General features: G+C 40.7%; 1 protein-coding gene and 3 long non-coding RNA genes across 4 annotated transcripts; 3 read left to right on the forward strand and 1 right to left on the reverse strand.

Moving 5' to 3' along the window:
* Positions 1 to 332: 332 nt before the first annotated feature.
* On the forward strand, positions 333 to 19,687 carry LOC111585905 (complement C3-like). The gene is made up of 11 exons (XM_055018054.1): positions 333 to 418; positions 1,139 to 1,253; positions 1,373 to 1,388; positions 9,756 to 9,893; positions 10,460 to 10,775; positions 12,378 to 12,463; positions 13,751 to 13,890; positions 14,086 to 14,197; positions 14,594 to 14,645; positions 15,371 to 15,461; positions 15,683 to 19,687. Exons 1-11 carry the CDS (start codon positions 333 to 335, stop codon positions 15,887 to 15,889), a joined length of 1,359 nt encoding a protein of 452 aa, XP_054874029.1. The 3' UTR covers positions 15,890 to 19,687.
* A 14,780-nt stretch (positions 19,688 to 34,467) lies between these two features.
* Positions 34,468 to 35,115, reverse strand: LOC129350648 (uncharacterized). The gene is made up of 3 exons (XR_008604120.1): positions 34,974 to 35,115; positions 34,697 to 34,872; positions 34,468 to 34,584 (listed from the first exon to the last, which is right to left on the reverse strand). It is a non-coding gene; the product is annotated as an uncharacterized LOC129350648 (long non-coding RNA).
* Positions 35,116 to 40,109: 4,994 nt separating this feature from the next.
* LOC118470560 (uncharacterized) lies at positions 40,110 to 41,437 on the forward strand. The gene is made up of 4 exons (XR_004847668.2): positions 40,110 to 40,174; positions 40,569 to 40,656; positions 40,787 to 40,905; positions 41,039 to 41,437. It is a non-coding gene; the product is annotated as an uncharacterized LOC118470560 (long non-coding RNA).
* A 12,323-nt stretch (positions 41,438 to 53,760) lies between these two features.
* On the forward strand, positions 53,761 to 57,670 carry LOC118470559 (uncharacterized). Its single transcript, XR_008604121.1, has 5 exons — positions 53,761 to 54,896; positions 55,352 to 55,390; positions 57,394 to 57,432; positions 57,523 to 57,554; positions 57,636 to 57,670. It is a non-coding gene; the product is annotated as an uncharacterized LOC118470559 (long non-coding RNA).
* Positions 57,671 to 72,089: the final 14,419 nt, after the last annotated feature.

Consider the following 72,089-nt stretch of genomic DNA (forward strand, 5'->3'; position numbering starts at 1 on the left):
GTTCAGTTGTTGTATAAATTGCACTGGATCGAGACACGAGTTGGGAGTCGTTGCGAGGTGGTCACTGGTTGCAATCCAGGGTAGAAATGCTCTGAGCAAAGGGGATTTTACCACGTAACTCGGACGGGGGATTCAACATGATCTGCAAAGGAATAACTGTTCTACTGGAATTATGGACTGAAGGAGTGCTCTTTCTGCACTGTTTGAGGATTACGAAAGACTGTGATCTAAAAATAACGCTGACTGAAGGAACATTACTGAACTCTACTATTTCCGTGAGGAACAACACCAGAATGGATTAACAAAGTTTTTACTGGCCCTAAATGACAAAAATGGATACAAGCAGATCTAAATCTGGACCGAACCCCGTCCACTTCCCCCTGGAGTCGGTGAGCCCCAGTGGCTCGTCGGTCTTCAGGTGAGTCCAACATAGTCTAGGTGATTATTACTCTTCTTAGATAAAAGCATAGTTCCAGTTAGGAGTCATATTTGAGGATTGTGATAAGAATTAATGTTTAATTGATTGTCTGATGATTTATGGGCATAGTTTAGTTTCAGTGGCCTTTATATAGATAATAGATTTGCTTCCTTTGAACAGCTGTCAGTCAAATATCATTTACATCCCTCTAGTTTTTTTTCGATACTTACAGGTGAGACCCTTGTGTCAGGTTCCATCCCAGGGTTCCCAGACAAACCTCCCAATAATATAATTGATGACCTGATGTCTTTTAACCCAACAAAAAAGAAAGTTATTTCTTTAATGCTGCGCTTGATTTCCCAAACGGATGTCTTCTCTATGTCTACTATTAAGGAGGCATGGGAGCAGGATCTCCAGATGAGTATTAGTGAAGTAGAATGGGCTGATATTCTTAGAAAAATTGATTCATCTTCAATGTGTGCAAGACACTCTCTTATTCAATTCAAAGTAGTGCATCGAACACATCTCCACAAGTCTAAACTGGCTAGGATTTATCCCCATATTGACCCGACGTGTGACAGATGTAAATCAGCAGAGGCCACTTTAATACACGTTTTGGTCCTGTCCTAAAATACAACAATATTGGGAAGGGATGCGTGAAGCACTTTCTTGTATACTAGGAGTCCGTTTAAACCTGAATCCGCTTTTGTTTCTTTTTAGGATTACTGATGTGGAGCTCGGACTTCCTGCTGGGGGTCGAAAACTTACTGCCTTTTCAACCTTGCTAGCACGGCGTCTAATTCTTCTCAAATGGAAGGATGCTGCCCCACCCACAGTATCACACTGGATTAAAGATGTATTGTTTCGTCTCAAGTTGGAAAAAATACGATTTGTAATGAGGGGCTCTGAGAAAAAGTTTTTTCAGGTGTGGAGGCCTTTTTTGACTTTTTTCAGCCAAGCATCAACAACGGTAAGAGAATAACTAGGCTCAGTAGTCTGGTTGATTTGTTTACTGATGGTCTGAATGTTTTGTGTTTTAAAGAGTGTTTTCTTTTCTGTAAGTGGCAGTAGGGATTGATCAATTTGTTTTATGCGGGTGGGTGTTTGTATTTTTTTTATTTATTTCTTATTTTTATTCTTTCTATATTGTTAAAATTTCAATAAAGATATCAAACACCAAAAACGTCATAGTTTAGTATGTCGTCCAAAATGTCATTAAAAAGTCATAGTTTAGTATGTAGTCAAAAATGTCACAAAATCATCATAGTTTAGTATATCGTCCAAAATGTCCCAAAATCTTCATAGTTTAGTATGTCGTCCAAAATTTGAAAAAAAACTCATAGTTTAATATGTCGTCAAAAATGTCACAAAATCATGATAGTTTAGGATGTCGTCCAAAATGTCACAAAATCTTCATAGTTTAGTATGTTGTCCAAAATTTGAAAAAAACCTCATAGTTTAGTATGTCGTCAAAAATGTCACAAAAACGTCACAGTTTAGTATGTCGTCCAAAATGTAAAAAAACATCTTAGTTTAGTATGTGGTCCAAAATGTGACAAAAAGGTCATAGTTTAGTATGTCGTCAAAAATGTCAAAAAAAACCTCATAGTTTAGTATGTCGTCCAAAATGTCCCAAAATCTTGATAGTTTAGTATGTGGTCCAAAATGTGACAAAAAGTCATAATTTAGTATGTCATCCAAAATGTTACTAAAAAGTCATAGTTTAGTATGTTGTCAAAAATGTCACAAAAACATTATAGTTTAATAAGTCGTCCAAAATGTCACAAAAAGGTCATAGTTTAGTATGTCGTCCAAAATGTCACAAAAACGTAATAGTTTAGTGTCGTCCAAAATTTGAAAGAAACGTCATAGTTCAGTATGTTGTCAAAAATGTCACAAAACCATGATAGTTTAGGATGTCATCCAAAATGTCACAAAATCTTCATAGTTTAGTATGTCGTCCAAAATGTCCCAAAAAAGTTACGGTTTAGTGTGTTGTTAAAAATGTCACAAAATCATCATGGTTTAGTATATCTTCCAAAATGTCACAAAAACGTCATAGGTCAGCATGTCGTCCAAAATGTCACAAAAACGTCATACTTTAGTGTGTTGTCAAAAATGTCACAAAAACGTCATAGTTTAGTATGTGGTCCAAAATGTGAAAAAAAGGTCATAGTTTAGTATGTCGTCCAAAATCTCACTAAAAAGTCATAGTTTAGTATGTTGTCAAAAATGTCACAAAATCATCATAGTTTAGTATGTCCTCTAAAATGTCACAAGAACGTCATAGTTTAGTATGTCGTCCAAAATGTCACAAAAACGTCATAGCTTAGTATGTCGTCCAAAATGTCACAAAAACGTCATAGTTTAGTGTCGTCCAAAATTTGAAACGTCATAGTTCAGTATGTTGTCAAAAATGTCACAAAATCATGATAGTTTAGGATGTCGTCCAAAATGTCACAAAATCTTCATAGTTTAGTATGTGGTCCAAAATGTGACAAAAACGTGATAGTTTAGTATGTCGTCCAAAATGCCACTAAAAAGTCATAGTTCAGTATGTCATCCAAAATGTCACAGAAATGTCATGGTTTAGTGTCGTCCAAAATTTGAAAAAAATGTTATAGTTTAATATGTCGTCCAAAATGTCACAAGGTCATAGATTAGTATGTTGTCCCAAATGTCACTAAAAAGTCATAGTTTAGTATGTCGTCGAAAATGTGACAATAACGTCATAGTTTAGTGTGTCGTCCAAAATGTCACAAAAACGTCATAGTTTAGTATGTCGTCCAAAATGCCACAAAAATGTCATACTTTAGTATGCCATCCAAAATGTGAAAAAAACATAGTTTAGTATGTCGTCCAAAATGTGAAAAAAACATAGTTTAGTATGTCATCAAAAATGTCACACAATCATCATAGTTTAGTATGTCGTCCAAAATGTCCCTAAAAAGTCATAGTTTAGTATGTTGTTAAAAATGTCACAAAATCATCATAGTTTAGTATGTCGTCCAAAATGTCACAAAAACGTCATAGTTTAGTATGTCGTCCAAAATGTCACAAAACCATCATAGTTTTGTATGTCGTCCAAAATGTCACAAAAACGTCATAGTTTAGTATGTCGTCAAAAATGTCCCTAAAAAGTCATAGATTAGTATGTTGTTAAAAATGTCACAAAATCATCATAGTTTTGTATGTCGTCCAAAATGTCACAAAAATGTCATAGTTTCGTGTCGTCCAAAATTTGAAAAAAAAGTCATAGTTTAGTATGTTGTCAAAAATGTCACAAAATCATTGGTTTAGTATGTCGTCCAAAATGTCACAAAAACGTCATAGTTTAGTATGTCATCCAAAATGTCACAAAAATGTCATAGTTTCGTGTCTTCCAAAATTTGAAAAAAAAAGTCATAGTTTAGTATGTAGTCAAAAATGTAACAAAATCATTGGTTTAGTATGTCGTCCAAAATGTCACAAAAACGTCATAGTTTAGTATGTCATCCAAAATGTCACAAAAATGTCATAGTTTCGTGTCTTCCAAAATTTGAAAAAAAAAGTCATAGTTTAGTATGTAGTCAAAAATGTAACAAAATCATCATAGTTAAGTATGTCGTGAAAAATGTCATAAAATTGTCATAGTTTAGAATGTCGTCCAAAATGTCCCTAAAAAGTCATAGATTAGTATGTTGTTAAAAATGTCACAAAATCATCATAGTTTTGTATGTCGTCCAAAATGTCACAAAAACGTCATAGTTTAGTATGTCATCCAAAATGTCACAAAAATGTCATAGTTTCGTGTCGTCCAAAATTTGAAAAAAAAAGTCATAGTTTAGTATGTTGTCAACATGTCACAAAATCATTGGTTTAGTATGTCATCCAAAATGTCACAAAAAAAATCATAGTTTAGTATGTCGTCCAAAATGTCACAAAAACATCATAGTTTAGTATGTCGTCAAAAATGTCCTTAAATGTCATAGATTAGTATGTTGTTAAAAATGTCACAAAATCATTGGTTTAGTATGTCATCCAAAATGTCACAAAAAAATCATAGTTTAGTATGTCGTCCGAAATCTCACAAAAACGTCATAGTTTAGTATGTCGTCAAAAATGTCACAAAATCTTCATAGTTCAGTATGTCATCCAAAATGTCACTAAAAAGTCATAGTTTAGTATGTCATCAAAAATATCCCTAAAAAGTCATAGATTAGTATCTTGTTAACAATGTCACAAAATCATCATAGTTTAGTATGTCGTCCAAAATGTCACAAAAACGTCAGTTTAGTATGTCGTCAAAAATATCACACAAACGTCATAGTTTAGTATGTCATCCAAAATGTCACAAAAACGTCATAGTTTAGTATGTCGTCAAAAATATCACACGAACTTCATAGTTTAGTATGTCGTCCAAAAACACTCCAGAAAGGTTTTCTTTGAAAAAAAATTATCATGAATTTTGGCGCAAAAAAACGCCATAGTATACTATGTAGAAAAAAAAGCCATTTTTCAAACATGTTGTGAAAACGTGTCATATGATGAAATAATGTAAAGTAAGCCGTGAAAAACAGTCCAAAAAGGTTGTCTTTGAAAAAAAATCATCATGAAATTTAGCGCAAAAAAAAGGCCATTTCGAAAAATGTCATTTTTCAACATGTGAAAACGTGCCATATGATGAAATAATGTAAAGCAGGCTGTGAAAAACACTCCAGAAAGGTTTTCTTTGAAAAAAAAATCATCTTGAAGTTTGGTGCAAAAAAAGGCCATAATGTCGGAAAAAAATCTAATTTTTCAACATGTTGTAAAAACGTGCCATATGATGAAATAATGTAAAGGAGGCCGTGAAAAACAGTCCAGAAAGGATTTCTTTGAAAAAAAATCATGAATTTTAGCGCAAAAAACGCCATAGTATACTATGTCGAAAAATGTCATTTTTCAACATGTGAAAACATGCCATTTGATGAAATAATGTAAAACAGGCCTTGAAAAACACTCCAGAAAGGTCTTCTTTGAAAAAAAAAAATCATGAATTTATGTGCAAAAAACCGCCATAGTATACTATGTCGGAAAAAAATGTGATTTTTCAACATGTTGTAAAAACATGCCATATGATGAAATAATGTAAAGTAGGCTGTGAAAAACAGTCCAGAAAGGGTTTCTTTGAAAAAGAATACTAAACTATGACGTTTTTGTCATATTCTGGACGATATACTAAACTATGACATTTTGTCAAATTTCGGACGACATAGTAAACTATCACGTGTTTGTGACTTTTTGGTCGACATACTAAACTACGATGTTATTGTCATATTTTGGACGACATACTAAACTATGACCTTTTGATCATATTTTGGACGACATACTAATCTATGACGTTTTTGTCAAATTTCGGACGACATACTAAACTATGGCGTTTTTGTGACATTTTGGACGACATACTAAACTATGACGTTTTGATCATATTTTGGACGACATACTAAACTATAACATTTTGTCAAATTTTGGACGACATACTAAACTGTGACGTTGTTGTCATATTTTGGACGACATACTAAAGTATGTTTTGATCATATTTTGGATGACATACTAAACTATAATATTTTGTCAAATTTTGGACGACATACTAAACTGTGACGTTGTTGTCAAATTTTGGACAACATACTAAACTATGACGTTTTTGTCACTTTTTGGATGACATACTAAACTATGACGTTTTTGTCATATTTTTGACGATATACTAAACTAGGATGTTTGATCATATTTTGGACGACATACTAAACTATGACGTTTTTGTCAAATTTTTGATCACATACTAAACTATGATGTTTTAGTCACTTTTTGGATGACATACTAAACTATGACGTTTTTGTCATATTTTGGAAGACCAACTAAACTATGACGTTTTTGACAAATTTTGGACGACATAATAAACTGATGTTTTTTTCAAATTTTGGACGACATACTAAACTATGACGTTTTTGTGACATTTTGGACGACATACTAAACTATGACGTTTTGATCATATTTTGGACGACATACTAAACTATGACGTTTTTGTCTACTTTTGGACGACATACTAAATTGTGATGGTTTTGTCAAATTTTGAACGACACTAAACTATGATGTTTTTGTCATATTTTGGACGACATACTAAACTATGACGTTTTGATCATATTTTGAACGACATACTAAACTATGATGTTTTTATCAAATTTTGGACAACATACTAAACTGTGTTTTGATCATATTTTGGACGACATACTAAACTATAACATTTTTGACAAATTTTGGACGACATACTAAACTTTGACGTCTTTGTCAAATTTTGGACAACACACTAAACTATGACGTTTTTGTCAAATTTTGGACGACATGCTAAACTATCATGTTTTTGTGACATTTTGGACGTCATACTAAACTATGACGTTTTTGTGACATTTTGGACGACATACTAAACTATGACGTTTTGATCATATTTTGGACAACATATAGTAAACTATGACGCTTTTGTCAAATTTTGGGCAACATACTAAACTATCACGTTTTTGTGACATTTTGGACGTCATACTAAACTATGACGTTTTTGTCATATTTTGGACGACATAGTAAACTATGACGTTTTTGTCATATTTTGGATGTCATACTAAACTATGACGTTTTTGTCATATTTTGGACGACATAGTAAACTATGACGTTTTTGCCATATTTTGGACGACATACTAAACTATGTTTTGTTCATATTTTGGACGAAAGACTAAACTATAACATTTTTGTAAATTTTGGACAACATACTAAACTATGACGTTTTTGTCACTTTTTGGATGACATACTAAACTATGACGTTTTTGTCATATTTTTGACGATATACTAAACTAGGATGTTTGATCATATTTTGGACGACATACGAAACTATGACGTTTTTGTCAAATTTTGGATGACATACTAAACTATGATGTTTTAGTCACTTTTTGGATGACATACTAAACTATGACGTTTTTGTCATATTTTGGAAGACCAACTAAACTATGACGTTTTTGACAAATTTTGGACGACATAATAAACTGATGTTTTTTTCAAATTTTGGACGACATACTAAACTATGACGTTTTTGTGACATTTTGGACGACATACTAAACTATGACGTTTTGATCATATTTTGGACGACATACTAAACTATGACGTTTTTGTCTAATTTTGGATGACATACTAAATTGTGATGATTTTGTCATATTTTGGATGACATACTAAACTATGACGTTTTGATCATATTTTGAACGACATACTAAACTATGATGTTTTTATCAAATTTCGGACAACATACTAAACTATGTTTTGATCATATTTTGGACGAAAGACTAAACTAACATTTTTGTCAAATTTTGGACGACATACTAAACTATGACATTTTTGTCAAATTTTGGACAACATACTAAACTATGACGTTTTTGTCATATTTTGGACAACATACTAAACTATGTTTTGATCATATTTGGGACGAAATACTAAACTATAACATTTTTCTCAAATTTTGGACGACATACAAAACTGTGACGTTTTTGTCATATTTTGGACAACATACTAAACTATGACGTTTTTGTCCTATTTTGGATGACATACTAAACTATGACGTTTTTGTGACTTTTTGGACGACATACTAAACTATGACGTTGTAATATTTTGGATGACATACTAAACTATGTTTTGATCATATTTTGGACGACATACTAAACTATAACATTTTTGACGACATACTAAACTTTGACGTCTTTGTCAAATTTTGGACAACATATTAAACTATGGGGCTGCACAGTGGCGTAGTGGTTAACACTTTCCCCTTGCAGCAAGAAGGTCCCTGGTTCGCGTCCCGGCTTTCCCGGGATCTTTCTGCATGGAGTTTGCATGTTTTCCCTGTGCATGCGTGGGTTCTCTCCGGGTACTCCGGCTTCCTCCCACAGTCCAAAAATATGCTGAGGTTAATTGATCATTCTGAATTGCCCGTAGGTGTGAATGTGAGAGTGATTGTTTGTCTTTGTATGTAGCCCTGCGACAGACTGGCGACCTGTCTAGGGTGTCCCCTGCCTTCGCCCAAGTCAGCTGGAATAAGCTCCAGCGCCCCTCCGCGACCCTAATGAGGATTAAGCGGTGTATAGATAATGGATGGATGGATTTCATAACTGTGTTTTGTATTTGCTGCTGCCTATCTTGGCCAGTACTCCCTTGAAAAAGAGGTTCTTAATATCAACAGGATCTCTCCTGGTTAAATAAAGGTTAAATAAAATCAAAATGAAAAAAAAAATGATTTAATTGTTTTCTTGACTGGTGCTCCTATACATAGCAACACCAGTAAAGAAACACAAAAAAAACCCTATAGTGAACCTTGAAAAACATCATAAACTAGCTTTCATTAGGAAGTAGCTGTCAACACTTTGAATCCAGTTTTCCCCTTATAGCAGCTCAAGGCCGTGTTTACACTGTGTGTTTGCTGAAAGTGAGGCGATCCTGGAGTCGCTTTGGGTGGAGAATAATATACAAACCAACTAATCTCTTAATATGTCGGTTTGTGCCTAATACTGAATATTGTTTTATGTGTGTTAAATATAGGTGATATTCACTTCTGAAAAGTCTGGTACGAAGCTGATACTTCATTTATAGTGTAGGGTTACAACCTATATTCACAAGAGATTTACATTAAAAGCGACCAATGATTGAAAGCGCAAAACCCATATCTCGTGTCAAAAAGGAACTCATCTTAACCTAAATATGTGTTTTCTTGGACTGTTGCTTGCTTTTATAGCAATTTTTGAGCCACTACAACATATCTTCCTTGTGCGCGTTGGGCTTAGGGGTTAGGAACACATTGAGAATCAAGAATCTTTATTGTCATTGTGTTTCCCCGCAGCGAAATTACAATTGGTGACTCCCAGCTATATATAAAAAAAAATAGAAAAAGGCACACTATGTACAAATAAAATTTTTTAAAAAATACTTAAAAGATATAAATATGTAAACAGTCTTAGTGCACATGAGCAGTAGGATGGGTGATAAAGTGCAGTCCAGTGCAAGACTCAGTTCTTTATTCCACATAGTGTATCTGTTGTATGTGTAGGGGGGAAATGGATTGGACAGCTCTTGGATAAAAACTGAAACAGTATGGGTACCACAGAATGATAAAACTGTTCTAAAAAGCTGTGATGAATCTGTTTATAATTGTGCATCTTGTCCATTGAATCCTAAATATCATTCCAAGGTAACACTGGTTGGACAAAAGCACAACCAGTGCAATGAAACAATGAAACCTTGTGTAAGGGTTTTTGTTTTGTTTTTCCTGTTTTTCCTCTCATCTCCGCAGCCGTGCAGTGTCCAGGCAGTACCAGAAGGAGACGCTCTGCTGAACTGTTGAAGCGTAAAGCTCAGCTGGGTGAGTGTCCCCTCATCATGATTTGTTTAGCCAAGAACAAGCGGGATGAGCACTTCTCCCACCTGACGGGTGATTTGCACTAACTGAGATTAGTCGGTATATAATTTCTGCACATCTTTCAGTGCTTTCTACCTTTAGGCTGACTTGTTGTGTATAGTGATCTCATAATAATAATAATAATTCATTGGATTAATTGACAAGCTTCAGGGGAGAAGAACCCACAGCAAGCTGACATGGAAATGTTATGAGACCGTTGTGTTGTGTTAGAAAGCAGTTGCTGTTTTACACACTAGTGCTTAATATTTATTTGCATTTGGTCTGGAAGAGACTTTTCCATGTCTAGAAACAAACATTTGTCTTTTTTTCTGCTAAATTTGTAATTTTCTTCACCCACTCTTCACCAACTTTGTCTGGCATTTCAGTCCTTTATTAAATGTGCTCTTAAATACAAAAGAAGCTAAACAGCTGAACGAAACTGGCAGATTTGATAATGATTCTATTGAGGTTCTGCACTAGTAGTTACAAGTGCAATGTATAATGACATTGGACTTTTATCAACTGTTGATTTAGAAAAAGAAAAAAAGAGTACTATATTGCTGGTTCTGATGACTGGTTGCTTGTCCTTGTGCCTTCAGAGAGCCACTACAAGGAGAAGCTGCAGCATCGCTGCTGTAAAGACGGCCTCAGGGAGATCCCGATGCCGTATTCCTGCACGCGACGTTCCCTCTACATCACTGAGGGCTGGGAATGCATCCGAGCTTTCCGATACTGCTGCGCCACTTACAGGGACCAGGTGTTTGACACAGAGATTCCCACCACCCCACCAACCACAACTGCAGCTCCCACCACCTCCTCTCAACCCTGGACTGTCAGTCATACTTCCAGACGAGAGAAAATAACGCTCTCCCGATATAACTTTGGTAATTACTGCACCTCAGCTTTATCAACTGTGTATCCAGTTAGCTGCAAAGGTTTAGTTAGCTGTTATACACTGTTAGCTGGATATCTTGAAACTTTTTAACACAATGCTTTTAAATTTAGTGCTATATTTATCATGTTCACCAGGTTTTAGCAGGCAAACCTTTGCTAACCAACTTGGATGAAACATTTTCTAGAATCAAATTGAAGTCTAATTGTCTTCTACCGAAGCGTTCAGGATGACCGGGAATCTACACAGACAAATAAAGGAGTTAGCAGAGACAAGGACTGCAGTGCAGACTGAATTATGTGCTTGAAACAGTGCAGAGACAAAGCAAACCCTGGGTTAACACACATCAGAATGCAAGCAATCCATGCAGAAAGATTTCTCCTAAATGTAAGCTTTGAGAATGTGTTTCCACCTGCATATAAATTACGTTAGATTCAATTGATCACAGTGTAAAGGCAGAGAATAGTGTTTGTCTAGCTGGTGACAGAAATGATTTCCAATAAGCACACACTAAAATTGAACTTCTGGGGGTTATTAAAGCAAAGCAGTGTCTGGTGTTTTTGCTTGTATCAAACAATGTCAATAGAGTACATAAAATACTAGCAAAAAGGCCACTACAACACATCTTACTTCAGACCAGAAAAGACCTGATATAAACAGTGAAACTTCAAAGAGTCAGTAAGGTATGCGGTAAACATGTGCTTGTGCACTTTATAAACCTGAAAATATCAAATATTTTTTATGTAGTTTAGTTCCCCTATCTACATTGGAATAAACTGACCTAAAAAATGAATAATATAGCAATAAAAAAAGACAAGGTAACTTAAAAAAAGCATAACAGGATTGTTTGCTTTGGAATTTATAAAGTAAGAATAATTAATCCTAAATATAGGATGTTATTTACTTAGATTGCTTTTTGTCGCAGTGTATTTTCCAGATGCTTTTGTGCTGTATCGGGATCAGTGAGAAGATCTGAATTGAAGTTCATTGCTTTCAGAAGTGATATGCTTTACTGGCAAGATGTGAATCAGTTTGTTTGGCTCCATTAGTCACTTTCACACAAGGAGCAGCCCAGTAAACAAGTTGTTCTTAACAGGTGATGCAGAGAACGAGTGAGGCAATATTTCTCCACTGGTTTTTCCAAATCCATTCACTCACAGCACAGTGATATGTACTAAAGGACAGGACATTTCACTGTGTGACCTGCGTCATGCCATTTGGTCAGTGATACTCACTGAGCAAACAGCTCTAAATTCAGAACATCAGTATGACATTGATCTGTGTACATTCAAGTGTGCACATGTATGTGTCACATGTATGTGTCATGTTCGATGCTAGTGCAAATTCCTTCACTGTGTGTAAGCTGTTTTCCTTTATTGTATTGTGAAATACATCCGTGGACTTAAACTGCAAAGATGCCGTTACCATTTATAACCAATTTAATGTTTTACAAGTTCATTGCTGAAACTTAAAAACTCAAATTTTTACACTTTATTGGGCTAAATAAATAAACAGCAGATTTGACTTGAATTTAACGGAAATGTTACAGTCTTTAAAAATAAGCTGTGGTTTTGTCGTTGGGCCTATTTGCTGGTGATAACAACACTATGAATTTGATCCAACAGGTTGGCGTCTAAGAACGTGGACACCATCTTACCTGACAGCATCACAGAGTGGGGAGTTCTGGCAGTCAGTTCATCACCTCAGACAGGTAGGAGGAGGAGGAGGAGGGTGGTGTAGGAGTATAGGTACCTAATACTGACAATGATCAGGCAATATTAGACAATGAACAACCCATTTTGAGGATTATTTGTATATTATTTGAACTGTGGAGTTTCTTTGTCAGTGGGAAGTTTGCTTTGGACATTGTAGTAGTCTTGCAGCTAGCATTAGCATTTAGCGTTAGCACTAGCAGTTTTGGAGAGTCTGTATCAGTGGTGTCCGACATGAGGCCCGCGGGCCAAAAGCGGTCCTCCAGAGGGTCAGATCCGGCCCTCAAAGTGTAAAAATTCCAGAGAAGACATTAACTGCATTAATTCATAAAACTATAAATTCAGTAAAACTATAAATTTTAAATATTTTCTAGACCATGACAAGTTGTTTTGATCATATAGTAAAATATTAGATTGTTCATTGTTCTTTTGTCGTTTTGTGTCTCGTTTTTGTGATATTTTGTCTTGTTTTTGTTGTTTTTTTGTCTTTTTTGTCATCTTTTGTTGTTTGTCTCACGTTTTTGTCGTTCTGTTTCTCGTTTTTGTCTTTTTGTGTTTCCTTTTTGTCTCATTTGTGTTTTTTGTCTTATTTTTGTCAGTTTGTGTTTTGCTTTATTCATTGTTTTTGTGTATCGTTTTTGTCGCTTTGTGTGTTTTGTCTCGCTTGTGTTGTTAGTCTAATTTTTGTCGCTTTGTTTCTCTCTTTTGTCATTTTTTTGTCTTATTTTGGTTGTTTGTCCATTTTTTTGTTGCTCTGTAACTTGTTTGTCCAATTTTTTTTGTTGCCTGTCATTTGTCTCATTATTTTGTCATTTTGTTTCTTGTTTTTGTCGTTTTGTGTCTCTTTTTCTAATATTTTGTCTTGTTCTGTTGTTTTTCCTCTTTTTTTTTGGTCTGCCTTTTTTCATTTTGATCATAAAATAAAATACTGTATCATTCAGTTCCAGATGACTAAATGTTGTGTTCCTTTGTCGACACTCTGTGATCTGGAAGTTGTAATGTGGAAATGATAAACTGAGGCTGAGTGTTGTTGAAATTGAACTTATTTTTCTTAAGAAATTTCAGGTTGTTCATGATGTTTTGTAACAAGATAATTCCCTAAATGTGAACATTTTTGCACTGAAACAAAGGAAAAATTTAGAGTTGTGGTTATTTAGTAAGTAAGTTATTATACTGTGGTTTTGCTGGTCTGGTCCACTAGAGATCAAATTGGGCTGAATGTGTAAAGGCTGAGGAATTTGACTAAAGAATGACCAAATTCCTCACAAAGTCCTCCATATCTGTAGGTTCCTGTGTTGCAGAGCCTTACAATGTCAGAGCGTGGAAAGGTTTCTTTGTGGACCTGAAACTGCCGCATTCCGTGGCGAGGAACCAACAGGTGGAGATCAAGGCTGTGGTCCATAACTACGGCTATGATGACCTGCATGTAAGCAAATCGTCTTTTTTATGTCCTTTTCCTTAAATAGAAAATAATCTAAATGTATTTCAGAAATATCACAAAGACCTTGTCGCTAAGGGCTTTGTTTATGAGTACAATACTTATACGCTACTGTCTGCTTTTCCTCTTATGTTTGTTTGTTGTTTTCTCCTCTGTGCCTCTTACACGTGGTTTTCTTTCCAGTACAGGGAAAGACAACCACGGGTTGTGACCTATTACAATCAGCTGCATGAGGTGGAAGAGAAAATGCCCTGCAAGCACTTTGATCTCAACGTCACTTTTGAAGGATCCAGCGGTAGATCAAATTCTCACACTATATCACATATTTTACACGACGTCCTTCAGACGGGTGACAAATTAAAGCAAATGCACTTTAACAAAAAAAAAAAACAAAGCATTTTGACTGCTGACCTGAGTAAATTTAGTAAATTGAATTTATAAAACACTCGCATACAAACTCTTAAAATACATACGTTTTGCATACATCACAATGCAAGAACTGTGTGTGCTCATCTTCAGGGACTTTTTGTTAGTATTATTTTTGTTAAGATCAAATGAATACATTATTGTTAAGATCAAAATAACACATTGGAGCATAATTACATCAAATACACTATTACATACGCTCTAGCCCACCATATAATATATACAGCTGTACATTAATTAATGCTTTGCTGCTGTCCCGGACCAGAAAAGCCTCCAGCAGATGTAGAAAAGTCCGACGAGATCACTATCAAAGTGAGGTGAGTTGTTGTTATACATGTACACAACTGTGCAAAATGTTAGATCAGCAATCATCTATAAATATCGATTACCTTATTACAAATTGCAGGGCACAGTTTTTCAATGTATTTGACAGTTGGGTAGTTCAAAATATCTTATGCCAGTTCCTCTGTGGACTGACACTCTGTACATTATCTGATAGGTACTTTATTCATTCCCTTAGGGAGATTCAAGGTATGCATGAGCTCACGTGTTACATAGAAGATAGAGGGCCACTGTGCAAATGAGCATGCAACAGACATCCCAAATCTGCCTAAAATGCTGGTATTTACAGAGTTGAGCTTAAAAAACTGTTACTATTTACAATAAAGTGCAAATTGGTGTTATTTGCAATAAAAATAGAGCATGATAAGAGTTCATAATACAATAAATATAGTATTTGAAGTACAAACGATGTCAGAGCTCTGTGGAAGAACATCTGTTGGTCTGCAGATGCAGGTACATCTGTTAGTCTGCTGCTGCAGGTAGTTCTTCATGGATTCTTGGTGTGCCTCAGTAAAGACTGATTCCTCTGGTTTTTCTTTCAGACTCATTTTAAAATGCTGCTGCTCACATGCTCAAAGACTTTAATCTGATCAGTGACTGATTGTACGTTATGCCTTTACATGAACAATGTGACAGCAGCTGATTATAGTCGTATAGTCATCGTGCCCTTTGTCAGTGCTGTTCTTTTTCTCATTCACAGCAGGGCTCTAGGACCCAGAGACATCAGGATGGTGGTTCTTGATATCAGTCTACCAACTGGATTCACCCCAGAAAACTCTGACCTGGAGATGGTAATCACCTTCTAGTGCTAGTGCAGAAAAATCTGAAAGCTTGTGTCAATGGTGTATTTAAGTGTCTTTAAAATGAATGTAGTATTTTAAATAAAAGTTTGTAAAAAGTTTACTACATCATGATAATGACCTTCTAATGGATGAGACATGAATGATCGCATGTTTAGGGCGGCAGCGTTGCTAACTAGCTAACAGCTGACTCTGTTTATGTGTGTGTCCAGCTGTCCAATTCAGTGCATCGTTACATCAGTAACTTCCAGATTGTAGACAACCTGAGTGACAGAGGCTCCCTGATCATTCACCTGTTCAAAGTAACATCACTGTATTTAGAATTATTATTCTATATCATATCATTTTATGTTATTCATATGCTTTTCTTTTTTTCCAAGAAGCAGGTTTCTCAATGCTCAGTAAATAAGTCTTTATGACCACAGTCAACAATCTGAGGCAGTTTTAGGCTATTACACAAAACCAGCTTATTGGTACCAAAGCCACGGTTCAGAACTCAGACTTGCTAAATCAGTGTTAGTGTAGTGCAGTGTAGGGCTGCAGCCAGAGTACTGACGATAGTTAGCAAGAGAGATCATATTTCTCCTATGCTGGTTTCTCTTCATTGGCTTCCTGTGAAATGTAGAATAGAATTCAAAATCCTTCTTCTGACATATAAAGCTCTTAACAACCAATCTCCATCATATCTTAAAGACCTGATAGTACCATATTATCCTAGCTGAACTCTTCGGGCTCAGACTGCAGGCTTACTTGGAGAAGTGACCTGTAACTTCTCTCTAAAAGTAGAATGGGAGGCAGAGCCTTCAGTTATCAGCTCCTCTCTTGTGGAACCAGCTCCCAGTCTGGGTTCTGGAGGCGGACACCCTCTCTAATTTTAAGACCAGGCTTAAAACCTTCCTTTTTGACAAATCTTATAGTTAGGACTGACTGGGGGACCCTGAGGGGGTCAGCTGGAGTCTTCCTCTTGGACGTCCCTTAGTTCTGCCCCTAGTTCTGCTGCTACAGGCCTAGGCTGCTGGAGGACCTCTCTGGATGCACTGAGCCCTTCTCTATCTACCATTATATTTAATATACAGTATATATACCATTATTGCATTACACTCACTCTGTTTCTCCCTGTGTCCTTTCTCCGAGTGTCCCTGATCCCAGAGCTGGATGCTTCAGATCTGTGGTGGTTCTCCCACCAACTGGCCTAATCTCCATCTGTGGGATGCTGCTGCTGCTGACCTTCCTCCAGCCCACTGCTTCCAGCTGCCCATTTCCATCAATCTACTCTGCATCACCCTCACTATACTTGATTTGCTCGTCTACATATTTTTGAATTTACCACCAGCTATATATGTAGTATATTTAATGCCAGAGCCATACACCATAGCAGTAAACTATAATCAGTTTCCAGCCCAGAGGGATATATCCACAGATTTTTTTAAATACCATGTAGAAGATTATATACAGGAAGATGAGGTATCAGTTCTTGCACATAGATATACGACAGTCCTTTATTACTCCCCAGGTCAGGGGAAATTTCCAGTGTTAGAGCAGCAAAAATCTTTCAGAGCAGCACTAACTACAGTTTACTACAGTAAAGTTAATAATTATAATAACAATAATATATAGAAGAATGAAAAATGAATAAATACAGTATTACTACACTATAAGTGACATCAGCATAAAGTGGCTTGTGGAATACATGTAATTGTAAAAGTGCAGAAAATGCCAGCAGTGCAAGGAGTTGTGGAGATTTTCTCAAAACAGGTGAGTCCTGTGAATATGACCAAAATATGAGATAAAACTATCAGAAATATGTACAAAATGACCAAAATATGATTGGTTGATAATGTATCAGTGTTGTTATTGATTATTGATCAGTTGCAGGGGCAGAGATTTGTGTCCGAGTCTCTGATGTCATCTAATCGCTCATGTAAGATCATGTCACAGGAGGGGGCGCTACTGACCTCTTGTGGACACAGGCAGTAACCACACGACATTATTATTAACTGTCTCGCTGACGACATTATTATTAACTGTCTCGCTGGCGACATTACAGATGAGCAGCACTTCCTGTTAATCTTCAACGTAAAAGCATCTTTCTTTATTGTACATTTTATGTCAAAAGTATTACTAAGCGATTTTGGTCGATTCAGAAGGATCTTTGGTGTAAACTAAGTCGTATTCAACGACAGCTAGCTTATCCACTTGCTCCAATTACTTTTGTTGTAGTCTGAGTCACGTCCAAACAGGAAATGAATCCACAATGTAGCTAATGACAATCTATAGCTGCATCCGTGACGGCATCGTTAGCGAGCTAGCAGTTAATCAGAAGCTAGTGACGAGCTAACTCCAGCACTGCAAGCAGCGTCTCTTTAAAAGGTGCTGATCACAATATCAGGCTGAAACATTAGACCTGGGACAGGAAACGGAGCTAGAACGCTGTGTCTTGGAGAGGATTGATTTTAGAACTACGTGTGTTACGGTATTAGTCCATGTCATAACAAACCCTCGTTAGCACTTCCGCTAGCTCGGCTAACACTTCCGGTCACGAATGCATTTGTACATTAGCTATAACGTGTTCATTTTTGAACGTATAGTGACAACAAACACAATTTGAGGGAGTCGACAAGCTAGTGGTCCTTAAATACATTTTGGTTCATACTGCAGATTCTTCTGAGTCTCACAAAACCACGTTTTAGCCTAAGAGCATTACGATAGTTTTACGTTGAAACAGGAAGTGCTGCTCATCTGTAATGTCGCCAGTTTTGCCTCAAATAGTAATCGTGTCGTTACCGCCTGTGTCCGCCAGAGGGGCAGTAGCGCCCCCTGCTCTGATAAGGATAAGGATAAACTTTATTGATCCCACAGTGGGTAAAGTTCACCGAGCTGCTTCATGAGGAGAGTCTTTTAGTTTTCAGATAATATGATGGTGAAGAAAATGTGTTACTGCAGTAAAGATTCCACTGAATTATTATTTGATCCATGATCGGGGTTCACTCAGTTCTTCTCCAGTTTGTTGCTGCTGTCGGGTGAACAGGTGAGCTCCAGGTGAACAGGTGATGTCAGCAGCAGGTCAGTCTGTGATTGGAGCAGTAAAACTCATCTAAATTAAATGTTATGCTAATGTAGATGCACTCATGTGACATAAACTGTGAAGTCCACTCTAAAGTGGATTAGGCTTAGAGCCAAGATTTTTAACTTTTGTATCTCTGTGTTCCCCTCCGCTGACCTGAGCAGGTGGTAAGTTCCACTCAGACACACCTGACGGAATCAGCCACCAACACACACGCCACACAGCTGCAGTTTATTTCACCTTCACGTAGTTTTATTGATCTTTTCATAGTTTCTTCATCTTTGAATGAATATTTTTGGCACTAAATGTGAACTTTTTGAACGGACTCTGCTAGTCAGATGGACGAACGTCGGGGAGTTTGTTGGAAGATTCAGGTGAGAGGAAACAGAAGTAGGATGTTAGACAGGATCTGATGCTGTTGTTGTGAACTCAGAGCTTTCTACCTGAGTGGAGCTACAGAGACACTTAGTGGCTGAATGGAGGAACTGCAGCACCACAGGTCAGTTCAGATCAGCAGCACCTGGTTCACACGGAAACATCATGTTTCTTGATGCACATCAGGCTCCAGGTGGTTAGAATATACTTGACTTGTTCATTTAAAGTGTTTTCCTCAAAACTCGACCAGCTTCATTAGAGTAAATCGTCATGATGTCATGTTCAGATAATACCAAAGAGGAGGTTTATGTTTTCTCTGCTTGAGTCTGCTTGAGGCTTTCTCTGCTGAAAATAACAAATCTGAGGTTCTTACGGATGAATAATTAAGAAAAATCTCAAGTTAGGTAAAGTTGGCAAGATATTCACAGATTCGGACTTCCGGCATCAACAACTCATGAGATATACGTTGTAAAAACATAAACAATGCCTCTTTCAAATCGCTGTAAGCTAGACAATGTGCTACAAGGCCAGTTTTATCAAAAGTCGCTGTCTTTCAAGTTGCAGAAATAACATTGATGTCTATGAGCAGCCGGCTGTGCTACGAGTGAACAGGGACCGTCTGCATATAGCAAAACTGCAACAGCGAAGAGACACAAATATTCAATTACTTAACTTTTATACACTGTAGTGTCACTAAATTTTCTGCAGCCATCAATTGTCTCCTGCTGGTCATACTACAACTCTTGGTTTGATACTAAATACAAAATCTGACTTTTAAGGAATTTTCATTGTTTTATTATTATTTTATTAGTCATAAAATTCAATAACTTCACTCTTATACACTGCAGTATCACCAAAATCACTGGAGCCTTCAGTTGTCTCCTGCTGGTCATATCACAACTTTTGGTTGGATACTAAATACAAAATCTGAATTTTAAGGAATTTTCATTGTTTTATTATTTTATTTGTCATAAAATTCAATAACTTCACTCTTATACACTGTAGTGTCACCAAAATCACTGGAGCCATCAATTGGCTTCTGCTGGTCATACCACAACACTTGGTTTGATAATAAGTTCAAAATTTGAATTTTAAATAATTTTTATTGGTAATAAAATTCATTAACTTCACTCTTATGTACTGTAGTGTCACCAAACTCGCTGCTGCCATCAGCTGTCTCCTGACTTTCATAGTACAACCCTTGGTTTGATACTAAATACAAAATCTGAATTTTAAGGAATTGTTATTGGTAATAAAATTCAATAACTTCACTCTTATACATTGTAGTGTCACCAAAATCATTGGAGCCTTCAATTGTCTCCTGCTGGTCATACTACAACTCTTGGTTTGACACAAAATAAAGAAATCTGAATTTTAAGAAATCTTTATTATTTTATCATTATTTTATTAGTCATAAAATTCAATAACGTCACTCTAATACACTGTAGTGTCATCAAATTCACAGGAGCCATCGGTTGGCTCCTGATTGTCATACTACAACTCTTGGTTTGACATTAAGTAAAAAATCTGAATTTTAAGGAATTTTTGTAGTAACTAAAATTCACTTACTTTACTCTTAAACACTGCAGAAAAAATAAACTCCATCTAACCATCAAAAGGGTCCTACTGATCATACTTTCAGGTTTTTTCTTCCAAGTATTGTCTGTACAGTCCTTAACTTGGAAAATATTATTAGCTGTTTAACATTAGGGTTTAAATGAATCAGTTAATGCTGCAGCCTTGTAAGAAGGCATCTGACTGTCTTTCTTCCCAATCGTCAGTACTTGAGGAGACAGTCTAAACAGTTTAGTTTGGTATATTGATGTTATCTGATCCTCTCTTTGATGAGGAGTCCAAGTTCCATTACTATTCAGTATCATGTATTTGGACAAACAGGTGCACTGTGGATCTAAAAATATTGCCCCACATACATCAAGAGAAGAGCCATCAAAGCTAATTTACTCATAATCCTTAAACTTCACACACAAGCATGCACACTAAATAGTGTGCACATCTTCACATGGCAATAAACAACCCAAATCATTAAAATTCAGTTACTTTTGGTTATTAATGTTGCACAATCTACCAAAAAAATGGATGACCACTTTTAACTGTTACAACAAAAATATTTGACATATATAACAACAATTTCATTACTAATAAAAAAATCCTTAAAATCATGAAAAATAGTTAAATATCAAACCAAGAGTTGTAGTATGATCAACAGGAGCCAACTGAGTTAGACAGAGTGTAATCATTTTACAGTACATAAGAGGGAAGTTAATGAATTTTATTACTAATAAAATAATAAAATAAGATAAAAATTCCTTAAAATTCTGATTTTTTATTTAATATCAAACCAAGAGTTGTAGTATGATAATCAGGAGTCAACTGATGGCTCCAGTGAATTTGGTAATACTACAATGTATAAGAGTGAAGTTAGTGAATTTTATTACCAATGACAATTCCTTAAAATTCAGATTTTGTATTTAATATCAAACCAAGGGTTGTACTATGACAGTCAGGAGACAACTGATGGCAGCAGCGAGTTTGGTGACACTACAGTACATAAGAGTGAAGTTAATGAATTTTATTACCAATAAAAATTATTTAAAATTCAGATTTTGTACTTAATATCAAACCAAGTGTTGTAGTATGACCAGCAGAAGCCAACTGAAGGCTCCAGTGATTTTGGTGACACTAAAATAAACAAGAGTGAAGTTATTGAATTTATTACTAATAAAACAATACTAAAATAATGAAAATTTCTTAAAATTCAGATTTTGTATTTAGTGTCAAACCAAGAGTTGTAGTATGACCAGCAGGAGACAATTGAAGGCTCCAATGATTTTGGTGACGCTACAGTAAACAAGTGGGAAGTTATTGAATTTATTACTAATAAAACAATCCTAAAATAATGAAAATTCCTTAAAATTCAGATTTTGTATTTAGTGTCAAACCAAGAGTTGTAGTATGATCAGCAGGAGACAATTGAAGGCTCCAGTGATTTTAGTGACACTACAGTAAACAAGAGGGAAGTTATTGAATTTTATGACTAATAAAATAATAATACTAAAATAATGAAAATTTCTAAAAATTCAGATTTTGTATTTAGTGTCAAACCAAGAGTTGTAGTATGATCAGCAGGAGACAATTGAAGGCTCCAGTGATTTTAGTGACACTACAGTAAACAAGAGTGAAGTTATTGAATTTATTACTAATAAAACAATACTAAAATAATGAAAATTTCTTAAAATTCAGATTTTTTTGTATTTAGTGTCAAACCAAGAGTTGTTGTATGACCAGCAGGAGACAACTGAAGGCTCCAGTGATTTTGGTGACACTACAGTAAACAAGAGTGAAGTTACTGAATTTATTACTAATAAAACAATACTAAGGTAATTAAAATTTCTTAAAATTCAGATTTTTTTTATTTAGTGTGAAACCAAGAGTTGTTGTATGACCAGCAGGAGACAATTGAAGGCTCCAGTGATTTTGGTGACACTACAGTAAACAAGAGTGAAGTTATTGAATTTATTACTAATAAAACAATACTAAGGTAATTAAAATTTCTTAAAATTCAGAGTTTTTTTATTTAGTGTGAAACCAAGAGTTGTAGTATGACCAGCAGGAGACAATTGAAGGCTCCAGTGATTTTGGTGACACTACAATGTATAAGAGTGAAGTTATTGAATGTTATGACTAATAACTGATGTGGTAGTCAGCAGCATGGGGGCCCCACAGGGGACAGTGCTCTCCCCCTTTCTCTTCACCCTGTACACATCGGACTTCCACTACAACTCTGGGAGCTGTCACCTCCAGAAGTTCTCCGATGATACAGCCATTGTTGGGTGCGTATCTGAAGGGGACGAGCGGGAGTACAGGATGGTCATCTCTGACTTTGTGGACTGGTGTGAGCGAAACCATCTGCAGCTCAATGCCAGTAAGACGAAGGAGATGATCGTGGACTTCCGCAGGAGGAGGACACCCCGGACTGCACCGGTGAACATCCAGGGTTTGGACATTGACATGGTGGACACATACAAATACCTGGGTGTTCACCTCAACAACAAACTGGACTGGACACACAATACAGAGGTCCTGTACAAGAAGGGCCAAAGTCGTCTCCACCTGCTGAGGAGACTGAGGTCCTTTGGAGTGTGCAGGACTCTGCTCAGGACATTTTATGACTCTGTGGTAGCGTCTGCTATCTTCTATGCAGTGGTCTGCTGGGGAGCAGGGAGCATTGAAAGGGACAGAAAGAGACTAAACAGACTGGTGAGGAGGGCTGGTTCTGTCCTGGACTGTTCCCTGGACTCCATAGAGGAGGTGGGTGAGAGGAGGATGTTGTCAAAGCTCACATCCATCATGGACAATCCCTCTCACCCACTGCATGACACTGTGGGGTCTTTAAGCAGCTCCTTCAGCAGCAGACTGAGACATCCACCCTGCAAGAAAGAGCGCTATCGCAGGTCCTTCATCCCATCTGCTATAAGACTTTACAACATCAGCATCACTGGCTGATGTTAACATAAACTGGACTATATCATTACCACCCCAAACCATAAAATTTGCACTGACATTCTTGCACTGCACATCTCTGCACTTTTAAACTTTATTTTTATTTTTTCTGTTAAAAAATTTTGCCACCCTTGTATATATTGTAAATAAAACTGCTGTAACAATGTAAATTTCCCCTGGAGTGGGGAGAAATAAAGAACTTTATCTTATCTTATCTTATCTTATCTTAAAACATTAATATTAAAATAATGAAAATTTCTTAAAATTCAGATTTTTTTTATTTAGTGTCAAACCAAGAGTTGTAGTATGACCAGCAGGAGAGAATTGAAGGCTCCAGTGATTTTGGTGACACTACAATATATAGATGCTGAGAGACAAAATGGTGGACATCCAGAGGGGAGAGGTGAGTTAGACACGCGCACGGTCTCACGTAGGTGCTGGGTGTTTTGTGTGTGGGTGGCACATTATGCTGGTGACTTGTTTTGATCACTTGTATGTGTAATTGATTGTTTTGTCAGAGATTGAAGACAGTAGACTTTGCTCGATTGCTCATGTTGCTTTTGTGTTTCTTTCTTTTAGATGCTGAGAGACAAAGTGGTGGACATCCAGAGGGGAGAGGTGAGTTAGACACATGCACGGTGTCACGTAGGTGATGGGTGTTTTCTGTGTCTGTGTGTCACTTTATTCCAGTGACTTGTATGTCTGATTGATTGCTTTGCCACACATTGAAGACGTGGGTCTTTGATCATTTGCTCATGTTTCTTTAGTTCAGGAGGTGGCAGGTTGACAGAGACAGACAGTGCCTGGACACAGATTGTGGAGCTACTGAATATCTATCTATCTATCTATCTATCTATCTATCTATCTATCTATCTATCTATCTATCTATCTATCTACCTACCTACCTACCTACCTACCTACCTACCTACCTACCTACCTACCTACCTACCTACCTACCTACCTACCTACCTACCTACCTACCTACCTACCTACCTACCTACCTACCTACCTACCTACCTACCTACCTACCTACCTACCTACCTACCTACCTACCTACCTACCTACCTACCTACCTACCTACCTACCTACCTACCTACCTACCTACCTACCTACCTACCTACCTACCTTACCTACCTACCTACCTACCTACCTACCTACCTACCTACCTACCTACCTACCTACCTACCTACCTACCTACCTACCTACCTACCTACCTACCTACCTACCTACCTACCTACCTACCTACCTACCTACCTACCTACCTACCTACCTACCTACCTACCTACCTACCTACCTACCTACCTACCTACCTACCTACCTACCTACCTACCTACCTACCTACCTACCTACCTACCTACCTACCTACCTACCTACCTACCTACCTACCTACCTACCTACCTACCTACCTACCTACCTACCTACCTACCTACCTACCTATCTATCTATCTATCTATCTATCTATCTATCTATCTATCTATCTATCTATCTATCTATCTATCTATCTATCTTTCTTCTTCTTCTTCTTCTCCTCCAGACTTTGATCGTTTGCTCATGTTTTCTTTCTTTCTTTTAGATGCTGAGAGAGCCAACGTCTGCGGTGGACGATTAAAGACCAAGTCGTCGACATCCAGAGAGGTGAGTTACACATGCACACTGTCGCGTAGGTGATGGATGTTTTCTGTGTCTCACTTTATTCCGGTGACTTGTTTTGATCGCTTGTATGTCTGATTGACTGCTTTGTCACACATTGAAGACAGTACACTGCATGAAAGTAGGGATTTTTGTCTGTAAACAGCACTGAACATTTCCGTGGAATTTCAAGTTAAAGGCAGTTAACTGCAATTTGCAGGCAGCACAAAAAACTACTGAGAAATGCCAGGAATTAACGTGGACGGCTGATCTCTCAGGGGGGGAGCTTTCCAGTGTCAGTGAAAATACTGTGAGCTATACAAATGCAAATCAGAGTGGTGTGTGTGTGTGTCTGCGGTGGGAGAGTTGGTGGGTGTGGAGGGAGAAAGGTTGGGTTGGTGGTGGGGGTTGACTTTTCACACTTGCATTGCTTTTTTAAGAGAAAAAGGACACACAAACAAAATTATACAGTTTATACTTTATTTGAGTCAGGGTTTTATAAAAGGACATAAAAGCACATCACAGGCACTTTTCAACACTGTCAAAATCCTAAATCTCAAACACCATGCAGAGCAGCATGACTACAGTCACCTTTTCTCTTATGTTGCTTTCCTGTACAGTGGATGTGTTTACCACACATCTTCCGGCAATGCCCTCAACAGGTAGAAATGATGATGGACATGAGGTGTCTTTTCCCCTCAAGTTCCAAACTTCTACCGACTTTCCATAAAAATGTCTGTTGGGATGGTGATGAAGCCTGGAAACTCCTGCAATTACACGTCTATATATAGTACTCTCTGACCTGACATTAATAGCTATGAACTGCTTCAAAATGGCTGGTCTTGTTTCTGTCAGAGGTTCAAGGATGGATTCCTTAAAAAACACCATCTAGCAAATACAGACCTGATCAAAATCTTAAGACCAGTTGAAAAATAGCTAGAATTTACCTTTTGCACATTTGGATCTTAATGAGGTATTAAGTAGAGCTACAATATCCAAAAGCAAGAAGGGGGAGTGAGACAAAAAGCACTTTGAAAAAGTAATTTATTGAAAACAACAAGTAAACTGAAATAGGCTGTTTATCAGCTGATCAAAAGTTTAAGACCACAGGCTATAAAAGCCCAAATCTGCTCAAAATTCTCATCTTCTGTCAGGCATTCATACGGTCATGCCCTCCTGATGGCTAAAGCTAAGAACCTTTCTCTTCTTGAACGTGGTCGGATCGTCGAGCTGCATAAGCAAGGCCTCTCGCAGCATGCCATTGCTGCTGAGGTTGGACGCAGTAAGACAGTCATTCTAAATTTTTTGAAAGATCCTGAGCATTATGGAACAAAAAAGTCAAGTGGTAGACCCAAAAAAATTACACCTGCGCTGAGCCGGAGGATCCGATTGGCTGTCCGTCAAGACACAGGGCAGTCCTCAACCCAAATTAAGGCCCTTACTGGTGCCGACTGCAGTGCAATAACCATCAGACGGCATCTGTGGGAAAAGGGTTTCAAAAACAAAAAACTAATTCAAAGACCTCGTCTCCTACAACACCACAAAACTGCCCCGTTTAGACTTTGCCAGGGAGCATCAAACATGGGACAGTGAAAGGTGGAAAAAAGTTTTATTCTCTGATGAGAAAAAATTGAACCTTGACGGTCCAGATGGCTTCCAATGTTACTGGCATGACAAGGAGATCCCACCTGAGATGTTTTCTACCCGGCACAGTGGAGGGGGGTCCATCATGATCTGGGGTGCTTTTTCATTCAGTGGAACACTGGAGCTTCAGGTGGTGCAGGTCGTCAAATGGCGGCTGGTTACGTGCAGATGTTGCAGCAGGCATCCCTCATGACTGAGGGCCCTCGTCTGTGTGGTAACAGCTGGGTTTTTCAACAGGACAACACTGCAGTTCACAATGCTCGCTTGACCAAGGACTTCTTCAGGGAGAATATCATCACTCTTTTGGACCATCCTGCATGTTCCCCTGATTTAAATCCCATAGAGAACATTTGGGGATGGATGGCAAGGGAAGTTTATAAAAATGGCCATCAGTTCCGGACAGTTGATGCCCTTCGTGAAGCCATCTTCACCACTTGGAGCAATGTCCCCACCAGCCTTCTGGAAACACTCGCATCAAGCATGCCCAAACCCATTTTTGAAGTGATTAACAAGAACGGTGGAGCTACTCATTACTGAGTCCTACTGAGAAAATTTTTTGTTCTGGTTTGGAGAGTTTTTTGTAATTTTTTTGAGCGATGGTCTTAAACTTTTGATCAGCTGATAAACAGCCTATTTCACACAGCAAATTTGGAAGTGTTAATTCAACTCCTACAGAGTTAATCTCAACACTTCTAAAGTGTTTATATTGGTCCACTCTAGATCGAGTTAAAACAACACTTTTGAAAGTGTTCAACAGTTTACACTGTGACAGAGTTGGAACAAGATTCTCAGTAGTTGAAATTTAACACACATCAGTGTTGAATTTACACTACACTAGTGTGTAGTGTTAAAAGTCAACACTATTAGTGTAGTTTTTAACACTGAATAAGGTTTAAACTATATTAACTCTATGGAAAGTGTTATAAAATTCTAATCTAAATAAAAATCTTTTATTGTTTAGTTTAAAAGTACTACTGGGAATCAAATAATAACCCCCAATTTTACTCCCAAAACAATGCATGTCACTTGACTTTACAAAGAAAACAACACAAGTTGCAGTTTGAATCAGCCTGTATTTCAAACAAGCACACCACATTAAAAACAGCACTGCTTTGCAATACAACACAGGTCACAAAATATGACAATGTGGCCCAATGTATATTTTTTCACACATCTCATTAGAAAACTGTTTGTCATAGGGTCTGTGATAAATCAGTTCCTTAACTGGGAAAACAGAAAATGAATCTGCTCTCTCATCAACACAGTATGCATTGAAATGATCATCAAAATAAAGAGTGTCCACTCTGCAAGTCAAAAGGAAAGCTTGCCCATCATGCACAATGATGTTGATGATCTTTCTGAAAATAGGTATTTCCATTTTTGTTCCAGTACAAATAAACATACCAATCTGATATTCTGTTCCATAGTTCTTCACCCAATTCGTGGTTGACACTTCACAATATAAATTAACATCAAAAACAGAACTTAAAACCTCACCTCCCTCGAGGCGATCAATGGTTTCATTTTTCACTGGACCAAACTCAAATCTCTGAAAATTAAAATTCTCCCAGTGGTAAGCTAACTGTCTCTGGTGTTGTTTCACCAATGATTTTTGAAATTTTTCGCTGATCTTTTAAAAAAGTTGTGTTTGGCCTCAAACCTCATGCACCATACATGAAGGAGTGGACCTATTTTTCGAATATGGGCTGCCAAAAATTCACAAAGAGGGCGCCTCTTTGTGAATTTTTGGCAGCCCGTATATGCAAGGGATAGCATCGCCTGGATAGAGTTTGTAGTACAGGGCCCGGTCGATGATCTGACCTTTCTCCAGTTTTTGCAGGCAGTTAACCACTTTGAGTTTGTAGGTGTTGGTGGGGTCTCGTTTTAGGGTCTCATAAGTTGCTGAGTCACATAGGAGGCTGCTGACCTTTGAGTGATAGTCAGCTGTGTTAAGGACAACAGTACATCTCCCCTTATCTGCAGGTAGGATTGTGATGTTGGGATCCTTCTGCAGAGTTATCAGTGCCCGTTTCTCCTGTGCGGAGATGTTGGATGGGGGTAACTTGGCACTGGAGAGTGCTGCCGACACCTTAAGCCTGATCTGTTCCGCCTCTGTCTCTGACAACCTATTGTTCCTAATGGCCGATTCTGTGGCCGTCACCAAGTCCACCACCGGTAACTCATCTGGTGTGACTGCAAAGTTCAGTCCTTTGGCAAGGACCCCCCGCTCGGCTGGAGTGAGCTCTCTGTCTGACAAATTCTTAACCCATTTGTCATAGGTGTCCAGTTCAGCTGTTTTGCTCTGTGTGGCCGCCTGGAAAGGACTGCCGCCAGTCCTTCCTTCAGAGCTCTGTATTTTGGCCCATTCTTGTTCCCCCCTGGAACTATAGAACCGGGACTCAAGGTTCTGAAATTTCCGTGTTTGCCTTTCTTTGCCCTTAGCATGCTGCGCCATCTGTGCTGTCTCCGTGTGCTTGGAAACCAGGGCGCCCCTCTGAGACCAATTGTAAGCAGCATCAACTCTGTGACATACAACATTGCTAAGTATCTTGCCACCATCCTTTCCCCATTGGTGGGGACACCCCTCACCACATAAGGAACTCGATGGACTTTACAAACAAGGTCAGAAAAATCAGCTTAGACCCTGAGGAAACTATGGTTTCATATGACGTGACTTCGCTTTTTACTTGCATTCCCACTGGAGATGCAATACAGACAGTAAAGAGAAAACTGCTGCTTGACAACTCTCTGTCTGAGAGGACCAACCTCTCCCCCAAACAGGTGTGTGACCTCCTTAACCTTTGCCTCAGCACCACTTATTTTCAGTACAACAACGGTTTCTACAGGCAAAAACACGGCTGTGCCATGGGATCCCCTGTATCCCCCATTGTAGCTAACTTGTACATGGAAGAAATGGAGATTGTGGCACTGAGAACATTCAGTGGCCACTCCCCGAGGCACTGGTTCAGATATGTGGATGACACATGGGTCACCATCAGGAAGGGTGAGGTCGAACCTTTCACAGAACACCTCAACTCGGTGGATAAAAACATCAAGTTCACAAGAGAGGATGTCCAAGACAACTGTCTGGCGTTTCTAGATTGCGTGGTACGCATTGAAACCAATGGGGAACTCAACATTGGGGTCTACAGAAAACCCACTCACACAGACCAGTACCTCCTGTTTGATTCACACCACCCACTAGAACACAAGTTGGGGGTGATCCATACCTTAAAGCACAGAGCACAGAACATCCCATCAGAAGCGGATGGAAAAAAAAAAAAAAAGGAGGGAACACAAACATATTCACTCTGCTCTTCAAACTTGTGGCTATCCAAACTGGGCTTTTATCAAAACAGCAAAAAAGCGCAGGGAGGATAAGAAAGACGAGGACCACAAAAAGAGAAACAACATTGTCATCCCCTATGTGGCAGGAATTTCAGAGAAATTCAGGAGGATCTTTAACACCCACCAGATCCCAGTACACTTCAAGCCCAGCAACACTCTGAGGCAAAAGCTGGTCCATCCCAAGGACAAAATTCCAAGGGAGAAACAGAGCAATGTGGTGTACGCAGTGCAGTGCAATGAGGAATGCTCTGACCTGTACATTGGAGAGACTAAGCAGCCATTACACAAGCGCATGGCACAACACAGGAGGGCCACGACCACAGGCCAGGACTCAGCAGTCCACCTCCACCTCAAGGAGAAGGGGCACTCCTTTGATGACAACAAGGTGCGCATTCTAGCCAGAGAGGACAGATGGTTTGAGAGAGGGGTAAAAGAAGCCATTCATGTCAAACTAGAACGGCCATCTTTGAACAGAGGAGGGGGCCTCAGACACTACTTGTCTCCCACTTACAACGCCGTTCTTAGAGCCCTCCCAAGGAGGTGCAGCCATCTGTCCCACCTGCAGTCAGGTGACCCCCAACCACCCTCCTAGAGGGCTGGGAGGGGTAACGACCGCCCATCAAAGGCTAACGACTCACATTAACACCAACGAGCCTATTGGTTTCGGGTCTTTGTCCACTTGTTTTTGCCACCACCCTCCTGGTGGATAAATATCGGGTACTCCCCACCAGGCTTTCAGAACTGAAGAAGCCTCTTGGATGAGAGGTGAAACGTTTTCGACTCACACGAGGTTAGTCCAGTTGCTATAACTTATGCTTGCTTGAGACTATATTCACAATCTGAATCAAGAGGGGGAGCAGATTCCAGTAAGTTATTTCTTTCCAATACATCACCAAAAATAAGAGGAGTATTTCTTACAAGACACCATGACTGAATTGCATTTAATCCAAGATCCTTGCTAGCCTCATCCATTTTCAACCCACTTAGTCTATTTTTTCTCTCAATATAACCATAGTTGAAAGTTTGGATCCTCTGTGACAATGATTCCAAAGACAGATACTTCTGGTTTACAAGGTACTGAAAGACAAGTCTGAGTTCGTACTGTACTACACCTTCAAGTAAATCGTGCATTATGTCAACTGCATAGTTGTCAGAGGTGTGGAAAAAATGCAATGTATTGAGCAAGCATGTCTTTTTGACACCAAATGTGGAACTCAGCATAGGATTTTCATGTAGAGCTGCACAGTGTTCTGCATGGATTTCCTTTGTACGAAAAATCATGCCAGGGTCATCTTCAGTAAAGACAGACTGTGACTCATCCTTACTTGTCAAACAAAATCTACAGAAATATGTAGCACTGAAGGACTCAACAAAACCGAACAGTCCATGTAAACCTAGGTTGTCACCCGTTACTTGTATAACAGAACCGGCCAGCAGGCAGATGGGTCCCCCCACATTAGAGCCGGGTTCTGCTCGAGGTTTTTTTCCCTGTTAAAAGGGTGTTTTCCTTGCCACTGTCGCCTTTTGGCTTGCTCTGGGGGTCAGGCATATGGGTTCTGTAAAGCGTCTCGAGACAATTTGACTGTAATTGGCGCTATATAAATAAAATTGAATTGAATTGAAAATTGAGTCTGAGAAAGGCACCTCAATTCCTTGTGTTTCAAGTATTTTAAGATCGTCAACAAGAGGCTTTAGGATCTCATCAAACCCATAAGTCTTCAGATCTTGTGAGTGAAAGAGTGCCACAACATGTATATTCATCAACATAGAATTATATTTTGGGGGCAGGTTCCTCAATATAAAGTAAATACAACCGAGTTTGTGAATACCTTTCTTTGAACCTAAGGGATTTGCTGTCTCAAACTCATCAAAATAAAGTTGAATCTATAGAGCATGCTTTTTCTGAGAAAACAAAATGTTACTCTTGAAGTATGAACCATCACATATGTCTTTATAAATGCCTTCTTCATGATGTTTGGCTTGGAAGAAACTTTCACATAATTCAGTGTTCTTGAACATTGACTTAAGAGTTCCCAGGATGGGTGTGTACACAAACACAGGGACCTGACAGTAAACGCCAGTTGTTTGATCTCTGCGAACATCAAATCGCACCCCAAGAACATATTCGACAGGCTCAACAATTTCCCATTTGTCCTCAAAGAACTTCTGACGTTTTACTCTTGTGTTCAAGGATGAGAAAGGATTTCCTAGTTGATCAAAGCACTTTTCCACCTTCGTTTCCAAATCCGTACCTTGAATTTCTGAAGAACAGCTGAGAACTGCCTCTCTTGCTTGTCTATTAATGTCATTTACAAGGTCCTCCATGGATCCCACCATTGCTTTGACTGTGCTCTCAGCAACACCAGATGCTTGCAACTGTGCTACAACAGAAGCACACATGTTTAACACATGATCATTGTCAACAGAGAGCTGGGTAGTTGTTGGAGAGGCTTTGTTGACTGTCTGTGAAGTTGATGGCTCATCAACTTCATTCTGAGTGTCCACATTGTCAGCAGTATTAGTCACAGCAACATCTCTGTGGAAATGAACAAGATGCTTCTTGAAACCTGAATAAGTGCAAAACAAAGAAGAACATCCCGGCTGTCCACATTTTAAGCGTAATGTCTTTCCAGGATATAGGCCATGGTGAAGTCTTAAAAGCTGACAAAGCAGTGCAGAACTTTTGTGGCAGACATAACAAAGAAAAATATTTGCATCCATGGATATTTATCCCCTCAAGCATCATGAAAAAATCTTGCTCTTAGTTCCTTGACTCTGGGAGTTTCCTTGGCCTTTCCGATGTCAAAGTTAAAAACTGTGGTTTGGATGAACGTATAGAAGTTGTAGAGGGATTCATGGTAACTGACACTGAAGATGAAGTGTGCTTTGAAGAGCTCATCGAAAGCTGCAAGGGATGTCTGTGCCTTGCAAGGGATGGCCTTGTGATCAATGATGACATAGTATCTTTGGATGCTGCTCTTCTTTTCACCAACACCAAGGAGGAAGGGCTAGCCCGGCTCCACACCAGCAAGGAAGACAACACTGGCTCCCATCTTGAACAAAACATAAAGCATTATGAGAAAATATGCCGTTGTTAAGTTCAAATGTCTACCTAAGCAAATATAAAAAGTGCTTCAACCCAAGAAGTAGGATCATCAGAATAACTGCAACACTACTATTTGCATACCTGCAAATATCTCACAACATGGTCAACAGCCTGGCATGGGCTGATTTTAGCACTCTTCTTGTGGCCTTTGGGGGTGGGAGGAAGCAGGTGAACCAACAGAAGAATGCTGGACAGATCACTGTCCCAGCCTAGGGGAAAAATAGGAGAAATATTAGACTCATTCACATCATAAATAATTGAGACATTTCAAAGAGAAGAATGAGCCAAGCTAACCAGACCCACCTGAGTCATGCTGCAATGACATGAGTTCTTCAATGTGCTCATTAGAAGTCAGTTTTTTGCAGTCTGCCAGGATTCTAGGCTTGAAAAAGGTAGGCCATTTTGCCAAAAATCTGCCCGACACTTCCTCTCCAAACATCATGGTGAAGTCTTGTTCAATCTACAGGATAACACACACTGTATACTCATGCACCTTAAGCATATACTTTGAGTAACAATTCACTTACAAAAGAAGTTGTCTTTCTTACCAAGCCAGTGATGTCGAGGAATCGTGGGAAGATGTCAAAGACTGTCGAAGAGCACTGCTGATCTTGAACCAGTGTTTGGCGGTACTGAAATGTGGCCCTCATTCGCTCTTTGATGGCTGATTCATCAGTTGAATGTTTCAAAAAGGATATTGCTTCATGACAGTGCTCACCAAGCAGCTGCTTATCAGTGCAGAGAACATCCCTCTTTCTCTTTGGACTATCTTGATAGGTTGTGCTTGTGGAGCATCTCTGGGGCTGAGCTGCAGTGTTGCCCTGAACAGTCTTTATCCTCCAGGCCAAGTAGCCAGATCCACTCTCTGGGTCATAGAAGTGTTCCTGTAACATTAAAACAATAGATTGTTACATAAATTCCAAACATATTACTGGTCCATAAATTGACATACAAGTTTTTAATTTATAAACTTACATATCCCTTGTCCGACTATAGATCTCTGAGGCTGGGAAATAGAGAGATGATGCCTAGAGCACATGTACTTCGAACAGAGATGGGTGGGCTCCTCCTGAAAGATAAACATGGCATTGCTACAACAATTCAGTGTTTAAAAGATACAAATTTTGCTTTTTCTTGCTTCAGTTAGTAGCAGTCCCTCAAATTTAGTTTTTGTATAATGTTTTAGCCTTAAAACATTGCTTTACTGATATGCAATCCCTTACAATGAGTATGCTTGTTTTAAAAATAATTTCTATATTAAGTAAAGAACATTATGAATATGAAACTTATCCATGAATTTCAACCATGTTGGCCACAAGAAGGTTTACCAACTTTCTCCTTGTGCTATCTGTCAATGTTTTCATTTTGTCATATTCATCCAAAATAAACTGTCCACCTGGTTTAGCCTTCAGAGCATTTCTCACCATCTAAAAGATAAAGAATAATAGTTAGAATTATCCATCACCATCAGTTTAACTACACAACATCTTTGTGTCTGATATCTGATAACTAATAGAATTTGTTACAAAAGCAACACACCTCTTTTGCTGATTCCCGTTCAGCATGGGTTCTCCTCCCTCCGTTTGTATGAACAATCACTGTTGCATCTGATGAATCAGAGGATGCTAGCGAGGACACTCCTGACACTGACCCAGATGAGTTGTCTGACATGGGTGACTCCAGCGAAGTATATGAAAGATCATGCTGAAGTACAACTGTAAACAATTTTTTACCAAATGTAAACACAAAATGAAAAAAAATCATGTGTTCTCCACAATATTCATTATACTCCTTCCCTAACAAGGTTGAGTCTCACCTGTTGACTTTTCCAATGCCACCCTAACAGTGAGGTTCCCTGCCTGCAAGAGCTCCTCAAACACATCTGCATCAACTTCTGTCCCTGATTCATCTGTCAAGTGCAGCTCAGTCTCAAGTGGAAGATCTAGCTTTTGAATAACTGATAAAAATATTAGATTTGGAGCAATAGAAAAAATACAATAAGAACATTACCTGGCATTTTCTACGCTTGTTTTTGGCAGGACATGGCTATCATTAACAAAATATTCAAATACCACATAAATTCAATAGGTGTTATAACATGTAGCCACAAACGTGGGCTGTATGAAAAGTGATGCCAACCTTTTTGAAGAAATGTGTTGAAATCATCATAGCCATCTTCAGTCTCAGCCACTTTGACATACTTCTGTGTTTCACCAAATCGCACCTACCTGGACGATGGGAGCCACCAGCACAGTGATGTGCTACTGAAGCTTGGCCTGCTTGCTAGAATGACGGCTCGCTAGTTATTCTGCTAAAAACACCCACACTTACCCGTAAACAGTGGTACACTATCAACTATGCTCCGTTAGCTTAGCAAAATAACGTCGCCCTGAGACATAAACGTGGCAGCGACGTTAAGATACACAGCTACGTAAGTGGTACTCACCAGCATGTGTGGCTGCGGTAACGTTACCTTGAAAAGTTAGCGTTTTTTAATCTTAAAATGTTTTAAACGAAGCAAGGCTTGGCATGGCTGGTGTGGTGGCCCAGTGTGTGGAGGTGTTCCTCCGGTGGAAGGATACAGCAGGAAGTCTGCAGCAGCTGTCTCGGGCAAGCAGCAGCAGCTCAACCGAACCCCTACCCCCGGTCCATGTAATGCCAACAACCATTCGACAAGACTAGATCAAAGCTAATTGCACTCCTCACCAACTTGACATGGATTTGATTGTCGAAATGACAAGTGGCCTTCAGATTTTTTTCTGGGAAATATTTGGTTAACCCGCCATGCACGTGTTACATCACTTTAGCAAACTCTGATCCCTTACAAAATGTGCAGCTGTGCAAATGTAGCATGTTAAACAAATGTGTATTCATGTAGGTTACACATGTTTGTATATTTATCGACACTTGTGTGCAAAAGCGACAAATAGCATACAACAATCATGCTAACTTACCTTGCCGTGATGTTAGCTGCAGACAGGTTTCAGCGACACCTATTGTTGTCACAAACAAAATACTATTGCATAGAAGTGTTATTAATTAAACGTGCCGACATTCATTTAAGCGCACAAAGATCCTCATTTGTACAAGGGAAAAGACAGTTGTGCTCCGCTGCAGCCGCTCTATCCGTCCCGCTCTTTAGGCAAACACGTCACAGATACGTTGGAATGCTAGGAGTTACTCTATTAAGTGTTGATTTTAAAATCAACACTTTACAGAGTTGTTTAAATGTAACTCTGTGTATTATCACCAACTCTTTTGAGGGACTAACTCTCAGGTAGTTGAATTAAACTAAACAAGTGTTGAACTGACACTATTTTTAACTAACAACACTGGAATTTTAACACTTTTGAATTTGCTGTGCAGTTTACTTGTTGTTTTCAATAAATTACTTTTTCAAAGTGCTTTTTGTCTCACTCCCCCTTCTTGCTTTTGCATATTGTAGCTCTACTTAAAACCTCATTAAGATCCAAATGTGCAAAAGGTAAATTCTAGCTATTTTTCAACTGGTCTTAAGATTTTGATCAGGTCTGTATTTGCTAGATGGTGTTTTTTAAGGAATCCATCCTTGAACCTCTGACAGAAACAAGACCAGCCATTTTGAAGCAGTTCATAGCTATTAATGTCAGGTCAGAGAGTACTATACATAGACGTGTAATTGCAGGAGTTTCCAGGCTTCATCACCATCCCAACAGACATTTTTATGGAAAGTCGGTAGAAGTTTGGAACTTGAGGGGAAAAGACACCTCATGTCCATCATCATTTCTACCTGTTGAGGGCATTGCCGGAAGATGTGTGGTAAACACATCCACTGTACAGTAAAGCAACATAAGAGAAAAGGTGACTGTAGTCATGCTGCTCTGCATGGTGTTTGAGATTTAGGATTTTGAGTGTTGAAAAGTGCCTGTGATGTACTTTTATGTCCTTTTATAAAACCCTGACTCAAATAAAGTATAAACTGTATAATTTTGTTTGTGTGTCCTTTTTCTCTTAAAAAAGCAATGCAAGTGTGAAAAGTCAACCCCCACTACCAACCCAACCTTTCTCCCTCCACACCCACCAACTCTCCCACCGCAGACACACACACACCACTCTGATTTGCATTTGTATAGCTCACAGTATTTTCACTGACACTGGAAATTTGATTTGGATCAGGTCTGTACATATGCTGACCTTTCTGCTCTAAATCTGTCATTCAAATATGTTACAAGTTTGCATGAAATGGTAAAATGATCAACTGTAGTTACAGTGTTCAGGGTTCATCTGATGATACATCATCAACACTGCATGCACACTACCAGGCAAAGTTTGGACACACCTTACCATTCAATGGTTTTTATTTATTTGTATTATTTATGCATTGAGATTAATGCTGAATATTAACTCTTTTTGTTTACAACATAATTCCATATGTATATATGTACTGAATGAGAAGGTGTGTCCAAACTTTTGACTGGTAGTGTAGATCAAGCTCATCTAGGATGATATGACAGAGGCATCACAGTAAAGGGCAAAGCCTTTTCTTCTTTTGATCAAAGAAGTTCATCTTGCAGGCGTAGAGAAAATCTGTTGACCTGGAGAAGTCGGCATGTTACTTTAATTCAATTCAATTCAATTCAATTTTATTTATATAGCGCCAATTACAGTCAAATTGTCTCGAGACGCTTTACAGAACCCATATGCCTGACCCCCAGAGCAAGCCAAAAGGCGACAGTGGCAAGGAAAACACCCTTTTAACAGGGAAAAAAACCTCGAGCAGAACCCGGCTCTAATGTGGGGGGACCCATCTGCCTGCTGGCCGGGCGGGTTGAGAGGGACAGAAGAGGTAGAAAGGTAGAGATAGAGGGGTAGAGGTAGAGATAGAGGGATACAGATAGAGGGGTAGAGATAGAGAGGTGGGGGGGTGGGACACAAGGACCATAAAACACAGCCACACATCTGAAGCATCCAGCATCCAGCTCTGGGACCAGGGACACTCGGAGAAAGGACACAGAAAGAAACAGAGTGAATGTAATGCAATAATGGTATATATAGTAAATACATAGGTAGTTAGAGAAGGGCTCAGTGCATCAAGAGAGGTTCCCCAGCAGTCTAGGCCTATAGCAGCATAACTAGGGGCAGACTAAAGGGACGTCAAGAGGGGAAGTCAGTTTTGCAAATGAAAACACCAGCTCACCCCGTCAGGGTCCCCCAGTCAGCCCTAACTATAAGCTTTGTCAAAAAGGAAGGTTTTAAGCCTGGTCTTAAAAATAGAGAGGGTGTCCGCCTCCCGAACCCAAACTGGGAGCTGGTTCCACAGGAGAGGTGCCTGATAACTGAAGGCTCTGCCTCCCATTCTACTTTTAGAGATTCTAGGAACAAGTAAGCCTGCAGTCTGAGAGCGAAGAGTTCTGCTAGGATAATATGGTACTATCAGGTCTTTAAGATATGATGGAGATTGGTTGTTAAGAGCTTTATATGTCAGAAGAAGGATTTTGAATTCTATTCTAGATTTAACAGGAAGCCAATGAAGAGAAACCAGTATAGGAGAAGTATGATCTCTCTTGCTAACTCCCGTCAGTACTCTGGCTGCAGATGTAGATGTTTCAGAGAGCTATTGGGACAACCCGATAATAAGGAATTACAGTAGTCAAGCCTAGAAGTAACAAATGCATGGACTAGTTTTTCTGCATCACTCTGAGACAGGATGTTCCTGATTTTCACAATATTTCTCAGGTGGAAAAAGGAAGTCCTACAGATTTGTTTTATGTGCGAGTTAAAGGACATGTCCTGGTCAAAGATAACACCGAGGTTCCTCACAGTAGTACTGGAGGCCAATGTAATGCCATCCAGAGTAACTATATGCTTTGAAAGCAATTCTCTAAGATGTTTGGGGCCAAATACAATGACTTCAGTCTTGTCTGAATTTAGTAGTAAGAAATTATAGGTCATCCAGGTCTTTATGTCCTTAAGACAATCTTGCAGTCTAGCTAGCTGATTAGTTTCATTTGGCTTCATAGATAAATACAATTGAGTGTCGTCAGCATAACAATGGAAATTAATACAGTGCTTCCTAATAATGTTGCCTAAGGGAAGCATGTATAATGTGAACAGTATTGGTCCTAAGACAGAACCCTGAGGAACTCCATGATTAACCCGAGTATGCTCAGAAGAGTCATTGTTGACATGCACAAACTGGAACCTGTCTGATAAGTAGGATTTAAACCAGTCCAGTGCTGTCCCTTTAATGCCAATAGAATGTTCTAGTCGCTGTAATAAAAGTTTGTGGTCGATTGTATCGAATGCTGCACTAAGGTCCAATAAAATAAGTATAGAGACCAGTCCATTATCTGACGCTATGAGAAGGTCATTAGTAACTAGGCTAGCGGACAGAGATAACAGATTAATTTAGAATTAAGTACTGAGAGGGTGCGTGAAGAAAACGAGTGTATGTTACGATTCAAATATTACCGCTACACACAGATTTAATGAATATCAAATTAGATGGAGTGGATAAGCTACAACAGTCACAGAACACAACACAGCGCTACAACAGGAAGTGACGCAATACGCTCACCGTAACGTCAGACGTCAGCACTCCTCATGTGAACAACCATACATACATACATATTGACTTTAAGGAATGCTGCATCACTGACGTCATCAGGTTAGAGTTGCTCGTCCAATCACACGCGTCGTCTCGCAAGAACCGCGCGATACACGAACAGACAAAGAAGTCATCTTTGTTACGTGAGTTTCTGCAATGGCGGCCCGGTATCACCAGTCCGACTCACTACAAACTCCTCGCATAGAACAGCCTGGACATGACCGACTGGTTCCAGTCAGATCCGCGACAGACACTGAGAAGAAACTATTGAGCGTTATCAGCCGGCTGTCTGGCCAGAGAGGACCGCTGGAGGAGAAGCTGGAGCAGAAGCTGGAGGAGAGGATAGCCGCCATGGAAGCCAAATTATAAACACTTTCTGCAGCGGCGAGGAAATTCAGCGGAAAAGAGGAGAGCACAGTCCTAAAATTGCGGTAAGAATATATTCCATTTGTAGGATATTTTTAGTGAGTTTTAGCACAATGCTCTGAATTGGTAACGTTAAGCAGTGATAGCATGTAGTCCTCTATCTTTGTTAACAAACGTGACTTTATTTTTGCCTTGTAGTAGTTTTAGGAACAAGGGTGAGACTGTTTATCCTTTTTTCTTTTTCATTTCTTTTTTGTGAGAAAAAATGTTTACTGTAAGCATGTATAATAATTCTTTGTCAGCTGAATGCACACAATTAAATTGTACTGTAGATTGTAAACCATTCATGCATCCATTCAAATTGTCTGCTAATTTAAAACTGTTTTAAATTACTTTACAGTTGATTCTGCAGTTATTCTGCTGTGAGTAGTAAATGAATGTTCTGATTTATTTTCACAGACTGGGCTCACCTCACAATGAGACAGTCAGGACATATTTAGTTAAAACTTTGGCTGAAGTCCAGATGTGGAGACAGACGTCCTTCTATGTAAGTATCCTGTTTAAAATTGTTCTAAATTTTTCGATTTCATCAACAGAAACAAAAGCTAACAATAGCTGAAGATAGCAGGAAATAATAATAATAAAGCTAATAACGGCTTCATTTAACTGTTTTCCAGCTGATTTTAAAAAGCATTTTGAAACTCTACGGAGGAACTACCGCTACAGTCAACCCAACATGGCGGATCAGGCGGAGGCCATGAAGGCTTCTGCCCGGAGTCGCCACAGAAGAAAGAGGGTATGAGATATTAGTTTGATTCATTGTGTGTTTTATACAAAATGTGGTTAGAATAGTATTGCTGGTCACTATGACATTATTTTTCTGTTAAATTATTAAATGTATTGATTTCCTGTACTGATTGTGTTCACAGCTGCTGGATGCCAGGAAGACAGTCCTTGCTCCAGATAAAGAGGACTTCTGGAAGGGCATCACAACTGACGATGTCAGATGAAGAGGACGGCAGCGTTGACGGAGTGCGTGGATGGATATTGCGGCCTCCATCCTTCCACAGCCAGGAGCTTGCCAACCTGTGTGCAGCCCTACAGGCACGGCTGGAGGCTGATGTAAAGTACACAGCTCTACATCACAGGCGTTTTCGCAATGGACAGCCGTCTGATAGACTGAAGCCACTGAAGTACAACACGGCAGCAGCCAGAAAACATTTTAAGCCAGAGCTGATGCCTGAGACCAGCCTGGAGTGAGAGATGAACTTGGCCATTTTTTTGTTTTTGTTTTGAAATGTGTGTGTGTGTGTGTGTGTGTGTGTGTGTGTGTGTGTGTGTGTGTGTGTGTGTGTGTGTGTGTGTGTGTGTGTGTATATATAAAAATAAAAAATTTTCGGTTGAACTTTGCACAATTTTATTTCATTTTTCAAAATTTTTTGTAAAATTTTTGTTTTTAAAGACAGTTTATTTTAATTTTGATTTCGGATTTCTGGAACTCTAGACTGTTCAATAAAGCTCTTGTTTTTCAACATGTCTCAACATGTCATATTTTTTCCCTTCCAATAAACTTTTTTGTTGTACAGTGTACTTAGATGTTAGTTTTTATTATAGTATTTACTTTATTTTTATCTTCAATATAGATGTTAGCTTTTATTATAGTATTTACTTTATTTTTATCTTTAATATAGATGTTAGCTTTTATTATAGTATTTACTTTATTTTTATCTCTACTATTTGTTAAATGTTTAATGTAGCAGCATTGCACCGAGTCAGATTCCTTGTTTGTGAACCTCATGAACAATGGCAATAAAACTCATTCTGATTCTGATTCTGATTCTGAAATTAATGTCATTGATTCTAGGATAGCCCATTGGTTAACAATAACAAGTATGCAGGTTAACTAATTATACACTATATGGCCCATATTTATTAACGTCTTATTAAGATAAGATAAAGATAAAGTTCTTTATTTCTCCCCACTCCAGGGGAAATTTACATTGTTACAGCAGCTTTATTTACAATATATACAAGGGTGGCAAAATTTTTTAACAGAAAAAATAAAAATAAAAATAAAGTTTAAAAGTGCAGAGATGTGCAGTGCAAGAATGTCAGTGCAAATTTTATGGTTTGGGGTGGTAATGATATAGTCCAGATTATGTTAACATCAGCCAGTGATGCTGATGTTGTAAAGTCTTATAGCAGATGGGATGAAGGACCTGCGATAGCGCTCTTTCTTGCAGGGTGGATGTCTCAGTCTGCTGCTGAAGGAGCTGCTTAAAGACCCCACAGTGTCATGCAGTGGGTGAGAGGGATTGTCCATGATGGATGTGAGCTTTGACAACATCCTCCTCTCACCCACCTCCTCTATGGAGTCCAGGGAACAGTCCAGGACAGAACCAGCCCTCCTCACCAGTCTGTTTAGTCTCTTTCTGTCCCTTTCAATGCTCCCTGCTCCCCAGCAGACCACTGCATAGAAAATAGCAGACGCTACCACAGAGTCGTAGAATGTCCTAAGCAGAGTCCTGCACACTCCAAAGGACCTCAGTCTCCTCAGCAGGTGGAGACGACTTTGGCCCTTCTTGTACAGGACCTCTGTATTGTGTGTCCAGTCCAGTTTATTATTGAGGTGAACACCCAGGTATTTGTATGTGTCCACCATGTCAATGTCCAAACCCTGGATGTTCACCGGTGCAGTCTGGGGTGTCCTCCTCCTGCGGAAGTCCACGATCATCTCCTTCGTCTTACTGGCGTTGAGCTGCAGATGGTTTCGCTCACACCAGTCCACAAAGTCAGAGATGACCATCCTGTACTCCCGCTCGTCCCCTTCAGATACGCACCCAACAATGGCTGTATCATCGGAGAACTTCTGGAGGTGACAGCTCCCAGAGTTGTAGTGGAAGTCCGATGTGTACAGGGTGAAGAGAAAGGGGGAGAGCACTGTCCCCTGTGGGGCCCCCATGCTGCTGACTACCACATCAGACACACAGTCCTGAAGCCTCACGTACTGTGGTCTGTTGGTGAGGTAGTCGATGGTCCAAGCAGCCAGGTGACAGTCTACTCCCGCTCCTTCAAGCTTCACCCTAAGCAGAGAAGGCTGGATGGTGTTGAAAGCACTGGAGAAGTCAAAGAACATGACCCTCACAGTGCTGCTGGGTTTCTCCAGATGAGTCAGTGATCTGTGCAGCAGGTAGACCACTGCATCATCCACTCCAATGTTCGGTTGGTAGGCGAACTGCAGTGGATCCAGATACTGGCTTACCTGGGGACGGAGGTTCTTGAGGACGATCCTCTCCATGGTCTTCATCAGGGTTAGGGTTCATTAAAATATTAATAATAATAAGAAGAAGAAGAATTATTGTTGTGTGTGACTGGGGGTGAGGAGGTGGGGTGGGGGGCCGGGGTGGGGCGGGGATTTGACCAGTAGCAACAGATCTTTCAACCAATCATGACACAGTTTTTTTCTGTTGTCATGTCTTGTTTCATCCAATCGGTGTCCTGAGTCATGCTAGACAGGCAGGCTAGATGCTAATTAGTTTTCACACCTCTGCCATGCCCCAGGTGTGAAGTCTCACTCCCCCCTTGCCCCACACACCCACCCCCCAACTCCACAACCATGATTCATTCAAGGTATTTCCCCTCACCCGCCAACTAGTAGTTCATAGCCTGTGAACAACCAATAACTGTGGGGAACTTTTTTCGGTGACTTGTTTTGATCACTTGTATGTCTGATTGACTGCTTTGTCACACATTGAAGGCAGTAGACTTTGCTGCTTTGCTCATGTTGCTCTTGTGTTTCTTTTAGATGCTGAGAGAGCCAACGTCTGTGGTGGATGATTAAAGACCAAGTCGTCAACATCCAGAGAGGTGAGTTAAACACACACTGTCGTGTAGGTGAGAGGTGAGTACACACGCTAACAGTTCCACCTGTTTCCAGTCTTTATGCTAAACTAGGCCAACAGTTCTAACCTGTTTCCAGTCTCTATGCTAAGCTAGGCTAACAGTTCTAACCTGTTTTGTCTTTCTGCTAACCTAGGCTAACAGTTCTAAACTGTTTTGTCTTTCTGCTAACCTAGGCTAACAGTTCCCACCTGTTTCCAGTCTTTGTGCTAAGCAAGGCTATCAGGTCCACCTGTTTCCAGTCTTTACGAATATACGCTAACATTTCTAACCTGTTTCCAGTCTTTGTGCTAAGCTAGGCTAACAGCTCCCCCTGTTTCCAGTCTGTGTGGTAAGCTAGGCTAACAGTTCCACCTGTTTTCAGTCTTTGCTAAACTAGGCTAACAGTTCTAACCTGTTTCCAGTCTTTGTGCTAAGCTAGGCTAACAGTTCCACCTGTTTCCAGTCTTTGCGAAACTAGGCTAACAGTTCTAACCTGTTTACAGTTTTTGTGCTAAGGTAGGCTAACAGTTCCCCGTTTCGTCTTTCTGCTTTTTTTTTTGCTTTTTTTTCTTTTTTTTGTCTGCATTTGTTCTCATTGTTTAACTCCACAAAAGAGGTGTCAACATTGTATGAGATTGATGCATATTTTAGTCTTGCAGCCAAATATTTTAATATTTAGTGTGTGACCATCACCGGCCCTCCCTGAAAGCCAAGCAGATATTCTTTATTAGAATTCCCTATGATGAGCCAGGGAGGGCAGTGCTACACCTCAGTGATGTGTGGGGGAAACAAAGACTGGACAGGACGAACAGGACGAACAGGATGAAAAGGGATAGAAAATAACAGGTGGTGCTATGGCAATTAAAGATTGTAAGGTGGTGTGTTATTCCCAACTACTAACTGCCCATCAATAAAACAGAAAGAAAGAAAAAAAATTAACTAAAAAAAAGAAAACCAACACAAAAGAAAAAGAGATTCAATAAATAAATAAACAAGTAGTACTGAGCACCATAATTGTGGATGTCTTGACAGTATAGAATAGGATGGAATAGAATAGGCCAGAAGAGGATACTAGTGAAGGAGAGAAGAGTTTAGGGTAGAGACTCTGGAGAGATTCTCAGCACATTCTGGCGGGTCCCATCATTCGCTGACAATGGGACTCGGCAGTGGCTGGCGAGACCTGATCAAACATGCAAGTGTGAAAGACCCCGAAGCCCAGAACAGCAATCACGGCAAGGCAGGGCCAAGCCAACAGGGCACCCCTCCCCCCGGGCCGTAGGAGCCACAGGGCGGCGCCCCAGAGAGCCATCGGGGCCACCGTGAACGACGCGGACCCGGAGAACAAGAGGGAGCAGCTACCGACACCCCCAGCGCGCCAAGACCAACCCAGGTGGCCCGGGGCACGAGGACCCACCCACCACTCAAACCCCAACACCGCCCACCCCAGCCCCCACCAGACCACCCACCCCACCATCCCGCCCGCCCAACCCCAACCCCTCCCCCACCCCCGAGGGGGCCAGCGGCCCCACACAGCCAGGAAGCCAGACACAGGGGCCGAGCGGCCCGCCAAAGGGATGGCAACCAGCCCAGCACAAAGCAGGCCGCCACCGGGAGCCGGCCAGAGGAAATCGGAGCCGGGACCCGATGCGAGTCCAGAGGGTAAAAATGGACAGTGTGGTGGGGCCCGGCGACGCTGACAGGGTGGCACCCCGCATATCTCCCGCACCAGGCCCCAGGTGAGCGCAGTACACCCAGGGCCCCCACTCCCCGCAACGCGCCCTGACAACCCACCAGGACAGAGCCACCACATGCCACCAGCCCGCAGTACAGCTACAGCGCCCACCAGGACGGCCAATCCAGCCCTCGCAGCCCACCAAGAGCCACCGCACCAGCCTGGACCCGTCGGGCACGCAAGAAAACCCCCCCAGGCCACAGCCCCCAGGTCCTGGGGACCCCCCAGCCACAGCAACACGGATGATGGTCCACCCCCGCCACCCCATAGCCATAAGGGGGCCGGGTCCCACCAGCGAGGCCATATTAGTGAAATCCCCCCATTACTCCCTATTAATACGTCTCCCGATCCCAGACTGGAGACATTATCCCTGCACCGTGATAGTGTAACCCTGAGTGTCATGTGGTGCATTAAAAGTGGAGAGGCTGGGTGAGGCGTCCAGGGGGCAGGCCAGAGGACCGCAGAGGATGGCTACTCTGCAGCCTACCCTGACCCAAGTTCCCCGAGCTGTCCCAGACCTACCCCCAAGGTGTGAGTGTGTGTGATGCATTAAAAAGAAATTAGAGAGCAGGGGAGGCAAGCAAGAGGGTGATGGGGAAGAGACAAGGCCATAAAGCCCTGTCATCCGCCCCACCACAGAGCCCATCGTTCACGCCCCCACCTGCTCTCGGGGCCCTAACTGTTGTGTCCCTATATGTGCCTAAGAATAGCTATATACAGTGATGTGTGAAGTATGTGAAGTGCACAGTAAGAGGCAGTCTGGTGTGGATCCGGCCCAAGAGGACAGAGCAGCGGGGGAGACAGGTAGTAAGACCACCGGTACTGATGCAGAGGGCCCCCAGAGCCCGGAGGCAAGAGGCCAAGGTGGGCCCACACGAACCCGACCGGCCCGGCCAGCACCGAAACCCCCAGAAGTCACAGCGCTAGAGCAGCGCCCCGGTAGGCGCCACAGCCCCACCACGGGCCAGCCGCATGCAGCACCCTGCCCCGGAGGGAGGACCAGGCCGCATCACCAGGAAGCAAGGGCCATGAGCCCCCACGCCCACCCCGGAGCCGGCACGTCCAGGATGCAGGGCGCCCACCCCGCAGTATCAGCGAGACCCCACCCACCCCACCACACCCCAGGACCGCACCGGGCCCGGACAGAAGCCACCAGCCAGCAGAAACTGATCTCCAGTGGCGGCACACAGGCAAGTACCAATGCCTGTGCCCAGATGAGCCAGAGCCACCCCCCTAGAGAGACCACCAGGCCCCCATGCCAGACCCCCAGGCAGCGGAGGGCCGCAGGCCCCCCCAGGGGAGGGAGAGGGGCGAGGACGAGCGGCCAGGCAGGAGAGGACGGACGAGGAGGGAAGCAGAGCAGGAAGGGACAGGGGAGCGACGGGAGGGCCGACCCACCCCAAACCCCAGGGCCAGCCAGGGCGCCCCAGAAGAGACCAGCCGCCGCCACCCCCAAGGCCCCGGGAGAGCGCACAGACCCAGCAGACCCAGGGCTCAAAGGGAGAGACACCGGGGACACCCACCCCTAGGCAGAGGGGCCCGAGCCACGCAGGCCCCGCAGAGCCAGAGAGCGACCCCAAGAGCAATAGGGAAGGGACACCACCAGTGCATGCACACGGCCTTGAAGTCCATGGTGCCATCCTACTTAAAAAAGGTAGAGGATTAATAAACTGAAATAAAGCAGACAGAAGTCAGACCATACACACAGACAGAATAATAATTACAATTTTATGAGGGAAGTGGCATACGCCCACATACAAGCGGAGGCTATAGATTAATATTTATTGATTTAATAAATGGAGACCATTTTTCTTTGAAGGAGTCCAATTGGTTTTTTCTGATAGCAGATATTCTCTCAAGTGAAATGTGTTCTGTGAGGAGGTTCAGCCACTGGATGATGCTGAGGGCTTTCTTATCTTTCCAGTTAACTAAAATAGTTTTTTTGGCAATAGCGATAGCTACAAGTGTGGGTTGGATATGAATGTCTGGTAGGGCTGTTTACGTTAGATCGCCAATGAGGCAAACGTTTGGGGAATGTGGAATCCCACAGTCCAAAATATTGGAGAGTTTCTGTGTGATCGTTACCCAGAATTGATAGACAGGTGTACAAAGCCACAGAGCGTGAAAGTAAGTGTCCGTCATGTTTTGGGTGCATTGCGTACATGTGTCTGAGCGCGAGAAGCCCATTTTATACAGTTTATATTACGTTATATGCGTTCTGTGAAGCACCTTAAATTGAATTAATTGTAAGTTGGTGTTTTTAGTCATTTTAAATGTGTTAAAAGATTTGGATATGTCTTTTTCCCATTTTTGAGTTGATAGGTGTATAGAGTGTGTCTTTGAAAGTGAACTATAAATTTTTGAGAGATTCTTTTTATTTCTTGGAGACAATTTCACAATGTATTTGACAAATTCAGGTGGCTGTAAATCCGTTGGCTGTAAAGTAGTCTGAAGCAACGGAATTCTACTTGTAATCGTCTTCTTTACCTGTAGGTACTGGAGAAAATTTCCATTTCTTACTTCAAATGTTTGGAATAAGTTTATATATGTCCTAAATGTGTTATCATCAAGAAGGTGATGGAGGTGAGTGACTCCTCTCTCTGCCCATGTGTTGAAATAAAGAGCTCTTTTGTTGTTTGCAAAATCAGGGTTGTGCCAGATTGGGGAGAGTATACTGGGTTTTAATTGGGAGACTGTGATTTCCAGTGCTTTCCACCAAGCAGACAAGGTGGAAGCGATCATAGGGTTCTTGAAGCAGGAGTGATGTTTAAGGGCAGAAGTGATAAAGGGAAGATCAGAGATTTTGATCTGGTTACAATCTAACTGTTCTAGTTCAAGCCAGGAGTTATATTCTTCATGTGGATGTATCCATTTGGTGAGATATTGTATTTGGTTGGCTAAATAATAATACATGAAGTTGGGAGCCTCCAGTCCCCCTTCGGATTTATTCTTCTGGAGGGTAGTCAAACTGATTTTAGCCTTTTTATTCTTTGAGTAGAATTTACCAATAGCAGAGTCTAACGATTGGAACCACTTTGATGTGGGTTTAAATGGAATCATGGAGAAGAGATAGTTGATTTTAGGTAATATTTTCATTTTGACTTTTGCTATTCGTCCCAAAAGGGAGATGGGGAGGTTGTTCCAACGCCTCAGATCATCACAGACTTTGTCCAAAAGTGGAGTGAAGTTCAGGTGAACTAGTTCTGAGAGTTTGGAGGAAATATTTATGCCCAGATATCTGATGTTGCCAGTAGGAAAAGAATAATGCGAGTTTTGGACTGCGGGATTCCACGAGTTTTCTGTTAAAGGTAATATAATTGATTTTGACCAGTTGATGGAGTAGTCTGAAAGACGCGAGAAGGTTGTGATGAGGTTAAATACTTCCTTTACTGAAGTTTGGGGTTCTTGTAGATAAAGTAAAATGTCATCTGCGTATAGGTTAATTTTATGTTCAGACTCCAGAGCGCAGATACCTTTGATATCGGTGTTCTGATGTACAGCTGTTGCTAATGGTTCGATAAAGATCGCAAACAATAAGGGAGAGAGTGGGCATCCCTGTCTTGTTCCCCTTTGCAGACTGAAGCTTTGTGAAGTGATCCCATTAGTGGTGACTGTAGCCTTGGGTGAGTTGTACAGAGTTGATACCCACTGGATAAACGATTCTCCGAAGCCAAATTTGTGGAGCACAGCGAAGAGAAAGGACCAATTAACTTTGTCAAAGGCTTTTTCTGCGTCCAGTGACATAACGATAGTTTCTTTGTTGTGGCGTTGCGGCAAAGAGATTAGATTTAGAAGTCTTCTGATATTGTTGGTGGAGTGTCGGCCATTTATGAATCCTGTTTGATCGCTGTGAATTATTGACGGGATGATTTTCTCCAGCCTGGAGGTGAGAGCTTTTGAGATAATTTTGATGTCGGTGTTGATCAATGACAGAGGTCGATAGCTAGAGGGAAGCGTAGGATCTTTGTCTGGTTTCAATAATAATTTAATTGCAGCTGTATTCATGTGCGGACTGATATAACCATTATTTTTAATCTCTGTCACTGTCCTGAAGAAAAGGGGTGCTAACATTGACCAAAAATGTTTAAGAAATTCAGCAGGGAAACCATCAGGACCAGGTGCCTTGCCTGCTGGCATACTGTCTAATGCACATTGTAATTCTTTGATAGTCAATGGAGCATCTAGTATGTCGCCGTAATCTGACGTTAGTTCAGGCAAGTTCAGATTGTTGAGAAAATTATGAATATCTGCTATGTTTGGGTTAACTGTTGCTGAGTATAAACTCCGGTAATAATTATAGAAGGTCTGGTTGATTTCCTGAGGTGACTGAGTATATTTTCCTGAGGGATCCTGAATTGCTGTTATGAAGGATTTTTCTTTATTGCGCTGGAGTTGGTTCGCCAGAAATTTTCCTGATTTATTATTGTGCTCAAAATCATTATATCTTAGTTGTAATAAAAACTCTGTTTTCTTGGATAGGATATTATCGAGGTTTAGTTTTGCATTTTGTAGTTCAGACCATAATTGATCACTTGGATTTATTGCATAATTCTCTGTAAGCTGTTTAATTTTTTCTTCAATTTCTTTCTCTGTTTGTAGATCTTTTTTTTTTCTTGTATGAGGAGTATGATATTATTTTACCTCTGATTACGGCCTTTCCAGTTTCCCAAAGCAGAGATGGAGATAAGTCATTAGAGTCATTGTTTTTTATAAAGTCTGCCCACTCACTCCTTATTACTCGATCAAATTCTGGGTCTTTGAGTAGAGAGATGTTGAGGCGCCAAGTCTGAGGAGGTTTAGGGATGGAATCTGTTTGCAGGCTGAGAGATATTGGTGCGTGGTCGCTGATAATTACTGGGTGGATTTTAGTGGTAACTTTATGTGCGATAGAGTTATTTGAGAGGAAAAAGTCAATTCTTGAAAATGTTTTGTGTACCGGAGAGAAAAATGTATAGTCCCTCTTTGTTGGGTGTTTGAGTCTCCAGACGTCGTCTAGTCCAAAATCTTTCATATAATCACGTATGACTTTAACTGATTGTGACTGTTTTGCATGTATTGGACTATTAGATCGATCTACTGAAGGGTTTAAAACTATGTTGAAGTCACCACCGATAATAGTTGTTGAGTTAGCAGATAAGTCTGCTAAGTGAGAGAAAACAGTGTGAAAGAATGCTGGATCGTCATTATTCGGAGCATAGAGGTTTACAATAGAATGTAATTTATTAAAGATTGTTGCCTGGATAATAATATATCTGCCCTCTGAGTCCGTTACAGTACTGTTTAAAGTGAATGGTACTCTCTTATGGACTAGAATGGAGACCCCTCTTTGTCTGCTGTTATAACAAGATGAAAAGATAATACTATAATTCGAATCTGATAGAGATTTTTCTTCCGACTGTAGTAAATGCGTTTCTTGGAGGAGCAAAATATCTGCTTTTAATTTAGAGACATAGTCCATGATTTTAACTCTTTTTGTTTGTGAGCGTATGACATTAACATTCCAGGCTACGATATTAAACTTGAACATAGAGAGAGAAGATGTTCTGTCACTGAGTATGTAGTAATGTAATATAACATCTGTGTGTGTCCTTGTGAGCTGTCTGTTGCTGTCTGTGAGCTGTGAGTGTTGGAGAGAGATGTATACAGCAGGTCAGGATCTATATATACATTATACAATAGCACATCATTGCCTGAAAAACTATCAACAAACACATTATAAAACATACAAGCACAATAAACATGGGGGGTACATAGAGTGTGAGTGAGAGTTTAGGGGGTGAGAGTGTGAGAGGGGAGAGGGCTAAAGGGAGACATATAGAGAGGAACAGAGAGAAAAGTAGAAGGAGGAGGGGGTTCTCCAGTGGGGAGTGTAGGTTAGGAGAGTGAGACATTTACACCTGTGAGTTTTTTTTGTTTTGTTTTTTTTGGATTACATTTTGTAGCATAAATGACTAAGTGATATATTAAGCATTTAAGCCATTTTTTTTTTTTTTAAGAAGAGCCAGGGGGTAATGGAGGGTTCCCGAAATAGCTGCCCATCTATGTACAGTTTGTCCACAACCAGTGCAGTCCGTTTACCTTTCTGTCTGTGTTCTTTCATGATGGGGTATAATACTTTGCGCCTCTCGTTGATTTCCCTGGGAAACTGGTCGTTCATCCCGAACGACGTGCCTTTCAGCTCCCGTCCTTTGCTTCTTACGAGCACTTTCTGCTGGAAGTGCTCGAACTTTGCAATGATAGGATGGTGTCGGTTTCCTCCTCGGGGTCCGAGCCGGTGGACGCGGTGGAAAGTGATGTTTTTAACAGTTTCTGCAGGGATTTTAAGCGCCGACACCATGAAGTTTTTAACAAGGGTCTCTGGGTTATCCGGTGTGGACTCAGGGATACCAGAAAAGATCAGGTTGTCCCGCATGCTCCTCGACTGGACGTCCAGGACGGTCTCCCTCAGGGTTTTGTTTTCTTTTTTAAGTGTATTCACCTCTGAAGTGACCGCTGTCAGCGTGGACCGGAGTTCGGTGTTGTCCCTCTGCAGATCCTCTATCTGCTGGTGGGTGAACTCCAGGCTTGCTTTCAGGTCTTTTATCTCCTGGTGAAGCAAACTAAGGATATCAAGCTTCTTATTAATTGACTCGAGAACACTTACCTGGATATCCGTGACCTCCAAGTCTTGTGTGTCTGTCGAAGAGTCTGCCGTCTTCCTCTTGCTCGGGTTGGCGTCTTCCATCGTGCACTGGAAGTTCTCAAGGTCTTCCACTGTGAGCACTACCGTTTCCGGTCTTGAGCAGGCTATTTAGTTAGGTTGTTGGTTTTTTTATTTATTTATTTATTCTTAATATAAATACGTCGAGATAACGGCAATTTGTTTACTTCTCATCTAGCAGCTGGGAGCCGCCATGTTGAATTTCGTCACTCTCACTGAATCTCGCGATCTCACAGCATCTTGCGATCTCTCCAGATGGAGTTTTCCGTCTTTCTGCTAACCTAGGCTAACAGTTCTAACCTGTTTCCAGTCTTTGTGCTAAGCTAAGCTAACCGATCCACCTGTTTCCAGTCTTTGTGCTAAGCTAGGCTAACAGTTCCACCTGTTTCCAGTCTTTGCGAATATACGCTAACATTTCTAACCTGTTTACAGTCTTTGTGCTAAGCTAGGCTAACAGTTCCCCCTGTTTGCCGTCTGTGTGGTAAGCTAGGCTAACAGTTCCACCTGTTTCCAGTCTTTGCTAAACTAGGCTAACAGTTCTAACCTGTTTCCAGTCTTTGTGCTAAGCTAAGATAACTGATCCCACCTGTTCCCAGTCTTTGTGCTAAGCTAGGGTAACAGGTCCATCTGTTTCCTTTCTTTGTGAAACTAGGCTAAAAATTTTAACCTGTTTCCAGTCTTTGTGCTAAGCTAAGCTAACGGTTCCCACCTGTTTCCAGTCTTTGTGCCAAGCTAGGCTAACAGTTCCACCTGTTTCCAGTCTTTGCTACACTAGGCTAACAGTTCTAACCTGTTTCCAGTCTTCGTGATAAGCTAGGCTAACAGTTCCACCTGTTTCCAATCTTTGCGAAAATAGGCTAACAGTTCTAACCTGTTTCCAGTCTTTCTGCTAAGCTAGGCTAACAGCTCTAATCTCTTTCCAGTCTTTGTGCTAAGCTAGGCTAGCAGTTCCCACCTGTTTTGTCTTTCTGCTAAGCTAGGCTAACAATTCTAACCTATTTCCAGTCTTTGTGCTAAGCTAGGCTAACAGTACCCACCTGTTTCCAGTCTTTCTGCTAAGCTAGGCTAACTGTTCCAACCTGTTTTGTCTTTATGCTAAGCTAGGCTAACAGTTCTAACCTGTTTCCAGTCTTTGTGCTAAGCTCTGCTAACAGTTCCCACCTGTTTCCGGTCTTTGTGTTATGATAACACAAAGACTAACAAAGGCTAACACATGCACTAAATATTCAAATATTTGCCTGCAAGACTGAAATATGCATCAATCTCATACAATGTTGACACCTCTTTTGTGGAGTTAAACAATGAGAACAAATGCAGACAAAAAAAAGATAGGCTAACAGTTCCACCTGTTTCTAGTCTTTGCTCAACGAGGCTAACAGTTATAACCTGTTTGCAGTTTTCATGCTAAGCTAGGCTAACAGTTCTAACCTGTTTCTAGTCTTTATGCTATGCTAGGGTAGCTATTTTCCTCTGTTTCCAGTCTTTATGCTAAGCTAGGCTAACAGTTCTAACCTGATTTGTCTTTCTGCTAAGCTAGGCTAACAGTTCCCACCTGTTTCCAGCCTTTGTGCTAAGCTCGGCGAACAGTTCCCACCTGTTTCCAGTCTTTGCTAAACTAGGCTAACAGTTCTAACCTGTTTCCAGTCGTTGTGCTAAGCTAGGCTAACAGTTCCACCTGTTTCCAGTCTTTGCTAAACAAGGTAACAGTTCTCACCTGTTTCCAGTCTTTGCTAAACTAGGCTAACAGTTCTAACCTGTTTCTAGTCTTTATGCTATGCTAGGGTAGCTGTTTTCTTCTGTTTCCAGTCTTTATGCTAAGCTAGGCTAACAGTTCTAACCTGTTTTATCTTTTTGCTAAGTTAGGCTAACAGTTCCCACCTGTTTCCAGTCTGTGTGCTAAGCTAGGCTAACAGTACTAACCTGCTATCAGTCTTTATGCTAAGCTAGGCTAACAGTTCCCACCTGATTCCAGTCTTTATGCTAAGCTAGGCTCACAGTTCTAATCTGTTTCATCTTTCTGCTAACAGTTCCCACCTGTTTCCAGTCTTTATGTTAAGCTAGTCTAACCGTTCCCACCTGTTCCCAGCCTTTATGCTAAGATAGGCTAACAGTTCTAACCTGTTTCATCTTTTCTGCTAAGCTAGGCTAACAGTTCTCACCTGTTTCCAGTCGTTCGGCTAAGCTAGGCTAACAGTTCTAACCTGTTTCCAGTCTTTCTGCTAAGCTAGGCTAAAAGTTCTAACCTGTTTCCAGTCTTTGTTCTAAGGTAGGCTAACAGTTCCCACCTGTTTCTAGTCTTTATGCTAAACTACGCCAACAGTTCTAACCTGTTTCCAGTCTCTATGCTAAGCTAGGCTAACAGTTCTAACCTGTTGTGTCTTTCTGCTAAGCTAGGCTAACAGTTCTAACCTGTTTTCTCTTTCTGCTAACCTAGGCTAACAGTTCCCACCTGTTGCCAGCCTTTTTTGCGACGGTAAGCTAACAGTTCCCACCTGTTTCCAGTCTTTGCTAAACTAGGCTAACAGCTGTAACCTGTTTCCAGTCTTTGTGCTAAGCTAGGCTAACAGTTCCACCTGTTTCCAGTCTTTGCTAAACTAGGCTAACAGTTCTAACCTGTTTCCAGTCTTTATGCTAACCTAGGCTAACAGTTCTAACCTGTTTCCAGTCTTTATGCTAAGCTAGGCTAGCAGTTTTAACCTGTTTCATCTTTCTGCTAAGCTAGGCTAACAGTTCTAATCTGTTTCTAGTCTTTATTCTAAGCTAGGCTAGCAGTTCTCACCTCTTCCCAGTCTTTATGCTAAGCTAGGGTAGCGGTTTTCCTATGTTTCCAGTCTTTATGCTGAGCTAGGCTAACAGTTCTAACCTATTTTGTCTTTCTGCTAAGCTAGGCTAACAGTTCTAACCTGTTTTCTCTTTCTGCTAACCTAGGCTAGCAGTTCCCACCTGTTGCCAGCCTTTTTTGCGACGGTAAGCTAACAGTTCTAACCTGTTTCCAGTCTTTGTGCTAAGCTAGGCTAACAGTTCCACCTGTTCCCAGTCTTTGCTAAACTAGCCTAACAGTTCTAACATTTCGTCTTTCTGCTAAGCTAGGCTAACAGTTCTAACCTGTTTCCAGTCTTTATGCTAAGCTAGGCTAGCAGTTCTCACCTCTTGCCAGTCTTTATGCTAAGCTAGGGTAGCTGTTTTCCTATGTTTCCAGTCTTTATGCTGAGCTAGGCTAACAGTTCTATCATGTTTCGTCTTTCTGCTAAGCTAGGCTAACAGTTCTAACATGTTTCCAGTCTTTGTGCTAAGCTACGCTAACTGTTCCCACCATTTTCCAGTATTTCTGCTAAGCTAGGCTAACAGTTCCCACCTGTTTCCAGCCGTTGTGCTAAGCTAGACTAACCGTTCCCATCTGTTTCCAGCCTTTGTGCTAAGCTAAGCTAACAGTTCCCACCTGTTTCGTCCTTCTGCTAACCTAGGCTTACAGTTCTAACCTGGTGATGTCAGCAGCAGGTCAGTCTGTTATTGGAGCAGTAAAACAAGGCTGCAGCATTAATTGATTCATTTCAACCCTAATGTTAAACAGCTAATAATATTTTCCAAGTTGAGGACTGTACAGACAATACTTGGAAGAAAAAACCTGAAGGTATGATCAGTAGGACCCTTTTGATGGTTGGATGGAGTTTATTTTTTCTGCAGTGTTTAAGAGTAAAGTAAGTGAATTTTATTTACTACAAAAATTCCTTAAAATTCAGATCTTGCATTTAGTGTCAAACCAAGTGTTGTAGGATGACCAGCAGGAGTCAACTGATGGCTCCAGTGATTTTGGTGACACTACAATGTATCAGAGTGAAGTTATTGAATTTTATTACCAATAACAATTCCTTAAAATTCAGATTTTGTATTTAATATCAATCCAAGGGTTGTACTATGACAGTCAGGAGACAACTGAAGGCTCCAATGATTTTGGTGACGCTACAGTAAACAAGAGGGAAATTATTGAATTTTATTACTAATAAAACAATACTAAAATAATAAAAATTCCTTATATTCAGATTTTTTTTAATTTAGTGTCAAACCAAGACTTGTAGTATGACCAGCAGGAAATAGCTGAAGGCTGCAGAGATTTTGGTGACACTACAATGTGTAAGAGTAAAGTTATTGAATTTTATGACTAATAAAATAATAATATTAAAATAATAAAAATTTCTTAAAATTCAGATTTTGTATTTAGCATCAAACCAAGAGTTGTAGTATGACCAGCAGGAGACAATTGAAGACTCCAGTGATTTTGGTGACACTACAATGTATCAGAGTGAAGTTATTGAATTTTATTACCAATAACAATTCCTTAAAATTCAGATTTTGTATTTAATATCAATCCAAGGGTTGTACTATGACAGTCAGGAGACAACTGAAGGCTCCAATGATTTTGGTGACGCTACAGTAAACAAGAGGGAAATTATTGAATTTTATTACTAATAAAACAATACTAAAATAATAAAAATTCCTTATATTCAGATTTTTTTTAATTTAGTGTCAAACCAAGACTTGTAGTATGACCAGCAGGAAATAGTTGAAGGCTGCAGAGATTTTGGTGACACTACAATGTGTAAGAGTAAAGTTATTGAATTTTATGACTAATAAAATAATAATATTAAAATAATAAAAATTTCTTAAAATTCAGATTTTGTATTTAGCATCAAACCAAGAGTTGTAGTATGACCAGCAGGAGACAATTGAAGACTCCAGTGATTTTGGTGACACTACAATATATAGATGCTGAGAGACAAAATGGTGGACATCCAGAGGGGAGAGGTGAGTTAGACACGTGCACGGTCTCACGTAGGTGATGGGTGTTTTGTGTGTGGGTGGCACATTATGCTGGTGACCTGTTTTGATCACTTGTATGTGTAATTGATTGTTTTGTCAGAGATTGAAGACAGTAGACTTTGCTCCATTGCTCATGTGTTTCTTTCTTTCAGATGCTGGGAGACAAAGCAGTGGACATCCAGAGTCGAGAGGTGAGTTAGACACAGGCACAGTGTCACGTAGGTGATGGGTGTTTTCTGTGTCTGTGTGTCACTTTATTCCAGTGTGTTTCTTTCTTTCAGATGCTGATGGACGGAGCGGTGGACATCCACAGGTGAGTTAGACACGCGCACGTTGCCACACATTGCAGACAGCAGACTTTGCTGCATTGCTCACTTGTGCTTCTCTGTTTCAGATGCTGATGGACAGAGCGGTGGACCTGCACAGGTGAGTTAGACACATGCATGTTGCAGACAGTAGACTTTGCTGCTTTGCTCACTTGTGCTTCTGTCTTTCAGATGCTGGGAGACACAGCGGTGGACCTGCACAGGTGAGTTAGACACATGCATGTTGCAGACAGTAGACTTTGCTGCTTTGCTCACTTGTGCTTCTCTGTTTCAGATGCTGGGAGACACAGCGGTGGAGCTCCACAGGTGAGTTAGACACATGCATGTTGCAGACAGTAGACTTTGCTGCTTTGCTCACTTGTGCTTCTCTGTTTCAGATGCTGGGAGACACAGCGGTGGACCTGCACAGGTGAGTTAGACACATGCATGTTGCAGACAGTAGACTTTGCTGCTTTGCTCACTTGTGCTTCTGTCTTTCAGATGCTGTGGGACGGAGCGGTGGACCTGCACAGGTGAGTTAGACACATGCATGTTGCAGACAGTAGACTTTGCTGCTTTGCTCATTTGTGCTTCTGTCTTTCAGATGCTGTGGAACGGAGCGGTGGACCTGCACAGGTGAGTTACACACATGCATGTTGCAGACAGTAGACTTTGCTGCTTTGCTCACTTGTGCTTCTGTCTTTCAGATGCTGGGAGACACAGCGGTGGACCTGCACAGGTGAGTTAGACACATGCATGTTGCAGACAGTAGACTTTGCTGCTTTGCTCACTTGTGCTTCTCTTTCTCAGATGCTGGGAGACACAGCGGTGGACCTGCACAGGTGAGTTGGACACATGCATGTTGCAGACAGTAGACTTTGCTGCTTTGCTCACTTGTGCTTCTCTGTTTCAGATGCTGGGAGACACAGCGGTGGACCTGCACAGGTGAGTTACACACATGCATGTTGCAGACAGTAGACTTTGCTGCTTTGCTCACTTGTGCTTCTCTCTTTCAGATGCTGGGAGACACAGCGGTGGACCTGCACAGGTGAGTTACACACATGCATGTTGCAGACAGTAGACTTTGCTGCTTTGCTCACTTGTGCTTCTCTTTCTCAGATGCTGGGAGACACAGCGGTGGACCTGCACAGGTGAGTTACACACATGCATGTTGCAGACAGTAGACTTTGCTGCTTTGCTCACTTGTGCTTCTGTCTTTCAGATGCTGTGGGACGGAGCGGTGGACCTGCACAGGTGAGTTAGACACATGCATGTTGCAGACAGGAGACTTTGCTGCTTTGCTCACTTGTGCTTCTCTGTTTCAGATGCTGGGAGACACAGCGGTGGACCTGCACAGGTGAGTTACACACATGCATGTTGCAGACAGTAGACTTTGCTGCTTTGCTCATTTGTGCTTCTGTCTTTCAGATGTTGTGGGACGGAGTGGTGGACCTGCACAGGTGAGTTACACACATGCATGTTGCAGACAGTAGACTTTGCTGCTTTGCTCACTTGTGCTTCTGTCTTTCAGATGCTGTGGGACGGAGCGGTGGACCTGCACAGGTGAGTTACACACATGCATGTTGCAGACAGTAGACTTTGCTGCTTTGCTCACTTGTGCTTCTGTCTTTCAGATGCTGGGAGACACAGCGGTGGACCTGCACAGGTGAGTTGGACACATGCATGTTGCAGACAGTAGACTTTGCTGCTTTGCTCACTTGTGCTTCTCTTTCTCAGATGCTGGGAGACACAGCGGTGGACCTGCACAGGTGAGTTACACACATGCATGTTGCAGACAGTAGACTTTGCTGCTTTGCTCACTTGTGCTTCTGTCTTTCAGATGCTGTGGGACGGAGCGGTGGACCTGCACAGGTGAGTTAGACACATGCATGTTGCAGACAGTAGACTTTGCTGCTTTGCTCACTTGTGCTTCTCTGTTTCAGATGCTGGGAGACACAGCGGTGGACCTGCACAGGTGAGTTAGACACATGCATGTTGCAGACAGTAGACTTTGCTGCTTTGCTCACTTGTGCTTCTGTCTTTCAGATGCTGTGGGACGGAGCGGTGGACCTGCACAGGTGAGTTAGACACATGCATGTTGCAGACAGTAGACTTTGCTGCTTTGCTCACTTGTGCTTCTCTGTTTCAGATGCTGGGAGACACAGCGGTGGACCTGCACAGGTGAGTTAGACACATGCATGTTGCAGACAGTAGACTTTGCTGCTTTGCTCACTTGTGCTTCTCTGTTTCAGATGCTGGGAGACACAGCGGTGGACCTGCACAGGTGAGTTAGACACATGCATGTTGCAGACAGTAGACTTTGCTGCTTTGCTCACTTGTGCTTCTCTTTCTCAGATGCTGGGAGACACAGCGGTGGACCTGCACAGGTGAGTTACACACATGCATGTTGCAGACAGTAGACTTTGCTGCTTTGCTCACTTGTGCTTCTGTCTTTCAGATGCTGGGAGACACAGCGGTGGACCTGCACAGGTGAGTTAGACACATGCATGTTGCAGACAGTAGACTTTGCTGCTTTGCTCACTTGTGCTTCTCTTTCTCAGATGCTGGGAGACACAGCGGTGGACCTGCACAGGTGAGTTACACACATGCATGTTGCAGACAGTAGACTTTGCTGCTTTGCTCACTTGTGCTTCTGGCTTTCAGATGCTGTGGGACGGAGCGGTGGACCTGCACAGGTGAGTTAGACACATGCATGTTGCAGACAGTAGACTTTGCTGCTTTGCTCACTTGTGCTTCTGTCTTTCAGATGCTGGGAGACACAGCGGTGGACCTGCACAGGTGAGTTACACACATGCATGTTGCAGACAGTAGACTTTGCTGCTTTGCTCACTTGTGCTTCTGTCTTTCAGATGCTGTGGGACGGAGCGGTGGACCTGCACAGGTGAGTTAGACACATGCATGTTGCAGACAGTAGACTTTGCTGCTTTGCTCACTTGTGCTTCTGTCTTTCAGATGCTGTGGGACGGAGCGGTGAACCTGCACAGGTGAGTTAGACACATGCATGTTGCAGACAGTAGACTTTGCTGCTTTGCTCACTTGTGCTTCTGTCTTTCAGATGCTGGGAGACACAGCGGTGGACCTGCACAGGTGAGTTGGACACATGCATGTTGCAGACAGTAGACTTTGCTGCTTTGCTCACTTGTGCTTCTCTTTCTCAGATGCTGGGAGACACAGCGGTGGACCTGCACAGGTGAGTTACACACATGCATGTTGCAGACAGTAGACTTTGCTGCTTTGCTCACTTGTGCTTCTGTCTTTCAGATGCTGTGGGACGGATGGCGCAGCAGACTTTTTGGTCTACGGGAGCTTCCGTAGCAACCTGCACAGGGAATTTTGGGAGGCGCAAAAAAACTTGCGCTAGCTAAACCACATTGTCCACACGAGTTTGATTGCATAATGCAATAACACGAATATATGGCAACAAGAACGAACAGGAGAGCATAGTTCATTGTTTACGAATAAACCGCGGTCCATGAAATAAACACAGCCTGTTGTTTTCTTCTGGGATTTTTCCCTCTTCACATGCTGCGCAAATCAGCGTACACCTACGTCATCGTAAACGCCTTGTTTTGTAAACAGCGCCGCCAAACGACTGGGGGGAGATATAACATTAATTGGAGTAGGTTCAACTGTGAAAACACTGGTGTGAATGCGAACCGAACCAGTTGAAAATAGCAACATTGTAACAACTTTTGGGTCCAAACGAACCATTCTAGTGGACTAACAGGTGTGAAAGCACCCTTAGACATGCACGGTGTTGTTGTGTAGGTGATGGGTGTTTTGTGTGTCACTTTATTTCAGTGACTTGTATGTTTGATTGATTGCTTTGCCACACATTGAAGACACAGGTTTTTGATCATGTTTCTTTATTTCAGGAGGTGACAGGTTGACAGAGACAGACAGTGCGTGGACAAAGACAGCAAGATGGATGCCCCACTCTTCTTCTTGGTAGAAATAAAAGCAAATGCTGCCAACCCTAGTATGGCTATTCATTGTATTTTTTGTCTATGTAATGCTATGTAATACTTATATATATATATATATATATATATATATATATATATATATATATATATATATATATATATATATATATATATATATATATATATATATATATATATATATATATATATATATATATATATATATATATATATATATATATATATATATATATATATATATATATATATATATATATATATATATATATATATATATATATATATATATATATATATATATATATATATATATATATATATATATATATATATATATATATATATATATATATATATATATATATATATATATATATATATATATATTTTTTTTTTTTTTTTTTTTTTTTTTTAAAGTGTCACATGGACCGGGGAGAGAAAAATTGAGTGTGAAAGGTGATAGAGTAAAAAAGACTAAGTGTGAGAGGAAAGGGGATAGAGTAAAAAAGACTAAGTGTGAGAGAAAGGGGATAGAGGAAAAAAGACTAAGTGTGAGAGGAAAGGGGATAGAGGAAAAAAGACTAAGTGTGAGAGGAAAGGGGATAGAGGAAAAAAGACTAAGTGTGAGAGGAAAGGGGATAGAGGAAAAAAGACTAAGTGTGAGAGAAAGGGGATAGAGGAAAAAAGACTAAGTGTGAGAGGAAAGGGGATAGAGGAAAAAAGACTAAGTGTGAGAGGAAAGGGGATAGAGTAAAAAAGACTAAGTGTGAGAGAAAGGGGATAGAGGAAAAACGACTAAGTGTGAGAGGAAAGGGGATAGAGGAAAAAAGACTAAGTGTGAGAGAAAGGGGATAGAGGAAAAAAGACTAAGTGTGAGAGAAAGGGGATAGAGGAAAAAAGACTAAGTGTGAGAGGAAAGGGGATAGAGGAAAAAAGACTAAGTGTGAGAGAAAGGGGATAGAGGAAAAAAGACTAAGTGTGAGAGGAAAGGGGATAGAGGAAAAAAGACTAAGTGTGAGAGAAAGGGGATAGAGGAAAAAAGACTAAGTGTGAGAGGAAAGGGGATAGAGGAAAAAAGACTAAGTGTGAGAGGAAAGGGGATAGAGTAAAAAAGACTAAGTGTGAGAGAAAGGGGATAGAGGAAAAACGACTAAGTGTGAGAGGAAAGGGGATAGAGGAAAAAAGACTAAGTGTGAGAGAAAGGGGATAGAGGAAAAAAGACTAAGTGTGAGAGAAAGGGGATAGAGGAAAAAAGACTAAGTGTGAGAGGAAAGGGGATAGAGGAAAAAAGACTAAGTGTGAGAGAAAGGGGATAGAGGAAAAAAGACTAAGTGTGAGAGGAAAGGGGATAGAGGAAAAAAGACTAAGTGTGAGAGAAAGGGGATAGAGGAAAAAAGACTAAGTGTGAGAGGAAAGGGGATAGAGGAAAAAAGACTAAGTGTGAGAGGAAAGGGGATAGAGGAAAAAAGACTAAGTGTGAGAGAAAGGGGATAGAGGAAAAAAGACTAAGTGTGAGAGGAAAGGGGATAGAGGAAAAAAGACTAAGTGTGAGAGGAAAGGGGATAGAGGAAAAAAGACTAAGTGTGAGAGGAAAGAGGATAGAGGAAAAAAGACTAAGTGTGAGAGGAAAGGGGATAGAGGAAAAAAGACTAGGGGATAGAGGAAAAAAGACTAAGTGTGAGAGGAAAGGGGATAGAGGAAAAAAGACTAAGTGTGAGAGAAAGGGGATAGAGGAAAAAAGACTAAGTGTGAGAGGAAAGGGGATAGAGGAAAAAAGACTAAGTGTGAGAGAAAGGGGATAGAGGAAAAAAGACTAAGTGTGAGAGGAAAGGGGATAGAGGAAAAAAGACTAAGTGTGAGAGGAAAGGGGATAGAGGAAAAAAGACTAAGTGTGAGAGAAAGGGGATAGAGGAAAAAAGACTAAGTGTGAGAGGAAAGGGGATAGAGGAAAAAAGACTAAGTGTGAGAGGAAAGGGGATAGAGGAAAAAAGACTAAGTGTGAGAGAAAGGGGATAGAGGAAAAAAGACTAAGTGTGAGAGGAAAGGGGATAGAGGAAAAAAGACTAGGGGATAGAGGAAAAAAGACTAAGTGTGAGAGGAAAGGGGATAGAGGAAAAAAGACTAAGTGTGAGAGAAAGGGGATAGAGGAAAAAAGACTAAGTGTGAGAGGAAAGGGGATAGAGTAAAAAAGACTAAGTGTGAGAGGAAAGAGGATAGAGGAAAAAAGACTAAGTGTGAGAGAAAGGGGATAGAGGAAAAACGACTAAGTGTGAGAGGAAAGGGGATAGAGGAAAAAAGACTAAGTGTGAGAGGAAAGGGGATAGAGAAAAAAGACTAAGTGTCAGAGGAAAGGGGATAGAGGAAAAAAGACTAAGTGTGAGAGAAAGGGGATAGAGGAAAAAAGACTAAGTGTGAGAGGAAAGGGGATAGAGGAAAAAAGACTAGGGGATAGAGGAAAACAGACTAAGTGTGAGAGGAAAGGGGATAGAGGAAAAAAGACTAAGTGTGAGAGAAAGGGGATAGAGGAAAAAAGACTAAGTGTGAGAGAAAGGGGATAGAGGAAAAAAGACTAAGTGTGAGAGGAAAGGGGATAGAGGAAAAAAGACTAAGTGTGAGAGAAAGGGGATAGAGGAAAAAAGACTAAGTGTGAGAGAAAGGGGATAGAGAAAAAAGACTAAGTGTCAGAGGAAAGGGGATAGAAGAAAAAAGACTAAGTGTGAGAGGAAAGGGGATAGAGGAAAAAAGACTAAGTGTGAGAGAAAGGGGATAGAGTAAAAAAGACTAAGTGTGAGAGGAAAGGGGATAGAGGAAAAAAGACTAGGGGATAGAGGAAAAAAGACTAAGTGTGAGAGGAAAGGGGATAGAGGAAAAAAGACTAAGTGTGAGAGAAAGGGGATAGAGGAAAAAAGACTAAGTGTGAGAGGAAAGGGGATAGAGGAAAAAAGACTAAGTGTGAGAGGAAAGGGGATAGAGGAAAAAAGACTAAGTGTGAGAGGAAAGGGGATAGAGGAAAAAAGACTAGGGGATAGAGGAAAAAAGACTAAGTGTGAGAGGAAAGGGGATAGAGGAAAAAAGACTAAGTGTGAGAGGAAAGGGGATAGAGGAAAAAAGACTAAGTGTGAGAGGAAAGGGGATAGAGGAAAAAAGACTAAGTGTGAGAGGAAAGGGGATAGAGTAAAAAAGACTAAGTGTGAGAGAAAGGGGATAGAGGAAAAACGACTAAGTGTGAGAGGAAAGGGGATAGAGGAAAAAAGACTAAGTGTGAGAGAAAGGGGATAGAGGAAAAAAGACTAAGTGTGAGAGAAAGGGGATAGAGGAAAAAAGACTAAGTGTGAGAGGAAAGGGGATAGAGGAAAAAAGACTAAGTGTGAGAGAAAGGGGATAGAGGAAAAAAGACTAAGTGTGAGAGGAAAGGGGATAGAGGAAAAAAGACTAAGTGTGAGAGAAAGGGGATAGAGGAAAAAAGACTAAGTGTGAGAGGAAAGGGGATAGAGGAAAAAAGACTAAGTGTGAGAGGAAAGGGGATAGAGGAAAAAAGACTAAGTGTGAGAGAAAGGGGATAGAGGAAAAAAGACTAAGTGTGAGAGGAAAGGGGATAGAGGAAAAAAGACTAAGTGTGAGAGGAAAGGGGATAGAGGAAAAAAGACTAAGTGTGAGAGAAAGGGGATAGAGGAAAAAAGACTAAGTGTGAGAGGAAAGGGGATAGAGGAAAAAAGACTAGGGGATAGAGGAAAAAAGACTAAGTGTGAGAGGAAAGGGGATAGAGGAAAAAAGACTAAGTGTGAGAGGAAAGGGGATAGAGGAAAAAAGACTAAGTGTGAGAGAAAGGGGATAGAGGAAAAAAGACTAAGTGTGAGAGGAAAGGGGATAGAGGAAAAAAGACTAAGTGTGAGAGAAAGGGGATAGAGGAAAAAAGACTAAGTGTGAGAGGAAAGGGGATAGAGGAAAAAAGACTAAGTGTGAGAGGAAAGGGGATAGAGGAAAAAAGACTAAGTGTGAGAGAAAGGGGATAGAGGAAAAAAGACTAAGTGTGAGAGGAAAGGGGATAGAGGAAAAAAGACTAAGTGTGAGAGGAAAGGGGATAGAGGAAAAAAGACTAAGTGTGAGAGGAAAGGGGATAGAGGAAAAAAGACTAAGTGTGAGAGAAAGGGGATAGAGGAAAAAAGACTAAGTGTGAGAGGAAAGGGGATAGAGGAAAAAAGACTAAGTGTGAGAGGAAAGGGGATAGAGGAAAAAAGACTAAGTGTGAGAGGAAAGGGGATAGAGGAAAAAAGACTAAGTGTGAGAGAAAGGGGATAGAGGAAAAAAGACTAAGTGTGAGAGGAAAGGGGATAGAGGAAAAAAGACTAAGTGTGAGAGGAAAGGGGATAGAGTAAAAAAGACTAAGTGTGAGAGGAAAGGGGATAGAGGAAAAAAGACTAAGTGTGAGAGAAAGGGGATAGAGGAAAAAAGACTAAGTGTGAGAGAAAGGGGATAGAGGAAAAAAGACTAAGTGTGAGAGGAAAGGGGATAGAGGAAAAAAGACTAAGTGTGAGAGAAAGGGGATAGAGGAAAAAAGACTAAGTGTGAGAGGAAAGGGGATAGAGGAAAAAAGACTAAGTGTGAGAGAAAGGGGATAGAGGAAAAAAGACTAAGTGTGAGAGGAAAGGGGATAGAGGAAAAAAGACTAAGTGTGAGAGGAAAGGGGATAGAGTAAAAAAGACTAAGTGTGAGAGAAAGGGGATAGAGGAAAAACGACTAAGTGTGAGAGGAAAGGGGATAGAGGAAAAAAGACTAAGTGTGAGAGAAAGGGGATAGAGGAAAAAAGACTAAGTGTGAGAGAAAGGGGATAGAGGAAAAAAGACTAAGTGTGAGAGGAAAGGGGATAGAGGAAAAAAGACTAAGTGTGAGAGAAAGGGGATAGAGGAAAAAAGACTAAGTGTGAGAGGAAAGGGGATAGAGGAAAAAAGACTAAGTGTGAGAGGAAAGGGGATAGAGGAAAAAAGACTAGGGGATAGAGGAAAACAGACTAAGTGTGAGAGGAAACACGAAAAAGAACAAAGTGTGAGGAAAGAGGAAAAAGAACAAAGTGTGAGGAAAGAGGAAAAAGAACAAAGTGTGAGTAAACAGGAAAAAGAACAAAGTGTGAGGAAAGAGGAAAAAGGACAAAGTGTGAGGAAAGAGGAAAAAGAACAAAGTGTGAGGAAAGAGGAAAAAGAACAAAGTGTGAGGAAAGAGGAAAAAGAACAAAGTCTGAGGAAAGAGGAAAAAGAACAAAGTGTGAGGAAAGAGGAAAAAGAACAAAGTCTGAGGAAAGAGGAAAAAGAACAAAGTGTGAGGAAAGAGGAAAAAGAACAAAGTGTGAGGAAAGAGGAAAAAGAACAAAGTGTGAGGAAAGAGGAAAAAGAACAAAGTGTGAAAATAGCCAAGACTCAGAAAATAGCAAAGCGTCACAAAATAGCAAAGTGTGAGAGAAAGAGGAAAAAGAACAGAGTGTGAGGAAAGAGGAAAAAGAACAAAGTGTGAGGAAAGAGGAAAAACAACAAAGTGTGAAAATAGCCAAGACTCAGAAAATAGCAAAGCGTGACAAAATAGCAAAGTGTGAGAAAAGAGCAAAGTGTGAGAGAAAGAGGAAAAAGAACAAAGTGTGAGGAAAGAGGAAAAAGAACAAAGTGTGAGGAAAGAGGAAAAAGAACAAAGTGTGAAAATAGCCAAGACTCAGAAAATAGCAAAGCGTGACAAAATAGCAAAGTGTGAGAAAAGAGCAAAGTGTGACAGAAAGAGGAAAAAGAACAAAGTGTGAGGAAAGAGGAAAAAGAACAAAGTGTGAGGAAAGAGGAAAAAGAACAAAGTCTGAAAATAGCAGTGTGAGAAAAGAACAAAGAGGAAAAAAAACAAAGTGTGAGAAAAGATGAAAACTAGCAAAGTGTGAGAAAAGATTAAAACTAGCAAAGTGTGAGAAAAGGACATACTGTGAAAATAGCAAAGTTTGAAGAAACAGCAAAGTGTGGAAATACCAAAGTGTGAAAAAAGAGCAAAGTGGAAATCACTGAAACAGAAATGCAAGCCACCAAAAAACAGTGCAAACATAAAGCAGAAATACAACAGCCATCTCTTCCATGAGTGTCTGTGACTCACATCTATGGATGTCTACGTCGTCTTTCATCGTCCACCGCACATCTCATCTCTCAGCATGTAAAACAAACAAAGACAATGGCAACATCAGCAAACAATCAAAGTCCCATGTCTTCAATTTGTGTCAAAGCCATGAATGACGCAGACAAGTGACCAAAATAAAGTCCAAACATGACCAAAATGGAAAACAGCCAACACCTCAAGGACAGAGTGTGTCAAAGCAAAGAGTTAGACATGCAAAGAACCCGAACAAAGTGCAAACATGACAGACAACACAAAACAGCCATCACTTCCATCAATGTGTGTGACTCACCTCTATGGATGTCAACGTCCTCTTTAATCGTCCACCGCACATCTCGGTCTCTCGGCATGTAAAACAAACAAAGAAAATGGTAACATCAGCAAACAATCAAAGTCCCATGTCTTCAATTTATGTCAAAGCCATGAATGACGCAGACACGTGACCAGGATTAAGTCCAAACGTGACCCAGATGGAAAACAGCCAACACCTTAAGGACAGAGTGTATCAAAGCAAAGCGTTAGACATGCAAAGAACCCGAACAAAGTGCAAACATGACATAGACAACACAAAACAGCCATCACTTCCGTCAATGTGTGTGACTCACCTCTATGGATATCAACATCCTCTTTAATCGTCCACCGCATATCTCGATCTCTCGGCATGTAAAACAAACAAAGAAAATGGCAACATCAACAAACAATCAAAGTCCCATGTCTTCAATTGATGTCAAAGCCATGAATGACGCAGACAAGTGACCAGAATTAAGTCCAAACGTGACCCAGATGGAAAACAGCCAACACCTTAAGGACAGAGTGTGTCAAAGCAAAGAGTTAGACATGCAAAGAACCCAAACAAAGTGCAAACATGACATAGACAACACAAAACAGCCATCACTTCCGTCAATGTGTGTGACTCACCTCTATGGATGTCAACATCCTCTTTAATCGTCCACCGCACATCTCGGTCTCTCGGCATGTAAAACAAACAAAGAAAATAGCAACATCAGCAAACAATCAAAGTCCCATGTCTTCAATTTATGTCAAAGCCATGAATGACGCAGACGAGTGACCAGGATTAAGTCCAAATGTGACCCAGATGGAAAACAGCCAACACCTTAAGGACAGAGTGTGTCAAAGCAAAGAGTTAGACATGCAAAGAACCCGAACAAAGTGCAAACATGACAGACAACACAAAACAGCCATCGCTTCCATCAATGTGTGTGACTCACCTCTATGGATGGCGACATCCTCTTTAATCGTCCACCGCACATCTCGGTCTCTCAGCATGTAAAACAAACAAAGAAAATGGCGACATCACCAAACAATCAAAGTCCCATGTCTTCAATTTATGTCAAAGCCATGAATGACGCAGACAAGTGACCAGGATTAAGTCCAAACGTGACCCAGATGGAAAACAGCCAACACCTTAAGGACAGAGTGTGTCAAAGCAAAGAGTTAGACATGCAAAGAACCCGAACAAAGTGCAAACATGACACAAACAACACAAAACAGCCATCGCTTCCGTCAATGTGTGTGACTCACCTCTATGGATGGCAACGACGGTGTCTTTAATCGTCCACTGCAGATCTCAGTCTCTCCGCATGTAAAAGAAAGAAAATAGCAACATCAGCAAACGATCAAAGTTCCATGTCTTCAATTTGTGTCAAAGCCATGAATTAGACAAGTGACCAGGATAAAGTCCAAACGTGACACAGACAACAGAAATCACCGACATGACAATGTGTGCAACTCACCTCTATGGATGTCAACGACGGTGTCTTTAATCGTCCACTGCAGATCTCGGTCTCTCGGCATGTAAAAGAAAGAAACAAAACTGCTACATCAGCAAATGATCAAAGTCCCATGTCTTCAATTTGTGTCAAAGCCATGAATTAGACAGACAAGTGACCAAGATAAAGTCCAAACGTGACCCAGACAGAAAATAGCCATCACCTCGAAGACAGAGTGTGTCAAAGCAAAGACTTACACATGCAAGTGACCCGAAAAAAAGTGCAAACATGACACAGACAACACAAAACGTAAATCGCCTACATGAGTGTGTGCAACTCGCCTCTATTGATGTCAACATCCTCTTTAATCATCCACTGAACATCTCGGTCTCTCAGCATGTAAAAGAAACAAAGAAAATGGCAACATCAGCAAACAATCAAAGTCCCATGTCTTCAATTTATGTCAAAGCCATGAATGACGCAGACGAGTGACCAGGATTAAGTCCAAACGTGACCCAGATGGAAAACAGCCAACACCTTAAGGACAGAGTGTATCAAAGCAAAGAGTTAGACATGCAAAGAACCCGAACAAAGTGCAAACATGACACACACACACAACAGAAATCGCCTACATGAGTGTGTGTAACTCACCTCTATGGATGTCGACGACGTCGTCTTTAGTCGTCCAATGCAGATCTCGGTCTCTCGCCATGAAAAAGAAAGAAAACTGCAACATCAGCAAACAATCAAAGGCCCATGTCTTCAATTTTAGTCAAACAGATGAATTAGACAGACAAGTGACCAGGATAAAGTCCAAACGTGACCCAGATGGAAAACAGAAATCACCACTAGGACAGAGTGTGTCAAAGCAAAGAATTAGACATGCAAGTGCCCCGAAAAAAAGTGCAAACATGACACAGACAACACAAAACGTAAATCGCCTACATGAGTGTGTGCAACTCACCTCTATTGATGTCAACATCCTCTTTAATCGTCCACCGCACATCTCAGTCTCTCAGCATGTAAAAGAAACAAAGAAAATGGCAACGTCAGCAAACAATCAAAGTCCCATGTCTTCAATTTATGTCAAAGCCATGAATGACGCAGAAAAGTGACCAGGATTAAGTCCAAACGTGACCCAGATGGAAAACAGCCAACACCTTAAGGACAGAGTGTGTCAAAGCAAAGAGTTAGACATGCAAAGAACCCGAACAAAGTGCAAACATGACACAAACACAAAACAGCCATCGCTTCCGTCAATGTGTGTGACTCACCTCTATGGATGGCAACGACGGTGTCTTTAATCGTCCACTGCAGATCTCAGTCTCTCCGCATGTAAAAGAAAGAAAATAGCAACATCAGCAAACGATCAAAGTTCCATGTCTTCAATTTGTGTCAAAGCCATGAATTAGACAAGTGACCAGGATAAAGTCCAAACGTGACACAGACAACAGAAATCACCTACATGACAATGTGTGCAACTCACCTCTATGGATGTCAACGACGGTGTCTTTAATCGTCCACTGCAGATCTCGGTCTCTCGGCATGTAAAAGAAAGAAACAAAACTGCTACATCAGCAAACGATCAAAGTCCCATGTCTTCAATTTGTGTCAAAGCCATGAATTAGACAGACAAGTGACCAAGATAAAGTCCAAACGTGACCCAGACAGAAAATAGCCATCACCTCGAAGACAGAGTGTGTCAAAGCAAAGACTTAGACATGCAAGTGACCCGAAAAAAAGTGCAAACATGACACAGACAACACAAAACGTAAATCGCCTACATGAGTGTGTACAACTCACCTCTATTGATGTCAACATCCTCTTTAATCGTCCACTGAACATCTCGGTCTCTCAGCATGTAAAAGAAACAAAGAAAATGGCAACATCAGCAAACAATCAAAGTCCCATGTCTTCAATTTATGTCAAAGCCATGAATGACGCAGACGAGTGACCAGGATTAAGTCCAAACGTGACCCAGATGGAAAACAGCCAACACCTTAAGGACAGAGTGTATCAAAGCAAAGAGTTAGACATGCAAAGAACCCGAACAAAGTGCAAACATGACACACACACACAACAGAAATCGCCTACATGAGTGTGTGTAACTCACCTCTATGGATGTCGACGACATCGTCTTTAGTCGTCCAATGCAGATCTCGGTCTCTCGCCATGAAAAAGAAAGAAAACTGCAACATCAGCAAACAATCAAAGGCCCATGTCTTCAATTTTAGTCAAACAGATGAATTAGACAGACAAGTGACCAGGATAAAGTCCAAACGTGACCCAGATGGAAAACAGAAATCACCACTAGGACAGAGTGTGTCAAAGCAAAGAATTAGACATGCAAGTGCCCCGAAAAAAGTGCAAACATGACACGCACAACAGAAAACAGAAATCGCTTCCATGAGTGTATGTAACTCACTTCTATGGATGTCAACGACGTCGTCTTTAATCGTCCACGGCAGATCTCGGTCTCTCGACGTGTAAAAGAAAGAAAGGAAATGCCAACATCAGCAAACGATCAAAGTCCCAGCGTGCATGCATTCGGAAGGGTGTAGCTATAAGTCTGTGTTTAGATATCGGCGTAGTTTATGAATAAAACAAAATGTCTGTCAAACATGTTTGGTAATTTAGCACATGTCATTTCAACCTAAATAAATGCCTGATTGACTGCCTGCCAGAAAATGTACCCCCCCGCCCCCCTCTA

Source organism: Amphiprion ocellaris, chromosome 15 (genome assembly GCF_022539595.1).
Source record: "Amphiprion ocellaris isolate individual 3 ecotype Okinawa chromosome 15, ASM2253959v1, whole genome shotgun sequence".
In the NCBI taxonomy this organism is placed as follows: domain Eukaryota; kingdom Metazoa; phylum Chordata; class Actinopteri; family Pomacentridae; genus Amphiprion; species Amphiprion ocellaris.

Excerpts from the sequence above, each read along its gene's own strand:
- LOC111585905 (XM_055018054.1), top strand. The coding sequence starts at position 333 with ATGGATACAAGCAGATCTAAATCTGGACCGAACCCCGTCCACTTCCCC. Across the intron at positions 419-1,138 it reads AGTGGCTCGTCGGTCTTCAG|GATTACTGATGTGGAGCTCG; the intron begins GTGAGTCCAACA and ends GTTTCTTTTTAG. Across the intron at positions 14,198-14,593 it reads CACTTTTGAAGGATCCAGCG|AAAAGCCTCCAGCAGATGTA; the intron begins GTAGATCAAATT and ends GTCCCGGACCAG.